We start from the raw sequence: 72,089 nt of genomic DNA on the forward strand, positions 1-72,089 counted from the left end.
TTTAGCGAACTAAAATCGAGCGGTCGCTAGCGAGAAAATGGGTTATATGGCTATTGACCACACACTCACGCCGAAAAAGGAGCGATAGAAAAAGACTTTGCAATGACCAAGAATAAAACACATTTACTATAAAATAGCTCATAGAAATTTTAAGAGCCCCCAAGTGACTTGGGTAGAAGAATGATTGCATGTACCGAAGTACTTATATCATATCTATGTTCAACCGAACTTTAAACGCGTCTTAACCGACCGTCAGCTTCTCCCTCTTCGGTAAAGGACCGAAAAGTGTTATGTACTCCATCGGTTGAGAATATCGACGGTGTTTCCAATAACCAGGCAATCAGGTCATAAGGCTGTAACAGACAAAGCGCGCTCAGGGAACTTATGCTATATTACCGTGAAGTGTAAGAAGCATCTTCGAAGAAAATAGTACCCCCACCGATACCTTTCTTCGGTGCTCATTGTTATTATGAGACTTGTGCAATAGATTTTTTTGTACTCATGAGTTCCATTGTGTGCCGACCATCATTGAAAACTATAAGAGCGCTAGCTTTCGGCTTCACCCAGTCTGAGGTCCGGCTCGGGCGACCCGATCGTGACAATCGCAGAGGTGCTCCCTTTACTCCCTAGCCGAACAATCGGGAACGTAGGGGTAAACACAGGAGCGAGGCAACCCAGCTTGCAAATCACTTAAGTCAATATGGTGCATATTGTGGCGTAATACACGAACAAGGAACGAAGCCGTACAAGTATAATCCTATGTAAGAGGAAAAGCTTCATGAAGGAAGCCCCCAAATGAATTGGGTATTTGAATTTATGCATCACAAATAAAGTTTGGACAAGGAAATTTTTACAAGCAATTTTTTTCCAAAAAGTATAATGCTTGGTTGAACCGAACACAAGTTAGAAATTAAAGCTTTGAGCATGAAAGTGACTTAGCTGGTTAATGTGTTCGGTATTGATGACGCGGTCCGAGCTTGATGCGGGGCAAGGTTCCATCCCCCAAGCCAGTCCCGAGGTGGTGGCGCGGAGAGCTCGACACGCCGAAGTGGTGACATAGCATGGTCAATGCAGACCGGCAGAGTGACGCCGAAGTCCCCGGATCATTTTCCTGTGCACAAAAAATAGTGCAAACCGGAGAGAGTAGTAATAATGATAATTTAAAAAAATCATTGCATAATAAATAATTTATGCAAAGTGAGTAATAAAAGAAATATGGCCTGGCGCCGAAGTCAATGTCGATGCAGGGCATCGGCGTGATGCGGTAAAGGCGTGGCGAAGCCTGAATTCGCAGGTCGGTCCGAGCTCCGGATGCGGCGTTCGCCGGACTATGTACGGAAATTGACCGAACCACCATGCGACTATCGTGAATGTGGCTACCATTTAATAGACTTGTGTACCTATGATGGACAAACCAGAGTAATAATTCCTTGGGAAAAATGAACCCAAACAAGCAAAAAATATTAGGGATTGATAGCACCTGGTTTATTTGTTGTAGCAATCCGAAGGAAGGTGATTCCCAAAATTGGGACTCGATCCACACACCCATTGCCTGATGGGCGATAAAACGACAGTATGTCAATGCTGATAAAGGTTGGCTCGCCGAGGCAAAGCCCTCGGCCCAGCTAACGTGACGGAGCTGGTCGGCTAGTGACGCCGAAGTGTCCGGAGTAGGTTGATGAAGAGATGGCGAAGCCCCCGGTCCAGCCGAGATGTCGAAGCCCCGATGTCAGCCGATGAGTCGAAGTAGGTCAGCATGATGGACACCAGCTTGAAGAAGCGATAGTGCGGCCCTGTCGATGCAGGTCGTGACGTGGTCGATGCCGGCTTGATGAAGCAACCGTGCGGCGATGCCGATATGCCCGCTCCGTGTAATCCGTGGGGCGGCGATGTTGGTGATGATTTATCCTTCACGATGCCGGACTCTTGTTCGACTTGCCGAGATGATAATCCGAAGAAGTTGAGCTTGGCTCAACAAAGTGACGCCGTGTCTTAGCGCAGGTCGGCAGCCGTGGAGTAATATTGCCAGACTGGTTTGACACCAGCATGATGTTGAAGATTATGTTCAAAAGATCTTAAAGTTAGTGGGATGTGTTCGGGAACAAAACACAATACCCCATACAAAACTTTCTTCAAAAGGGATGTCCGAAATCCCGTTCATAGAAAAGATGAAATCGGGTCGGATTCGTTTTCGCGCAGAAAATAGATCCGAAAAGTGATGCACTAATCGGAAGGTTCCCGGAGTTTGGACGGTTGGATCGAGCTGAAATTTTGACAGGTGGTAGATACAGGAATTCCGCAGCCGATCAACGGTTGGATCTTCCAAAGTACGTCCGAGCTAGAAGCTGGACACCACGCCCGAAACACATCCAAATTCCCGTCCAGATTTGACAAGGCTCCGGTATATCGTGGATTGCCAGAGATTCCTCCATCGGAACTCGACGAAATTTTTCAGGGTTGTTGTAGACTCAATTCCGCACAATTTCACCAAAGAGATCGTCAAAACGATACTCGAAGAGGTGGTGGCAGCAGATACGAGTTCGCTGTCCAGAAAAATAGCACGATCGCTTGAGGGCAATGTTGACGTTGAGCCCCCGAGCTCCATGGATGATTCCTCCATGATCTTGATAGAGATCGGAGTTGATGTTTGATGAAGGCCCTCGTCCGAACATGGTGATCCGAACACGGGGCGCAATTCTTGGTCGAACCAAGGTGACCAGTCGAGCTGGTGACGAAGATGCCGAAGTCGCAGTTGATCTGCAGGCGAGCCATCGATCCTTTTGTCGATCACACAGCGGAACTCTCAATGAAAGCACCAATGTCGGTGTCAAAACTGATGGATCTCGGGTAGCGGGTCCAGAACTGTGCGTGTAGGCCGGATGGTAACAGGAGGTAGGGAACACGATGTTTTACCCAGGTTCGGGCCCTCTTGATGGAGGTAAAACCCTACGTCCTGCTTGATTAATATTGATGATATGGGTAGTACAAGAGTAGATCTACCGCGAGATCAAGGAGGCTAAACCCTAAAAGCTAGCCTATGGTATGATTGTTGTATATGGAGTTGATTCTATCGACTAGCCTGGCCTCGGTTTATATAATGCACCAGAGGCCTAGGATAACAAGAGTCCTAGCCGAATACGCCGGTGGGGTGGAGTCCTTGCCTTGATTGCCAAGTCTTGTGGAATCTTCCTTGTATGCGGCAGCTGTCCGAATTGGCCCATGAGTATACGGCCATGGGGGTCCTCGGCCCAATCTAACAGATCGGGAGACGACGTGGTGAGTACCCCCTAGTCCAGGATACCGTCAATTGGTGTCGCAAATGTGTGCGTGCCCGACAGCCTACATGGCTATTTGCCGGGCGCCAGCCTCCACGTAGTCGGCCCAGTTGCGGGCGCTCTACTTGCGACTCAGAGTGTCGGTGCGCTGCTGCTCCATGTCCCGCTGGCGGCGCAAATCGGTAATATGCTGCTCCTCCGCCAGGCGGTCGCGCTCCAACAACTCCTCGTAGTCAGCATTGCCATCTAAAGACCGATAGAATGCCTCCTTCCTCCGTCTGCCTTCCGGTGAAAAACCGAACACTAGTTCCGGTGGTGACTGCCTCCGGTGTCGCCTGTCATGGACGGGCGGGGGCATGGAGGACGTGGCGAGATCGAGGATAAGTGGCGAGCGGCGTCAGGCCGGTGGGGGGTTATGAGGATAGGGCGATTTGGGTGATGGTGCAACCAAAGAAGCCCGGGAAACAGTAATTATAGGCGGAAGGTAGGCGAACTAGTGTCTCACGGGAAATGCGACGGTCATCATAGTCATCGGAATTCAATGCATAAGTAGGCATGGCTTAGCGCGCCAGCTTGCCGTGGAAAACTAGAAAAATTGGAATTATGGTTGTGTCATCCCGTCTCGTCAGTGGTGCGTCCCGTCCGTGCTGGGTCGCACGCCGGCATGACGATCAAACGAGTGCACTCGAATCATCCAGATGAGGTACTCCCTCTTTGTCAAAAATGATTCCACCACTCATCATCTACCTTGGTTGGTTAGATTTTTGAATTAAGCCCTGCAAACCAGAAAGGAGGTAGTACGTGTGTGATCCGCTATTTATTCGTGTCGGATCGAGTAGGTCATTTTTTGAATTGAGCCCCGCAACCCGAAAAGGAGGTAGTACATGTGTGATCCGCTATTTATCCGTGTAGGATCGAGTAGGTCGGATAGTGTACGTGTAGGATCGAGTAGGTCGGATGGTGTATGTGTACGATCGCATTAGCTGATGAACGTTCGTTGGGAGATAAGGCATTTGCGAACGTTTTTGCTGGCAGTTTCTTCACATTCGCATGACATTTTCCTTAGACCAGCTTATCAGTTTCTTCAGAGGTAGGCATTTTTATTCAAAAAACTACCACTTCGGATATTGCGTCGGAACTAAAACTGCTAGGAGCGCATTAGTAGGCTAGCTAGTGATCGATCAGTAACTTGTAAACACTGAGCGAACAGAAATAAGGAACTGTTAGTAACTTGTAAGCACTAAGAACATAGAAATAAGGATCATGCTGTGCACAGCAGTAAGAGCCAATCCGTTCAAAATGTTCACACGAGATTCACAGGCCTGGCATTCTAATATGTTCACATTAGTAGCCCAAATTCAAAACCAACTAGTACGATTCCCATACATAAGATCAACATATTAATGCATCTCAATGATTCACAGATCATATATAAATATGCAGCTCCAAAAGCAAAGATCTAGACAAAACATCTGTTCTTCCTACTAACATGGATGCTTCTCTTGGCCAACATTAGTACAGACTGAAAGATAAATTTGTTTGTGAAGTCTACAATTCCTCTTGCAAACGTAAGTGGTTTCACCAACAGCTGGAACCATGAGAATGAACCACACATGATGGAGGAACATCCACTGCAATATGATTTGGTCTTCTCTCGATCACACGGCGAGACTATTTTCGGAATACAAACTTTAACTTAGGCAAACTGTTGCCCATTGTATAATAACACCAAAGCAATGAAGCACCTAGTGTTGGCCAATAAATAGTACAGTACTACTTTCCTACAGTCCATGAAGTGACTATACAATCTTTCTGTGTCTATTTTCAAATGGCACTGGATGCAGTGACTATACTGTTCTCTTGTGCAGTTCAACCAAAAATGCGTTCACTTTGTGTGTTTGCCAAATAGCAACGGGAAGACATCTCTGTCTGCACAAATATCAAGCAGCTAGTAAACATATACCCCACCTTGTATTTTTGGTTTAAACATGTCTCTTCCGCTGAGCATCTGTCATGTTTTGCACTGGACAATTTGATACAGTCATGTTTTGCCCTAGACAATTTCATACTGAATTGATTTGCTGGTTCAGAGCAGAAATATAGCGCCTATTCTTCATCAAACCAAGGATATCCGTGTTCATAGTGATGGAAGAGGTGAAATCGATACAACCAAAATTGAGCATCCAATCATTGAATCCTGTCTTGCACCTCCAATGTAGGTCCACCCTGCCAATAAATTCACATGAAACCACTAGTATTACTATCTAATGACAGTACAAAAGAGTAGCAAGATAGTAGCAAACCATGTACCTTCGTAATGAATAGCTCATAGTGCCATCAATTGGATATAAAGGTTTGGAAGAAAACATGCTCCTAATGTTGAACCAGTTGGACTTTTTGTGCAGTTCCACTAAAATCGAGCATCCCTGTTTGCATAGATATTGAAAGTGTAATTACTATAAAAGTGGCACTAGTTGAAGCATAGACTCACAAATATAAGCATTCCAATTTCTTAATGGGAAAAGGTAGCAAGACTGTTTCTAACCACCTATTTGAAGGAATAAATAAGGCAACAGTGGCTGATGTCAGAAAGGCATATATAGTTATTTTCTGAAAGAATGATCGATTCCTGACCTTTCCTATTCTTTTAAGCATATTTTGTGTAGTTGAACTAAAATAAAATGTCATCACCGCCTTGACAATTCAGTGACACTATACAAAAGGAAATGACTTAACATTACATCTTGATGTTAGGTATGTAGTTGACAGGCATTATAGACAAACATACAGACCTCCTCCGATAACATAATGAACATTAATTTTAACAAAGGTGTCACTAGCTTTACTGGGATAATTTGAGTGAACTCTACACCCTCTGTTCCTTAATATAAGACGTTTTCGCAGTTCAATTTAAAGTACCGAAACGTCTAGTATTTAGAAAAACAGGTAGTAGTTTTCTTGAGCACATATCTGGGAAAGCTTGCTACCCTTTATATATGTCCATACGCTAATGCAAAACCATTCGAATAGTACAAATATACACTAATCCAGTGGCTAGTGCAACGGTAGAGTAGTTATTTTATTACAGGGTACAGTACAATGGTTTTACTGAACAGATTTCCATAAGCTCTAGCACTGGAAGATTTGTATAAGAATTAACAGTACAAAATGTAAAGGTAACAAGTTTCAGCATTGGTATACTAGTTGTGCAAGAGCATTAAACCAAATAAAAAAAGTCTAAAGGTAACTAGCATTATTAACTAATGATAGTATTAAAAAATTGCAAACCATGTACCTTCAAGGTAAATATCATTTTGAACTCGAGTGGACATGAAAAATTGCTATCCCAATCTTGATAATCGATCAAACAGAAAAACTTGATCGAACAAATCAATAAAATTGCCAAAGGAGGAGGTGGGCACTCTTGACCTTTCCTCTTGTCTTCATAAATTTTTCTGTAGTTTAACCAAAATAAAATGACATGAGCGCCTTGGCATTTAGGTGACATTGTACAAAAAAATTGACTTATCTCATGAAAGTGAGGTATGTAATCTATAAGCATTAACAGTGCAAAAATCTGAAGGTAGTAACAAGTTTCATCGTTGGTATACTGGCTATGCCACAACATTAGAATGCCTTAGCTGAAAAATCTTTAATACATCCACAATCAACAGCTAACCCTGAAATAATCCAGAGACATTAAATGGCATTGCTTAAATTTAACGGTGGCATTAGACCGAGTGCGACATTAGTTAAATGTGGCATCACTTTAGCAGTATCATTGGTTGACTTTACCGCTGGCGTTATACTAACGGCAAAAAAGTGGCAATAAGAGCATGGGAGACCCATTCGGACAGTGGGCGCACCAGTACGATGTACCTCCAAGGACGCATAGAGTGGTGAGGGAGGTATGGTTTCCCGGAGCAACAAATATCGAGGCAGCATATGTGGATTACGTCCCATTTTTGTTCTCTTTAGCCACCTTTTTCCTATGTGAGGACAACAAACCGATCGACCTGGTCATTCTCTATTGTGTTGTCATGCCTTTCTACCCTTCTTCAACCAAGAGACATGAGCCTCGTTCCTTAGCTACTGATTTCCCCCTTTTCAACCTAGATGCGGGTTCGATGCCTACTCTCTTGGACAGCACAGTCTCCCTTCCTTTCCTTATTCAACCCAGACATGGATTAGTCTGCATGAAGTAGGGTTTCCTTTAATAGTGCAAATTAAGGTTTTCGTCTGCGTGACCAGCAGAGCAGAGGATAGGAAATTGGGAAGATGGTGGAGTGGAAAAGATCCACATGCAATGACGTGGAAGATGGGGCAATAAAACAAGGGTATGGTTCGAAAAGAGGTAGCACACCTGAGGGTCAGCGGGAAGTGGCTTCGCTCGTGGTCATCATCCTCAGCACGCACTACGGCAGCGAGCTTGGGGACAGAGGCCATCCCGCACGGGCACTAGGTCTGAGAGGACGACCTTGTTGTCAGTGTGTGACCTCGCTCGCCAACGACGAGTGCATCAACGCTGCACGTCCTTTTCTTCCCCGGCCTTTCTGTGACCACCGGTGAGGAGGGAGAGAGAGGTCATCATTTTTAGATCCGGAGAGAGGGTGATAGTGTGAGAAGAAAGTGGGCAGCCCTTAGCAAGAAAGCTTTGAAGCTCCAGCCTATATATCTTTTTTATACTACTAGTACTAGAGGTGGACTAGTGGTAGAGTAGTTCATATTTTCTTTGCAAACAGTACCAGTTAGTCGTGCTTCAAACTGAACAGCACACCTTTAAAAAATAAAGGTCGATAACTAATGCGGCACGTCGGGCCAACACGGCCAGATTGCATTTTGCACGAGAAATTAGAAACCATGTTTTGTTGACATGTGGTCATGTTCCAACATGTCAACGAGACGATGGCGAATCCTTTTGTACAATTTCCGAAAGGACGTGTAGGCTGGGGCGCCTCTTCATGTACCGTGGCAAACTGGCAACCGTCCATTGACTCTTCGCTTTTCCCTCTCGATTTGGAACTGCTATCACACGCTCTTCCTCCCTCCTCCATTTGCCTTCACCCTTCCTTCTGCCATTGTTCGATCGTCTTCTCCATGGAGGGAACAAGCCGGAAACGACCTTGTTATTCCTTCCCTGATCTGAAAGATGACGTGGTGGGGGAACTCATTGATCGGTGCGACGTCATCACCTCGGCTAGCATGGCAGGTTCGTTCAAGCCCATTCTCCACTCAACTAATAACATCATTACAAGGAACCTAAGGGTCTAGGAGCGGTTTGATCTCCCTTATCTTCTTCGCTATAAGCCTGTTCGCATGGGCGCGGACGACGGAGGCCTCGCCTTGTGCAAGTTGCTGCCGCTTGATAACGATACGTGTGATGTCAAGATGCCATCGCTTCAGGGTAAGGCCTGGGTTGGCCCAAATGGAGATTGGGTTGTTTATATTGGGTACAATTACGAGTGGAAACTTGTCAATGTGTAAACTCGTCAGCGGATTCCACGTCCAAAAATCTCCGAGTGCCTTGAGGTTGAGCACACAGATGATCTACGTACGTTCAAATACGATCATGGTGATTGTCGTCTACGGAAGATAGCAATTTGTCGAGTTCCCAACCGCTCTTGGAATTACAAGAACTATCAAGTTGTTGCTATCTTCGACAAGCTTGTTGCCGTCCTTACTGATTCCACGGTTCGTCCATGGATATTTCTCAAAAATCAGTTTCTGTACAAGGATGAGTACTGTGATGCAATTGAATACGAGGATCTTGTGTTTGCTGCCACCACTCGTGGCACTGTTTTTGCATGGGATCCTCGTAGTTTCGGTACGTTTGTCTTCCACCGTAATTACAATTTTTTTAGCCACATGCATGCGGGTTAGAAAGTTTCCCTTTACTAATTAACCTTCTTGTGTTTCCAAGGTCCTGTGAACATTCCACCACCTATACTTCAAAAATTTTATAACCAAGGGGGAGATGACGATGGTGATGATCACGAGCATGAGGACAAGCAGAACTTATATACTTAGTGGTGCCTGGCAACTAACTCTGATGAATCACCTCTTCTTGTCTATATACAGTGCACTGTGATTGTTACTACTGAGGTAGCAGGTGTTGTCTCCCATGGTCGCCCTCTCCGGACCTATTCCTACACCCGTTGCAGGGTATTAGGGATGGATACTAGTGTGCTAGCGCCAACACCTTCTCCCTGGTACAATATTGATAGTCTTGGAGAAAACTCGCTCTTCCTTGGACAAAACTATACAATGATGGTGAAAGGCGATCTAGATGCTGCTGACACAACGTTACTACCATTTATGAGAAGCAACTGTATCTATACCACGGACATTGCGGTGGTTCCCTACCCTGGTCCTGATATATGCCGCTTCAGCTTGGATGATCAGTCCTGCGTTGCTCCTTGATATTGACAATAGCTGGCCCTTCCCAGAGCACCTATGGTTCAAAGCAAGCATTTCCAACGTAGAGGATTGGTTGAGTTGAAGTTCATTTCATTGCTTGTTATTTATTGTGTGATGAGAACTTCAGTATTTACTAGAATGTTTTGTTGGAAATAATATATAATCCAACATGTATCCTCGTTGTCATTGTGTCTTGATGACTTGTTGTATGTAATGAATGGTACATTTGCAAATGCATGTCATAGACTCAATTTATGAATGGTTTTCGAGTCACTTCTTGGAGTGTGGGTACCGTAGTAGTATGTCCAGCATCCGGTTAGTATATGAAGTTGCCGCATCACATAGAGCCAACCTAATATTGGAGTATGCTTGCCCTCCACCGGCGCGCCCCTTCAAATGGCGGAGGAAGTGAGAGGTCGCGCGACCTTGTGTCCAGATCTGAGATGCCACGTGTACCAGATGAATGACTCCTAGTTCGACCACTGTGATGCTAGGTGCAAGCCGAGGAACACTATTGGAGAGACCCCTCCCTCATAATTTTCCTACATTGGTCGTTTGATTCAAAGGATAGAATGCTATAGGATTTTTTCCTATGTAATCATGTTTTAATTGGCAATCTAGCATCCACTCCAACTTTTATTTCACTTCCTTTGTTCCTACGAAGAGAGTACTTGCTCTAAATGATGTGCCGCTGCAAGAGCCACCTATATTAATTAACCATGCTCTAAAAAGGTGGACCAACTTTGGCTATAGTAGTACTGTACTAGGTTAGTATGTGACCTTGCGCTTGGCTCTTCTCCTCTTCCGGAAGTCGAACAATAATGACGGTACTATAGTAGTACTTCTGGCAATCTGACACCAAATGAACAGCTGCACCTCCACCGCTTGTAAGCAAAAGTTTCTCCTCGTGCCACGAGCCACCGCGCACGCGTTGGCGAGGGAGAAGGCATAGTAAGCAAGCTTCTCGTTGTTCTGTGAGTTGACGGGACACATCAAAGTTATTTATTAGTACTATCTTCAAAAAAGGCCGACCATGTCCATGGCTACCATCTCGTGCTCTGTCATTGACGCCGCGCAGTGGTGAATTGTGCGCGAGTGCGTCCTTAATGCGGAAGAAGTGTGTCCTCAATGCGCCCTGAATTTACTAGCGTGCGGGGTGCTACCCCGAGTGGTTTCAACTTTGTTTACTTCACCGCGTGTCAGATGGGCCTCTAGTTTACTTATTTTCACCCACTGCCACATGGGCCAGCACACGAAGATACAGAACACGAGCTGACAAGGCAGCATGTGGACTGGTTGACCGGTTAACTAAAAAATATACGGAGCTATACGCTGACACAGTGAGCGTATAATCCGTCGGTATAGAGTGTTCGAGTGAGAGGGTAGGCCCGTGAGAGATAGCAGAGAGAGAGAGAGAGAAAGAGAAAGAGAAAGAGCTACTCCCTCCGTCCGATAATGTAGTTCCAACATTTTTTTAAAAGTCAAACTTTTGAAACTTTGACCAAGTTTATAAAGAAATTACTTATATCTACAATACCAAAGATAAATGATAGTATGAAGTAAGTACATGTTGTGATGAATCTAATGATCGTTCCAGATGTAAATGTTTTTCTCCACATATACTTGGTCAAACTTTTCTGAGGTTTGACTTTTCAAAACATCCATATGCTTATGGACGTGAGAGAGTCCCTAACTAGAGAGAGAGAGTGTGAAATAGAAAGAGTGAGTGAAAAAAGTGTGTGCGTGTGTGAAAGAGACATGGACAACACTTGATAAAAGTCGAGAAAAAACGTGTGTGTCTTATGCAAACATATGACACATGCATCTTCGATAACGGAAGCAAGGTGAGGAGATAGTGTGTGGTTGTTTGCAACCGAGAAAGAAAGACCCCTAGCACGTGGCCAGGAGGGGTCTGACAAACAAGGGAGAGAGGTCGAGAGAGACGTACGAAGAAAATGCAGACATGGGGAGGAGAGAGTGTATGTTTGTCATAGAGAGATCCCCTGGAGATCGTGATGGAACTACATTGGTGGGAGATCGAGTGACAAGGTGTGTGCACGATAGAAGATACCCCGAGAGATATCGAGATAGACGTATGGATGGAAGGAGACAATACGTGTGTGATGGCTAGTGAGAGATAATCATACTTAGGGGGGAGTGCTTGCGCCTATGATGGAGTGAGGGATTATGGTACTTATTAGGGGAGTGCGTGTCACATAGAGAGAGAACAAGGGCGGAGAGTGTTGGATGGGTCTATATGTATAGCGCGAGCAAGACATGTGTATGTGTAAACCAGGGAGATATAAAGTTTGAGAGAGATTGAGGAGCCCCGATAAGGCTGAGTGGTGCGGCAGATAGCTGAGAGGGGGAAAGAGATATTCCATCTGCTCGATAATGCAGTGCATGTAAATTTTTTAGAAGTCAAACTTTGGAAACTTTGATCAGGTTTACGCAAATGTAATTTATATCTACAACACCAAAGATACATCATACGAAACTACATCTCATGGTGAATGTAATGGTATATGTTTGCCGTTCTAGATGTAATTGTTTTTCTCCATGTACATGGTCAAACTTTGAGATGTTTGACTTTTCAATAAATCAATATGCTATGGACCGAGGAGAGTGCCTAAGTCGAGAGAGATCAAGTGCGTGTGAAGGAGAATGAGTAAGTGTGAAAAAAGAGTATGTGTGTGAAAGATAAAGTGACAACAAACGATAAATTAGAGAGAGTGTGTGTTTTTTCGTTTCTTAGGCGAACATCTCAAGCATGCATCTTCGAGATAGAAAAGCGAGGCGAGGAGATACATGAAGATAGCTAGTGTGTGATTGTTTGCAACGGAGAGAGACACCCCTATAGCAGATATCCAATAGAGGTCTGGCCAACAAGGAACAAAGGTCGAGAGGGACACATGGAGAACATGGACGCATGGGGAGGGCGAGAGGGTGTGTTTGTGATAGAGAGATCACATCGAGATCATGAGGGGACTATATGGGTGGGAGATCGAGGGAGGTGCGTGCGCAATAGAAAGATGCGCCGAGAGAAATCGAGATAGACCATGCACATCTTTGTGATGGAGACTAAGATTAGCTAGTCATATACATATAGGGGGGACTGCATGTGTCTACAATTGAGTGAGAGACCATCATACTTGGCTAGCTAGGCATGATATTGTGTGTGTGTGTGTGTGAGATGGAAAGAGAACGAGGGAGAGAGATAGAGTTTTAGATGGGCCTATCGAGTGCGAGTGAGATATGCATGTGTATGTGTGACCCAGGTAGATGGAGAGTTTGAGAGAGAGGTGGAGAGCTCCGAGATGACAGAGTGGTGCGTGAAAGAGTTACGGGCAACGAGCCAAGGAATTTTTCTGCGTATGATGAGTGCACCCAAGATATCTAGCTTGGCCTAGAGAATCATACATAGTGTGCGAGAGAGACCTATAGATGGAGTATATATGCATGCGAACTAGAACCCACCCCCCCCCCACACACACACAAAGAGAGAGAGAGATGGAGAGAAAGCGAGAGGGACCAACAAGGTTTGTGTGTTGGATGTGTGCGACAGAATTGAAGATTGTTGGCGAGAGAGAGAGAGAGAGCAGGAGTCCGGGAGAGGGGAAGGTCGCTTTTTATGCATCAAGAATGATATTTCAAAATTTGATTCGAATCGACTTGGTAAGGTAGACATGGATGCTCATTCTCCCAAAATGTAAATGAACCGTTAAACATCCTCTGCTTGGTGGAATTCGCCCGAGCAAATAAATGGAAGACGCGAAATTACCGTCCTATGTGGGACACACATCAATTGGCCCGTTGTACATTGAGGGTAGGTTCGTAACTTCATCCAAGCGCGCCTTCTCCTCGGCCGAAATGACATGTGCCGAATAATTCATAAACCATGGTCGGCAAAACACGCTCTCCTCGCTCGAAATAGCTCGTGCCCACTATTTCAAAACACGCTCTCCTCGCCTGAAATCGCTTGTGCCCACTATATTTCAAAACACTCCCTCCTCGCACGAAATCGCTCACGCCCACTATTTGGGGAGAAGCAAAGTTACTCTACTATCCCCGACCCTCAGTACACAGACCCACGCCGAGAAGCCTGAAGGCAGGGGTCAAACTGTAACTTCCCCTCACATTTCAAGCAAATGCGTCCGTAAAACATGGTTCCACTCCCCTCCCAATCCACCCCATTCATACCTCGTTGGCACCAAATAATCTTCTCCCGGAAGCTCCCTTTTCCCGAGCCGCGAAACCTCAGCCCCTCCTCCATGGCGCCCCCACCGCACCAATTTCACAGTCGCTCTCCTCCCTAATGCCGGAGACGCTGTCCATTTGTCGTCGTGCACTGGGCTGTGTGCCTCTTACTCCGTGCTGCTGGAGCTACCTCGATGACGGCCTCGTGAACTGTACCGGAGCCGATTCACCCCCGCCGTTGTTCACGGCGCCGGAGCGGCTCCAACTTCGGATCCGTCCAAAGTCCCGGCGCTGCTTCCCCATAGCCATCGACCGTTGCGACATCGCTGTTTCCCTGCCGCCGGTCGCCACCACAACCGTGCTGGCCTCACCGACTCGGCAGTTGGACCTGCCTATTTCACCATGTTGCCAGATAGGTCGCACCCTCATCTCAAATCACTTTATTTAGGCGTCAGTTGTCTGAAATTTTATTCTGGGCCAATTGATTCCCAATGGGAAGCAGCACCCCTCGAGGTGGCGGAGCTCCTAGGCTGCCGGTTGGCTGGTGTCTAACGTAAGGGCGCGGGGCCGCAAGTTTGCCGCGGAAGCAACGCTTAGATGGCTATCTTAGAGTTGTGTGGGTTGAAGGTACTGCCGCCGCCGGATATGGATGACGGGGAGGCTTTTGTGGATTGGCCTGGGGCGGCGCAACCACGGCAGTGCGGTGGGGCGGGGAGCGGGGTTTTGGCCAGGGCCACGGACGACGGAGGCAGGTTGCTCTGCCATTTGTCGCTGGCTCTTTGGGGAAGATTCCTAACAGTGTCAGCCGGGAGGCACAAGACGGCCATCAAGCCATCCGGTGTAGATCGGACAGTACCAAAATAAAATAAAATTGTGTGACCCCAATTTAGTCTTCAGTCAACAGACGTGTGACCACTCTCGTACCTTGATGTTGATCTCTTAGTGTATTTCTTCAGATCAAAGAGATGTGTCATTGTAGCGACCCGACCTCAGACGGTCAAGTCTCTGTGCTTAAGTGTCATCCCTGGATCGGTATGCTGACACACAGTACTCGAGGATTTATAACAGAGGTAAATCACATGTATAAAGTAACATAAATACTATTACCTCAATCCAAATAGCGGAAGTAACAGCAGGGTTGTGGATTCCCATCAACTCCAACGACAAAGTTGAGTGTAGAAATCGTAACCCTAATGTATCACTTACTCGTCGTAAGATTCCTGCAACATGAGACATTGCAGCCACAAAGGGTCAGTACATTGAATGTACTGGCAAGTTCACACTTTGATCATATTCCTTTCATACCCAGTTTTTATGCATTAGTTTCACCCCTCAAACATTGCATGATTAGGATGTCATTAACATTTGGGTTGGGAAGTAGTTGATGAGGTAGGAACCTATTGCCCTGTTACTGTCAAACCCTTGGGAGTTACTTCTACGCGTTGCTTATATTGCTATGCTATGCTCATAGACGTGGTTTGGGTTTGAGTGAAATCAATGTCAAATGTGATATTGTTAATTAATGGTTCAACTTAAGGTGGAAACTTTAATACACATCTGGGTGGATTGCTAGGGGCACCCTGGGATATACCAGTGGACTTGCCCGGACACCTTGGGAAATACCAGTGTTGTCCTAGGAGATCCCGGGGATATACCGTGTGATCATCCTACGGTCCGCCACCCAGGCTCAAAGGGATCATAAGATTATTCATGCTAGAAAATTCCGTGTGCAGCCACAAGCTAATATGGGCTCTAGCACAATTGAGTAAGCTACGTGAAGCTCTTGAAGAGGTGGATCAGCAGGTAGTGGGTTGTAGGTTTGGTATGGTCTGCCCAGAGTAGAGAGTTAATGTTTCTGAAAGACTGTGTCTCGGTCATCCGTTTCTCAAACACCACGTGGTGCGAGAAATCCAACGGAGGCGATCGAGTCTTGTGTGCTCGTAGACCCCCTCTATTCTTAAATCTCATCTTTTCTAAACCCTCAGATGCCTCCAAGATGTGACCCCGGATTTATCTTCCCACCGGAGCTCACTCAGTTGATCCAGCAACAGAACACATTGATGCAGTTGCTAGTTCAGAATCAGAATCGGGGGAACAACAACAACAACCCACCACCACCACCACCTGTTGATCACTTAGCCCGTTTTCTTAGGCTGAATCCGCTGGTGTTTTCCAGTAGCACCGAGCCGATAGTAGCAGATGATTGGCTCCGCAAGACAGCTAGAGAGTTGACCACATCAGGATGCACAGATGCGGAAAAGGTGAAGTTTGCCGCACATCAGCTTGAAGGACCCGCAGCCTCATGGTGGGAGAATTTCACAGCCACTTTCCCTGTCGACACTGTCACATGGGACCAGTTTCAGCAGGCTTTTCGTACTGCCCATGTTTCAGCAGGAGCTATGGCCATGAAGAAGCGAGAGTTTCGCAACTTGCGCCAAGGAGGATGGACAGTTGGCCAGTATGTGGAGGACTTTAGTAAGTTAGCACGTTATGCCCCAGATGACGTTGCTACGGATGCTGCTAAGTAGGAGAAGTTTCTGGAAGGACTGAATGATGAGTTGAGCATGCAGTTGATGGTAGCAACCTTCAACAACTACCAGGAGTTGGTAGATCGTGCTCTTATGATTAAAGGGAAGCAGCAGCAGATTGAGAATCGCAAGAGGAAGTATGGACAAGGGAAGTACAATTCAGGAGCTCAGCAGAAGCCACGTTTTACCCCTACACCAGGAGGAAAGTTCAGCATACCCATGGAGGAGGTAGCTCGCACAACCACAATGGCACCAAGAATGGTAATGGGAATGGAGGAAGCAACGGCCAGAACCGCACCAACCCATCAACCCCAGCCAAGAGAGACCTGAGCCAAGTCACTTGTTTCAAGTGCCAAAAGACCGGACATTATGCCAATGAATGTCCTGAATCCCAGAATGGAAATGGCAATGGAAGCTCTGGAAAGAAGCCGAACCCTTTCAATAGGGGAAAGGTGAACCACGTTAACATGGAGGAGGTTGAAGAGCAGCCGGATGTAGTAATCGATAAGTTTTTGGTTAAGTCATTTACTACACTCGTTCTTTTTGATACTGGTGCATCGCATTCATACATATCAAGGGGATTTGTGGATAAGTATAACTTGCCCACCAAAGTTCTTAGAACACCTATGTTAGTAAGCTCACTAGGAGCGGAGTATATGGCTAGCCAAGGATGTTTTCAAGTGCCACTGAGTATAGGTAGGCATGTGTTTCCCGCGGATTTAATCATTTTGGAATCACAAGGATTGGATGTAATTTTGGGTATGGATTGGCTATCGATGTATGGAGGAAACATCGATTGCGCCAGTAAGTCGATCTTGCTTACCACCCCAGAAGGGAGAAGGATCAAGTATGTATCTCGGCATGTGCCGAAGGGGACTCAAGTAAATTGTCTAACAGGAGTTGTGCAGGAGGAAGTACCAGTAGTGAAGTATTTCCCTAATGTATTTCCAGAAGAGTTGCCAGGCATGCCACCGGATAGAGATATTGAGTTTTTGATTGAGCTTTTGCCAGGCACAGGGCCAATATCAAAGAGACCATATAGGATGCCCGCAAAGGATTTGGTGGAGATTAGGAAGCAGATTAAGGAGTTACTGGATAAAGGATATATTCGCCCAAGTTCTTCACCTTGGGGATCACCAGTACTTCTAGTGGAGAAGAAGGATGGATCGTTAAGGATGGTTGTTGATTATCGAGGATTGAATGAAGTAACCATCAAGAACAAGTACCCACTACCGATGATCAATGATCTGTTTGATCGATTGCAAGGAGCTAAGGTATTTTCCAAGATCGATCTGCGATCAGGATACCACCAGTTGAAGATTCGAGAACAGGATATACCTAAAACGGCTTTTACCACCAGGTATGGGCTGTACGAGTATACCGTTATGTCATTTGGCCTGACTAACGCACCTGCATATTTTATGAACATGATGAACAAGGTGTTTATGGAGTTTCTGGATAAGTTCGTTGTAGTGTTCATTGATGATATCCTGGTTTACTCGAAGAATGAAGAGGAGCATAAGGAGCATTTGCGTTTGGTTCTTGGAAAGCTCAGAGAACATCAATTATATGCCAAATTTAGCAAATGTGAGTTTTGGTTGTAGGAAGTTGGATTTCTCGGACACGTTATATCTGGAGAAGGTATAGCAGTAGATCCCACTAAGGTTGATACCGTGACAAATTGGGAAGCCCCAACAACAGTTGGAGAGATCCGGAGTTTTCTTGGACTCGCAGGATACCACCGGTGATTCATTTAGAATTTCTCAAATATTGCGAATCCTATGATGGAGTTGTTGAAAAAGGATACCAAGTTCATATGGACTGAGGAATGTGAGGCTAGTTTCCAGGAGTTGAAGAAACGTTTGGTTACATCACATGTGTTGGTTTTGCCAGATCAGACCAAGGATTACAAGGTGCATTGCGACGCTTCACGTCGAGGACTTGGAGCAGTGCTTGTGCAGGAAGGAAGGGTTGTTTCCTATGCCTCACGACAGCTTAAGCCTCATGATTTAAATTATGCTATGCACGATTTGGAGTTAGCAGCCGTAGTGCATGCATTGAAAACCTAGAGACATTTTCTCATTGGAAACCATTGTGAGGTGTACACGGATCACAAGAGTTTGAAGTATATTTTCACGCAGAAGGAGTTGAATCTCAGGCAAAGGAGATGGTTGGAGCTCATCAAGGATTATGATATGAAATTGCATTATCACCCCGGAAAGGCTAACGTAGTAGCTGACGCGTTGAGCCGTAAAAGCCATGTCAGCACACTAATGACGGGTGATTAACCAAGGGAGTTAGCCGAAAATCTTCGAGAGCTATGTTTGGAGATTCAGTCTACTTTGATGGATAAGGTCAGGGACGCCCAGAAGACTAACAAGGAGATTGCCTCTACAAAGGAGAAAATGAGCAAAGGAAAAGCTAAGGGATTTCGTGAGGATGAGCATGATACCTTATGGTTTGAAGACCGTGTTTATGTGCCTAATGACTCGGAGATCAGGAAGTTAATTCTGCAAGAGGCCCATGATTCAGCATATTCGATTCACCCAGGAAATACCAAGATGTATTTGGATTTGAAGGATACTTTCTAGTGGACCGGAATGAAGAAGGATATTGCGGAGTATGAAGCAGTTTGTGAAGTATGTCAGAGAGTAAAGGCAGAACATCAGAAGCCAGCAGGATTGCTACAGCCATTGCCGATACCCGAATGGAAGTGGGATAAGTTAGGCATGGATTTTATTACGGGTTTACCCAGAACTCGTTCAAGCTATGACTCAACAAGGTTTGTAGTCGATCGTTTGACAAAGGTAGCTCATTTCATTCCATTGAAGACTACCTATACCAGTGCAAAGTTGGCAAGGATATACATGACCAGAATCGTATGTCTGCATGGAGTTCCAAGGAGCATTGTATCAGATAGAGGAACCCAATTTACCTCAATGTTCTGGAAATCAGTTGCATGAAACTTTGGGTACCAGACTGGAGTTTAGTACACCTTTCCATCCACAGACAGATGGACAGACCGAGAGAGTCAATTAGATTTTGGAGGATATGCTAAGAGCTTGTGCTCTAGATTACGGATCTAGTTGGGACGAGAATTTGCCATATGCAGAGTTCTCTTACAACAATAGTTATCAATCCAGTTTGAAGATGGCCCCTTTCGAATCCTTGTACGGAAGGAGGTGCAGGACCCCATTGTCTTGGGATGAAGTTGGAGACCGCCAGTTGTTTGGACCGGATCTGATAAAGAAGTCTGAACAGAAAGTGAAATTGATTCGCGATAGGCTCAAGGTAGCTCAGTCCAGGCAGAAGAGCTACGCAGATTCTAAACGCAAGGAGACAGTTTACGAAGTTGGAGACCGAGTTTATCTTCGAGTATCACCACTTCGAGGAGTTAAGCGTTTTGGAGTTAAGGGAAAGTTAGCGCCACGTTTTGTAGGCCGATACAAAGTTTTGGAGCGTATGGGAGAAGTAGCCTACAAGTTGGAGTTGCCCGAAGGATTGTCAGGAGTTCACGACGTGTTCCATGTTTCCCAGTTGAAGAAGTGCCATACAGAGATGGCTGAAATACCGCTGAGAGATACAGTGCCGCTGGAAGCGATTCAGTTGGACAGTGATTTGACCTATGAGGAGAAACCAGTTAAGATTCTAGAGTATGCCAGTCGAGTCACCCGCAGCAAGGTTATCAAGTTTTGCAAGGTTCAGTGGAGCCACCACACGGAGGATGAAGCCACCTGGGAACGAGAGGGAGACTTGCTGAAGGACCACCCTCACCTATTTTCTAGCCAACCCGAATCTCGAGGGCGAGATTTATCTTAAGGGGGGTAGGTTTGTAACATCCCAAATTTCAATTTGGAATGTTATACACTAGATCATCTTTGCATAGCATATTTTATTGCATTTTGGCTGATCCTAGAAAATTCTACGCAACTCAAGGACCCTCGGAGAGAGTTGGGGATTTCGTTATTTTCATATTTGAGTTTTCTCAAATTTTGAAAATAGGATCATTTGATTTTAATTATTTTATCTTCAATTATTTCTATCATCAAAATATGAGAGAGGGAATAGAATGACTTTCCCAAAATAAAGAAATATTGAGGATTTAATAAAAAATCAAATAAGATTTTATTTTGGTTTTATTTGCTATTTTATTTGAATTTAGGAAAAATGCGCTTTTTTCAAAATTGCATTTAGGCACCAAATAAATGTTCATCCTGTGCGTCTTGATTTTAGAAACCGGGGAAAATATATTTTGGGATTTTTGGAGTCCGTTTAGTATTCCTTTTGTTTTTTTCTAAGCGTAATTATTTAAAAAAAATCCGAACCGACTCTGGGCCGTAACCGGCCAGGACTCCGCCTCGCCGGGTCTTTAAATAGTGCCGCCGAGGCCCGAGCCAGCCCAAAGCCGCCCCGCCCCAAACCCTAACCATAGCGCCGCCCGCCGCCGCCGCTAGCGACACCGCCCACGCCGCCGCCCTGCGCCGCGCCGCACCACCCCGCCGCCGCGCCGCCTCGCCGCCCCGCCGGACGGCCGCCGCGCCACCTCGCCGGACCGCCGGATCCGCCGCCATCGGAGGTAGTTTTTCCCGCCACAGGTTTTTTTAGAAAACCGATCAGTTTTCCGTCGGTTTGTTCGGTTTTTTTAGTTTCGTATTTTTAATAAATCGGTTTTTCCGGTTTATTTTTTAGTGAGTGTTCGCCCGTTCATTCGTTTTAACGAACGCATTCTTCATTTAGGCCCAGATAACTAACGTTCATTCGTTAATCTGTTCGTCATTTTTCTTTTTCTCGGATTAAATCCGTGATTTTTGTGATCGTGATTCCTGATTCGATTTTCGTTTTAGTCTAACTTTTCGCTCGTTTATCGGAATCAGGCGATTCAAGCGCCTGGAGTTTCGTCTCGAAACCCTCTTTCCGTTTAACCAACTCAAACAAGTTTTTGCCACTGTAAAAATTTCCCTAGATCTAGAATAGTAAACGAAGCTTGTTTCTTTTGCCGTTTGTCTTTCGTTGCTTCGTTCGATTTGATTCTTTTTGCCAACCGGAGTTCTTAAGTTGAACTTTCTGGTTAGATCTCGTATTCGAGTTTTACCTGTGCATTAGTTGAGTACTTATTGTATGCTTGTTTGTTTGTGATAGAGTACCCGGAGTGCGCCGCTTGCTTCTTTGAATCGCTAGGTTTTGCGGATCATCAACAAGGCAAGTAACACTTTGATCATACTTCCAACTACCCAGTTTTTATTACATTGGATCAATCCTCACACATTGCATGATTAGGATCTAATTAAATTGTGGGTTTGGGAAGTAGATGAGGTAGTAGCTATTACCTGTTATCATCAAACCTTTGGGAGTTACTTCTACGTTTGCTTATTATGCCATGCTATGCTAGTAGACGTGGATTGGCTGAGTGTATCCATGATAGATGTGAGATTGTTAAATTAATGGTTTATCTAAGGTGGCAACTTAAATACACATCTGGGTGGATTGAGGCACCTGGGTATTCCAGCGATTGCCTGTTTTCTTTTGGACCACCACCCAGGCTCAAAGGGATCATGAGATTATTCATGCTAGAAACTTCCGTGTGCAGCCACAAGCTACTATGGGCTCTAGCATAGTTGACTAAGTTGTGCGAACTCTTACAGTGGTAGACTAGCAGATGTAGGGGAAAGTAGGTGTAACGGTCTACCCTATCGTAAAGTGCTAGCGCTTCTGAAAGACTATGTCTCGGTCATCCGTTTCTCAAACACCATGTAGTGCGAGAATCCCAACGGAGGAGATCGAGTCTTGTGGCGAAAAGTGCGCAAACCTCTATAGAGTGTATAAACTAATCATGATTAGCCGTGTCCCCGGTCATGGACATCTTGAGTATCTAGTACTTGGATTATCATGTGAATCTCATCATGTTACTCAAAAATTAATTTTGTTGGGTTTTATTTAATGATGATGCTTAATTGGGATTGAGAATGCTGTCAACCATTCTCAATGTTTTAACAACTACCATGATAGTTAAATAAAATTTATTCCTTTGCAGTAGGGAAAAATTGGCTTTATGCAAAACTGTAACCATAGAGCTTTCCACCAGCCAAATATGCATATAGTATAGCCTATTTCATTCCATTACTCTCTATGTGTTACATTGCCAGCATATTCCATGTGCTAACCCATTTCGGGCTGCAACGTTAATGTTGCAGACTTTTCAGATGACAATTAAGGTGCTTTTAGGTCGTGGTTCTATACTCAGCGATGCCGTTGGAGTTGATGGACTCACTTATCTTCCAAGCCTTCCGCCATTATCGTTATTAGATGGCCTTAAGCCATATTTATTGTAATAAGTTCTGTTTTGAGACACTCGATGTAATAAGTGTGTGATTGCTACTCTGTTATAAATCCTTCAAGTACTGTGTGGTGTCAGCATTACTGATCCAGGGATGACACCTAAGCACAGAGATTGGACCGTTTGAGGTCTGGTCGCTATAGTCGTTCTTAACATTACGTGTTATCTGCATCTTCAGCCACACCGTCTTCCGACTCACCGTAGCTGCTCCAACAAGGGAAGCATACACCAGAAGGGAGCTATAGTCCCCACTCAACAGTTCCCTTCATCGAATGCGTATGCCGACATGGACAGCCACAACAACTGCAGGGCCATCGACAAGTCAGCACATGATGCTCACTGCTATGGATGGCCGCCAGATAGGTTGTACCCTCATCTTACTTGTGTGCAAGATTTATGGCTTTGTTATTCATCTAAGCATGGAAAATAGATTATCACATTTCACTATATATTCATGTTGATCTCTTACGGGTCTTGTTCAGGAGTTAACGCTATTCCATAGTTCAGCTAAGATACTTGTTCTTTAGGTAACGTTGTTCCATAGTTATCATCCATCAGCCAATGCTATCCCACATGCTGGTGATTATAGTATTATACAACTTGTAGTATTACCTATGTTGTTCTTTAATACTTTTGTGTGCCATCTAGTTAATCTCGAGTACAAACGATACATATTATGTAGCTTTCATCTGTGTTCTCCCTTTAGTTTTTGAGACCTGTTGTTGCTAGTTAACCCCAGTCCTACTATTTATGTTGTCTCCTACAGGCACTCATTACATAAATCTAACTACTAGTTGTCTTCCGTGCATGGCAGATATAATTGCACACACTGATATATCCACAAGAACCTCATGGAGCAATGTAAAGGCCAATAAACTTGATGTCAATGATACCCAATATGATGGAACATGTAAAGGCAGTTCTTCAGAAGACTTGCAGACGGATGTTGAATCCTCTTCACCCCACAAGGTCCTTACTCTAACTTGGCCCGTGATATGGGTACAACATGCATATAATGTCCTAGAGTGTATCTACTCTGTTGCAATGCCATGTGCTTAGCATGCTGATCATGCATGTAAATATGTCATGCCTTCCTATTTTTTAGTACCTATTCCATTCATGATAACATGTTTTCAAATTGAAGTACTGTCATTCTAGTCTATCACAATGCCATCTGCTTAATTTGGACATCATGCTTCTGAATATCTTATGCATTGTTATTCATTAGTATGTACTTCATCTGTTAACCATACCATGTTTTTTTACATTGAAGTGTAGTTCTAGTGCTTTGTTGCAATGCCATCTTAGTTTCCCAATCATACACGTGTATGTTGCCTTAATTTTTTCTGTATGTATTCCGCTAGCATGAAGTTTTACATTCAACTAGTGTTTTTTTACTGTGTTGTCCTATCGTATCCCTAGCTCTTACACCATACTCCTTCCGTCCGGATTACATGTTGCTGAAATGGATAAAAAGGATGTATCTAGAACTGAAATACGCCTAGACCCATCCATTTTTTCTGGATGGAGGGAATACATGTCAATATGTCATGCCTTTCTATTCTTCAGTACCTATTCCATCTCTCTGCTGTTGCATGTTTTATAATTGAAGCACCATTCTTCTATACAAGGCATGCAAGGGGAAGACGATTATGTTAGAATCTAAAGGGTTACAAACCAGGCCTTTGCAAAAGATCCAAATGCCAGGAGATAATAAACCAACACCAGTTTTTATAGATACTACTCTAGCACAGAGAAACCCAACTCCTACTAATAATAAGCAGATTCCAGTGGCCAAAGTACTAGTCCGCTCCAGTCCAGCAAAAATATGTCAACTCCATTCTAAGAATCGTGTGCGTATCCTTGCATCATGAAATTTTATAGCATGCTGATCATATTTTCTACATGTTTCTTACCCATCTCTCTTTTAGAAAATAAGCTTAACAGATAGAAGAATTTCTGCACTGGTATCGTCTGTGAGGAAAGATTCTTGCGGGAATTCTCTGTGCTCCAATGCAGATATAAGTACCTGTTGTATATCACTATATTTTTACATCAGCATGTATTTTGTTAATCGGCGTGAATCCATCCTTTATCTGATCTAAATTTAGTTGTAGCAAAATGTATGATTAAAGGCCACAATGTTGATTTTTGGTAGGAAAACTGTCTGGTAGTTTTGCATCCTGAGCAGCATTAGTGTACTCCCTCCGTTCGGATTACATGTCGCAGAAATGGATAAAACTAGATGTATCTAGAACTGCAATACGCCTAGACCCATCCATTTATTTCTGGATGGAGGGAATACATGTCAATATGTCATGCCTTTCTATTCTTCAGTACCTATTCCATCTCTGATGTAGCATGTTTTATAATTGAAGCACCATTCTTCTATATAAGGCATGCAAGGGGAAGACGGCTATGTCAGAATCTGAAGGGTTACAAACCAAGTCTTTGCAAAAGATCCAAACGCCAGGAGATAATAAACCAACTCCATTTTTCATAGATACCGCTCCAGCACAGAGAAACCCAACTCCCACTAATAATAAGCAGATTCCAGTGGCCAAAGAACTAGTCCGCTCTGGTCCAGCAAAAGAATGTCAACTCCATTCTAAGAAGCGTGTGTGTATCCTCGCATCATGAAATTTTATTGCATTCTGATCATATTTTCTACATGTTTCTTACCCATCTCTCTTTTAGAAAATAAGGTTAAATGATAGAAGACTTCCTTCATTGGGATTGTATTCAAGGAAAATATCTTGCCAGAATTCTCTGTGCTCCAATGCTCATGTAAGTACCTGTTGTATATCACTATGTTTTTACATCAACATGTATTTCGTTAATTGGCATGAAAATTAGTTGTAGCAAAATGTTAAAGGCGCCAATGTCGATTTTTGTAAAGAAAACTTCCTGGTAGTTTTGCACACTGAGCTGCATGAGTGTACTATCTCATATCATGCACGTTACTGAATTGTAGTGCTTCTCTGGTTGCCCATTCATTCATTGTGTCAATGTTGCTTTCGTATTACCTTACCTGGCTGATGATAGTTGTGCCATATTGTGTTAATTTGGTGTTGGCTAGTTGCCCAACCATTCAGTGTGCCAATGTTGCTTTCCTATTATCTGACTTGGCCAATGATAGCAATGCTAGTGTCTTAATTTGGTGCAGGCTGCTGAAGATAAGAAGACAAACTCTGAAAACAGCAATGCAACCCCATTATTTCTTTCCAATAAATCTAGGCCAGGTAATATGGCAATAAATCATGATTAATATGTTTGGTTCCCCTCCTAATTTATGTTATGATGCAGTGGCCGAGACACTCTCCACTATCAATAATACAAGCCTGCCAAAATCGCCATCTGAATCTATTCAGTACCCTCTGTCTCGAATGCAACGGAAAAAATGTATGTTTGTGAACTAATTAATGGCTGAAGGAATGATGGAAATGGTGGAGGAATCAGAGGTGCAGAGTCGTGCGACACAACAACTGATCAATGTTTTCAGAGATAGTGTAGCAAAGCAGCAAGAACTTGCCCCCATGCTTATGGGCGTCATCCGTGGTGAGGTTGCAGATTGTGACGTTGTAGATCGTTAGGTTCTGTTCATTTATTTGCACTGGCATCAATCTTTGATTGCCCAGTGGATGTAATTTCATGTAATATATGCTGGATGTGCAATGTTTTTCCCTATATGTCGTACCTTTGCTTGATCGGTTTTGGTCCTGTGCATAATTGCTCGTCGTAATGGGCTCAAATTATCTAATTTGGCCTAAAGACATGTACAAACTTTAGTGGGCCCATTAAGTTAAGTTAATGGGCCATTACCAGGCCGAAAGTTAATGGTCGGCCCTCTTAACTCCCGGGTCGTTAATAGGACGACATCGAAGCGGGCAACAGGTGGGCCCAATTGATTTCACGGGCCATTAACAGGTCGTTACTAAGTTTGGGCTACATGTGGCCCAACTATACTGTGGGACTTTAGCAGGCCGGAAGAGACAGCGGGCTTGTACTGGACCATGAAGAGCATGGGCCTCTAAGAGGCCGAAAGTCAGGTCATATTGTAAATGGCCAAACTGTGTTGTGGGCCTTTAGCAGGCCGAAAGAGAAACCGGGCTGGTATTGGACCATGAAGGGCATGGGCCGTTAAAAGGCCAAAACTCAGGTCTGACTACAAATGGCCCAACAAATATATGGGCCGTCAACAGGCTGAAAGACACACCGGGCCGGAAATTGGCCCAACACTTAAATGGGTCGCTAAAAGGCCGAAACTCAGGTCCGACTACAAATGGCCCAACTCATTTATGGGTCGTCAACAGGCTGAAAGACACACCGGGCCGGAAATTAGCCCAACATTTAAATGGGTCGCTAAAAGGCCGAAAGATGTACATCGTGGAAATTGGCCCATCCACTGAATGGGCCGTTAACAGGCCGAAATCTCATCAGGCCGATATTGAGCCCCAATATATAGCGGGCTGTTAACGGGCTCGAACTGACGATGGGCTGCAATGGTGTCAAATCTTTAACGGGTCGTTGACGGGCCGAATTGGCACATCTCGTATGGGTCGTGGGCTTAAATGGACCTGACACAAGTAGGCCTTATATGGGATGTCCTGCTAATTTTTACTGGGCCGGCCTTTTTCATCGGAATGGGCCATCGTTGGGCCGTGCCACATGTCGACCTATCATAGGCGCCTCCTATCCAATGAGTGGATGACATATGTCCCAACGGTGAGGCAACATGTGTTTCCTCCGGCCAATGATGATTTTACACGTGGAAAATACCCATTGGTCCGGGCTGTTAACGGGTTATCGGATCCAAAACCGGACCCGATAGCTTAACGGCGTTCCGTTATGGTGGATGCCACGTGTCGGTCACCCTTGACGAAAGCACTTCTGTGACGCGCGATTTATCGTCATGGAAGTGGACACTTCTGTGATGATAATTTTGGTAATGTCATGGAACACTTCTATGACAGCACATGTATGACTATCTTGATTCTGTCATGAAATCGTCATGGATGTACATGCATGACAAAAAAACGTGACCTACTATGACAAACACGTATCACCACGGAAGTGTATTTTTTTGTAGTGAATCATGTTAAATCCAATGTTGTTTCTTCTAGTAGTTCTCTTCATTCCACTAATGATTCTCTTAGCCAAGTTACACTTGAGCAAGAAAATAGCTTATTGAAGTGAATTATAGAGAAAGGTGTTTACAAGAGGCTTGCCGGAAGTAAACAATTTGAGGAAATTGTACGCAAGCAAGGAAGGCACAGGAAGAATCAAGGTGTTGGTTTTGAACGAAAGTTCAATGCTATTGGAGTTGAGTGGGAAGAAGATCAATACCCCAAGATAAATTTTGTTCCTCAACATGAGAAGTATGATCCTACTTCTTTCAAGGGAACACAAGCTCAAGATGATCTTCCACCACAAGACCACAAGCAAAAAGGCAAGGACAAACTTCAAGAGGAGATTGATGCATTTTAGGAAGCTCCCAAGGCCTTGGTCAAGTGGGTTCCCAAGACAACATCAAGTTCTACTTCATCAAGTACGACTACAACTCCAAGGATTCACATCAAGTTGATGTGGATCCCAAAGAAGAAGAACTAGAGAGTTCTTGAGGGTGACTCTGCCAACATACTTCAATCATATCATTTTGGCGAGAACAAGTGCAAACAACTTCCACATCTTGCACTAATTCAAGGAGTCACAAACCCTCTTGTTGGTAAGACAAGGGAGAAGGTAACCTAAACTCTCATGGACATCATCTTGTGTGTACTTCACTCTATGTCTATGGATATCCTTGTTTGCTCCTTGTGGGACTAACCATGTAGGTATTGAAAGTGCAACTCACTCCAATGGATTGCTCCAAATGTTCTACATCAACATTGAGCATCCACATCTTCAACATCTGGATGAAGTCATCATCAACAAAACCCAAGGTTAGTTCATTCCTCTTAGGGGGGATATCACATCTAGGGGGAGCTTTACTCTAAGAATTGAGCTAAAGGAACTCTAATGGTGTGAGCACAACAATGCTTTATGTAAAAGTGGTAACCCCACTTTCCGTAAACGATGAGTATGACCTATGATCAAATGTTATCATTTGACTCCTGAGTCAATATACTCATATATAGATGACCTAGTCATCGCCAATTGCTTGATAGATGCTAGAGTGTTTGTGCGTGCTTTGCCACATATTTCATTTACCATTTTATTGTGTGAGCATGTTCATTGAATATTTTTCCCATTTGAGGACATCCATTTGTTTCTTTGATTGTTTGTCTCCTCTTATTTTGCCAAATGGATGGACAAGAATGCCTAAGAACTTCCTCTAGCTATCTATGCTTTTCTCGTCTCAAACTCTATTCATGCTACATCACAAAGTTTGATCAAATCAGATTTGAACCCTTTGGGTGAGGAGCACTCGGAGTCACCGATTCATCATAGACTTAAACTTCCAAAAGCTCTCTATGCATTTCGGTCTGACCGATTCATCCTTTTCGGTCATACCGAGTTCACTAAGTTGATCTAGGTTTTCAAACTCGATGCAACCGATTAGAACCATTCGGTCACACCAAGTTGCAGTAACCGCTTGTGATTCTGCATCTCGGTGCCACCGAGTTGTTCCACTTGGTCACACCGATAGGGTCAAGATATATATATATATATATATATATATATATATATATACTGACGGGCCAAATTTTGGAAATTTCTACGAAACCCTTTCGCCCACGCGTGTCCTACTCTGCCGACTCGGGACTCCGGGTCATCCTCTCGTCGCCAGTGACCTCTTGCCGCTGCTCACTGCTACCTCTTGAGCATGTGTTGGTTTTCCCTTGAAAAGGAAAGGGTGAAGTAGAAAAGTAGCGTAACTAGTTCCCTCGGTTTTTGAGAACCAAGGTATCAATCCCGTAGGAGAAAACATGCAAGTCGACTAGTACCTGCACAAACAAATAAGAACCTTGCAACCAACGCGATAAAGGGGTTGTCAATCCCTTCACGGCCACTTGCAAAAGTGATATCTGATAAAGATAATAAGATAAATATTTTTGGTATTTTTGTTGTATAGATTGGAAAATAAAGATTGCAAAATAAATAGTAAACTAGAATTGTAGATCGGAAAATTATATGATGTAAAGTAGACCCGGGGGCCATAGGTTTCACTAGTGGCTTCTCTCAAGATAGCATAAATTATGGTGGGTGAACAAATTACTGCCGAGCAATTGATAGAAAAGCGCATAGTTATGATGATATCTAGGCATGATCATGAACATAGGCATCATGTCTGTGTCAAGTAGACCGAAACGATTCTGCATCTACTACTATTACTCCACACATCGACCGCTATCCAACATGCATCTAGAGTATTAAGTTCATAAGAACAGAGTAATGCATTAGGCAAGATGACATGATGTAGAGGGATAAACTCAAGCAATATGATATAAACCCCATCTCTTTATCCTCAATGGCAATAAAACAATACGTGCCTTGCTGCCCCTGCTGTCATTGGGAAAGGACACCGCAAGATTGAACCCATAGCTAAGCACTTCTCCCATTGCAAGAAAGATCAATCTAGTAGGCCAAACCAAACTGATAATTCGAAGAGACTTGCAAAGGTATCAAATCATGCATATAAGAATTCAGAGAAGAATCAAATATTGTTCATAGATAATCTTAATCATAAACCCACAATTCATCGGATCTCGGCAAACACACCGAAAAAAGAATTACATCGAATAGATCTCCAAGAACATCAAGGAGAACTTTGTATTGAGATCCAAAGAGAGAGAAGAATCCATCTAGCTAATAACTATGGACCTGAAGGTCTGCGTTAAACTACTCACACATCATCGGAGAGGTTATGGTGTTGATGTAGAAGCCCTTCGTGATTGAATCCCCCTCCGGCAGATCGCCGGAAAAGGTCCCTAGATGGGATCTCGCGGGTACAGAAGGTTGCGGTGCTGGAAAATTGGTTTCGTGGATCCCCTGGATGTTTTCAGTGTATAAGAGTATATATAGGCGAAAGAAGTAGGTCCGTGGAGCTACGAGGGGTGCACGAGGGTGGGGGCGCGCCGCCCTACCTCGTGGCCACTTTGTTGCTTCCTTGACCTCCACTCAAAGTCTCCTGGATTGTGTTTATTCCAAAAGAGATCCTCGCGAAGATTTCATTCCGTTTGGATTCCGTTTGATATTCCTTTTTTGCGAAACATTGAAATAGGCAAAAACAGCAACTGGCACTGGGCCTCCGGTTAATAGGTTAGGCCCAAAAATAATATAAAAGTGCATATTAAAGCCCATTAAACATTCAAAATAGATAATATAATAGCATGGGACAATAAAAAATTATAGATACTTTGGAGACATATCAGCATCCCCAAGCTTAATTCCTGCTCGTCCTCGAGTAGGTAAATGATGAAAACAGAATTTTTGATGTGGAATGCTACCTAACATAATTTTCAATGTGATTTTTTTTATTGTGGCATGAATATTCAGATCTGAAAGATTCAGCACAAAATATTAATATTGACATAAAAATAATAATACTTCAAGCATACTAATAAAACAATCATGTCTTCTCAAAATAACATGGCCAAAGAAAGTTATCCCTACAAAATCATATAGTCTGGCTATCCTCTATCTTCATCACACAAAATATTTAAATCATGCACAACCCTGATGACAAGCCAAGCAATTGTTTCATACTTTTGATGTTCTCAAACTTTTTCAATCTTCACGCAATACATGAGCGTGAGCCATGGACATAGCACTATAGGTGGAATAGAATGGTGGTTGTGGAGAAGACAAAAAGGAGAAGATAGTCTCACATCAACTAGGCGTATCAACGGGCTATGGAGATGCCCATCAATAAATACCAATGTGAGTGAGTAAGGATTTCATGCAACGGATGCACTAGAGCTATAAGTGTATGAAAGCTCAACAAAAGAAACTAAGTGGGTGTGCATCCAACTCGCTTGCTCACGAAGACCTAGGGCATTTTGAGGAAGCCCATCATTGGAATATACAAACCAAGTTCTATAATGAAAAATTCCCACTAGTATATGGAAGTGAAAAAATAGGAGACTATCTATCATGAAGATCATGGTGCTACTTTGAAGCACAAGTGTGGAAAAAGGATAGTAGCATTGCCCCTTCTCTCTTTTTCTCTCATTTTTTTATTTGGGCATTTTTTCTCTTTTTATGGCCTCTTTTTTATTTATTTATTTTTCATCCAAAATCTCATCCAAACTTGTGGGGGACTCATAGTCTCCATCATCCTTTCCTCACATGGGACAATACTCTAATAATGAAGAACATCACACTTTTATTTACTTACAACTCAAGAATTACAACTCGATACTTAGAATAAAATATGACTCTATATGAATGCCTCCGGCGGTGTACCGGGATGTGCAATGAATCAAGAGTGACATGTATGAAAAAATTATGAATGGTGGTTTTGCCACAAATACGATGTCAACTACATGATCATGCAAAGCAATATGACAATGATGAAGCGTGTCATAAATAACGGAATGGTGGAAAGTTGCATGGCAATATATCTCGGAATGGCTATGGAAATGCCATAATAGGTAGGTATGGTGGCTGTTTTGAGGAAGGTATATGGTGGGTTTATGATACCGGCGAAAGTTGCTGTAACAGCCTGGATTTTGGCCCTTTTCTTTTTCTTTTGAATTATTGGTTTTTGCTCTGTTTTCTTTTTGGAGTGGTTCTGTGGCCTTGTCACCTGGGAAATCATACGCATTTCCTCTCCCAAGTGACTCGGGATTCTCAAAACCTTGCCAAGATCATGTCACTTCACTCCTTGACCAAACCCTAAAATCTTTTTCTAGGAAATATACCTTTTCCTATTAAAGGAATAACCCTATCTGCCCTAGGTTGTGAAGAAACCTATATTTCTGCCCATACAAAAATCCCCAAATAATTCTTATAAAATTTTTGGGTCATATATTCCTCAAATATGGCAAAATATTTCATTGGCCATATTTCTCATCATGCTCAATAAATTCATTTCCTATTCTGTCCTAAATGGCACATTATGAAGAAAGTGCTATTTATATTTGCCCATTTGCCCCCAAACTTTTTGGGCATGATATATCATTCAAATAATTTCCCTGTGCCAAAATTCAACTTTATTTGCCTAGCCAAACTTCCTCAGTGATTTTTCAAAGCTCCTGTCTAAGGCAAGCCTTTGTGAAGGAAGTGCTAGCTAGGCTTATCCAAATGAGTTGAAATTTTGCACACTCCTTAATGTGCTCATATCATTGCTCTCCTCCAATTTTCAGCCCCATACAATCAACGATGTAAGAACAGGACCAAATCTTTGATTATGGCAATATTTTCAGGTTGTGAAGCAAGTATAATTTATATTGCTTCAAAAATCCTGATAAATTACCAGATGGTTCTCCTACCCAAATAAATTATCTCCACTAAATTTGGCACCATTTAACTTAGCAAATATTTCTCTAGAATTATTGCAAGATTCTGGTCAGTGAAGATAGCTGTGAAGGAAGTATCATTTTGGTGAATCCAATTGGTATGAAATTTTTACAGCATCATTGTATGACCAAATCATCAAGACTTGCCAAAGTTGGGCTCAAGTTGATGCACCATGTGAGTGCTTCTTCATGTTCTTGTTTCTGGACCAATTTATACAGTTGTTAAGCAATTGTAATAATCCTTGATCCAAAACCCTCCATAATTACCAGGACTATAGTCCTTCCTAACATAAACCTACCAAACAACTCATTTACCTCTAACCTCACCTCCGTTGATCACTGTTTCATGATCAAGTTTACAGCAGTAAACTTCAGATCTCACTTACTATTTCACCACAGAGTCTTTGACTGAGCTACCACCGCAATTGGAACCTACCCAGGAAGGACTAAACCCCAGACACCATCTGGGCGACAGCGTGGCACTGTGTGCACCAGTGCATGCTGTGACCACCGCTTTGGCACACACTGGCCGCGCCCAGAACATCTTCTTGCTCGGGCCCCTTCTCTATTCGGCGTCTCAGCGAGCACGGGCCTGTCTACCATGTTCCTCGCGTCGTCACCGTCCTCCTGGAGCCATTTCCCCCTCTGTCCGCTTCTCCGTCGGTGCTCGTCGCTGCGCGCCCACAAGTGAGCTATAGCCGACAAGGCTTTAATGGCGTTCGACAGCTTCTCCTCTGTGCCCCTCGGCCCCTCCTACCCTGTGCTCTACTGTTGCTCGTCCGTAGCTCCCTCATCATGATCCTGCATCCTCCCGTGATTGCTGCCGTCGCCGGAGCATGGACGGACGCGAGCGGCGACACCCGAGCCACGGCCACGCGTCCGCGGCCTCCCCTCGTCGCCACGTCTATATATAGGCTTCCCCCGAGCCACTCTGAGCTCATCAGCCTCTCCACCGCACTCCTCTAGACCTCCCTAGCCTCTCACCCGAGCTCGAGAGCCTCTCCTCGACCCCCATCACCACCATGGCTGCCACCGGCCACTTCTCAAATTCGAGCAAGTCGCACGTTTCCCCCTCGTCTAACCACCACCAGAAGACTACACCACCACCGGAGCACCTCCCCAACCCATCGCCTCGTCGCCGGAGCATCGTATCCCTGAGTTCCACCTCTGCCCAAGGCCGCTGTCCGCCGCAGCTGACATCCCGCTCCGCCAAGCTCTCCCCCGCGGCTACCTCGTAGATGGACGGGATCTCCTCGGCCCCCTAAGTCCAACGGTGGGTCGGGCACCGCCTTAGGTGGCTGGAGTCGCCGGCAGGCCTCGCCGGCGCCGAACCCAGTCCTCTGCTCCGCAGGCGGGCTCGAACAGGAGATGAAGACGACGGCCTCTCCCCGCCAGCTGGGCAGTAGGACCGGTGGCCCCCACCCGTCAGCGTCCCAGCGTTGACCCCGCGCCTCCACTGACGTGGATAAGTGGAGCCGTATTCCCGTGAATATGTCTCCCGCACACGAAAGCGTACTCTGGTCTTCTTCGGACCAAAATGCATGTTCCTTTCTGGAAAACGTATTTTCAGAAAAGGCGCTTTCTGTTTTTCCGGCTGAGGGCCTGTTTGTAATGATTTCTTTACAGACAGGTCCCTGGCAGAAAAACCTTCACAACTTTTCAACCGTAACTCCAAATGAGGTGATTCCAAAGCGCACTTCTTTGTCTCACCGAGCCCGTTCTGTTGGTATCACTTTCATAATGTGTTAATATTCTGCAAATGACCTTTTTGCCCTTGCACATAAACAGCCCCTCTAAGAGAGAACTATTTTCGGCAAATCTTTCCGCGAGCTTCTCGCACTTTCTCCCGGTAATTTCTTCCACCCCAAGCAAGCCACACTCCCATTTGCATGATTGCAATGCAGTCATATGGTTTATTTATTTGAACTTGTTTAAAATATTGCGTTAGCTATGTATGATTTGTTCATGGCATTTCTCGGAGTATTGTTTTGATCTTGATATTGCCATGATATTGCTTGGAGTTCTAGGACTTATGTTTTGATGATTATGTGGATGACATGTGCCTTTGGATTCTTAGTGGCTATTGTGATTATTTTCATGATGGTATATGGTATTATTTTGGAGTATTACTTTGGATATCATGTTGCCTTTGGTTTCTTAGTGGCTATTATGATTATTTTCATGATGGTATCTGGTATTATTTTGGAGTATTACTTTGGATATCATGTTGCCTTTGGATTCTTAGTGGCTATTATGATTATTTTCATGATAGTACCTAGTATTATTTTGGAGTGTTACTTTGGATATCATTTTGCCTTTGGATTATTAGTGGCTACTGTTAGTTCCATCATGATGCTAGTTGATAGTGTGTTTTGGAGTATGATGATGGAGATGATGATTGCATATGGATCATAGCTGGATAGTTAGTTCTTGATATTTGAGTAGTAGTATTATCGTTCTTGGATTCATCATGATAGTAGTGTTACACTGTCCTCGGAGTATTTTGATATGACGATATTAAGCTTTGGATTATTTGTTGGATATTGCTATGACTTGGATTATAGTTTGATAGTTGATATCGGAGTATCAGTTATCACAATTATATTTTTGGGGATAAATTCTATCATTAAGTTGACCAGCTGCCACCGAACTGGGCTTTCCCCAGTGCAACCACATTTGCCATTATGGGAAGGCCCTAATGTGATGCTATTGCCATGTCTCTCGCCGGTGCCTCCAACAAGGGAAGGTTATGGGCGCGCGCTACCCTAATCAGGTAGGCGGACATAAGCCTTGTGTGCCCGTAGTTGGATTTTGCGCGCTTTTGTCCCTGTTTGGGACCGTTTTGTTTGCCACGCCGGTGGCTGTTTTGCCACGACGGTGGCCGTTGGTGCCTTTGGTAGGCACGGGGCCACCCAGGACTGAACCCAAAGGGGGTGTTGGTCAGAGTGGCCGGGAGAGTGTCATCGCAGTACATCGGTTTTGTCAGAACACCATTGGTCCACACGAATGGGAGTGCGAGGCCATGGGTTCCGTGGTGTGGGTACAGTGCGCTACCTCTGTAGAGTGTGTATTTAAATCTATCGATAGCCGTGTCCTCGGTCATGGGCATGGGTTCGTACTAGGTCACACCGTTCGATCAACACTCACATGATGGAATGACTTATAGGTGATTTATATGTTGATATTTTGAGCAGTACATATTGGCAGGATGTTGATGATGATGTTGGAGACCAAGTGTTGGTCATGGTAGTGATCGCCGGAAAGATCACCGTTTGAGACCAAGTGTTGGTCATGGTTGTGATCACCGGAAATATCACCGTTTGGTTTTGATCATGAGGTGATCGAGATGGTATATTGCTTGGCCGGTTAGCCAAGAGAGAGATGGTTATGGAGATCTGAGATGGTGATTTATCAATATTGTATCAGTTTCATAACATGCTTAGTAGTTGTTTCATCATGGTAGTTGTTAATTAATTAACCTATTAATGCTATGTTATTGTCTTCCCTTGATGTTTATGGTTGTTGTGAGCTTGCAAGTACATTCAATGTACTGACCTAGCATGTCATGCCAGATTGCAGGTGATGCCATGATTGCTTGATTGCTTGTCGAGGTTGCCGTGCGTGCGCGCTAGATCGTGTCCCAGCCAGAGTCCCTGTGGAGTGGAGTTCACCACCTTCGTCGTTGTTCCGCTGCTAGAAGTATTCCGCTGCTACGAGTTGTTTCGCTGCTAGCATAGAGCAAGTGTAGTATCGCAGGCGTAGTGTCGCCTTGTTGATGTGTTTCTTTGTAACATCAGACCCTTGTATTATTATTCTTGTAATAAGAGCTGATTTGTTCTATGTCAAGCAGTGCCGTATTCTAGAGACTTCTCCTCGTTTCGGGGCGTTCCATTTTCTCTGAGTCGGTGTGCCACAGTTGTGCATTACTAGAGAGGCTAGCAATGGAGGAAGGGTGAGAGTGCGTATAATCCATGGACTCAACATTAGTCATAAAGAACTCACATACTTACTGCAAAAATCTATTAGTTATCGAAAAAGTACCGCGCGCATGCTCCTAGGGGGATAGATTGGTAGGAAAAGACCATCGCTCGTCCCCGACCGCCACTCATAAGGAAGATAATCAATAAATGAATCATGCTCCGACTTCATCACATAATGGTTCACCATACGTGCATGCTACGGGAATCACAAACTTTAACACAAGTACCTCTCAAATTCACAAATACGCAACTAGCATGACTCTAATATTACCATCTTCATATCTCAAAACAATCATCAAGTATCAAACTTCTCATAGTATTCAATGCACTCTATATGAAAGTTTTTATTATACCCATCTTGGATGCCTATCATATTAGGACTAATTTCATAACCAAAGAAAATTACCATGTTGTTCTAAAAGACTCTCAAATAATATAAGTGAAGCATGAGAGATCAATAATTTCTATAAAATAAAAGCACCACCGTGCTCTAAAAAGATATAAGTGAAGCGCTAGAGCAAAATTATCTAGCTCAAAAGATATAAGTGAAGCACACACTACAAAAAAAGACACATCCGTGACATTTTGGGTCGAACGAAATTTTTTTCTATCATACATATGACACTTCTATGACGATAATTCTGACAAAATATGGTATCATCATAGATGTGGTGGGCTCCTACTTCTATGACAAAAAATCATGACAGAAAATGGGCTTTTTGTCCTGGGCGGGCCAGAGACGCAGCTGCATGACATTCTTTGGGCCGTCCATGACGGAAAAAACCATGGTAGAAGCGAGGGCGAGGAAAATTTCGGGGAGTTCCCGGTTACGGTGGGAGGTCGGGGGCCGAGTGATGCGTGTTTCTCTCGTACACGTACGCGCGTGTGTGCGAGGCGTTGGCTCTAACTGAACTCGAGCGAGGCGTTGGCCTCTAACTGAACCCGAGCAATTGCACTGCATACTACACATTACTGAACCTGAGCGATCGATCGATGGTTGTTAACTGAACCCGATCGAGCGATTCCTTTGCTACTTCTACTAACTGAAGCCGATCGATTGGATGAACAGTGAGCGTTGCGGGGGGGGGGGGGGGGGTTGGATGAACACTGAGCGGTGGCGTTGCCTCTAGATGAACAGGTCCCCATGGTGTGGAGGGCTGGATGAACAGTAGACGGTGGAGGGGTGGTTGAACATGACCCCGTGGTGTGGAGGGCTGGATAAACAGTAGACGGTGGAGGGTGGTTGAACAGTAGCCGGTGGAGTAGTGCGCGGTGGAGGCTGGATGAACAGGAGCCCGTGAAGGCTGTAGGAGGTCGACGGTAGCCCATGGAGGCTGGAGGAGGTCGACGGTGGAGATGAACAGTATCCCGTGGAGTCCCGTTTTGCGGTACGCCACACCCCTCCCGATGAACAGGACCCACGTTTGATCGTAGGAGGTCCGTTTCGTCCGTTTTGCGGTACGCCACACCCCTCCCGATCAACAGGACCCCCGTTTCGACTGTAGGAGGTCTGTTTCCTGCGTTCTGCGGTACGCCAGGCCTCATTTCCATCGCCTGTTCCGTCCAAGCCCTCCTAATGAACACGACAACGCATTCCGTTCCGACCCAGCCGGTTGGCTCCCACGCGTTCCGTTGCCTCCCGATGAAAACAATGCATTCCGTTGCCTCCCGATGAACACGACGCATTCCGTTGCCTCCCCATGAACACGACGCATTCCCTTGCCTCCCCATGAACACGACGCATTTCGTTGCCTCCCCATGAACACGACGATGACGCTGTTTCTCCGTTCCGACCCAGCCATGTACACGAGCCCTGGTCGTACGTATGTGCGAGTAGGCGTATGAGACCCTGCCCGTATGTACACATACGTGGCCGTATTTTCTTTCTTGCACCCTGGCCGCTGTACATACGTGTACATGCTACGTGCGCGCCTCTACTACAACACGTGCGCGCCTCTACATCGACCAGTATGTACAGGACTTACCCACTTACTATCAGTGACGAGATAAATTATACCTGCCTCAAGGAGCTTTAGTATCTCCTTTCTTACCACTTCTTTCATTTTGGGATTCAGACGGCGTTGATTGTCGGGGGTTTGGTGCGACATATGCCAACGGATGGCTTATCATGGTGGGGGCGAGTAGAACGTCGCCGGTGCCTGGAAACGGGATGAGGCAAAGACATGCACGCCGGGGAATCTTACCCAGCTTCAGGGCTCTCCGAGGAGATAACACCCCTACTGCTGCTCTGCGGGGTCTCCGCATGATCACTATGGCCAAGTGCTTACACGGTTGCTCCTTGAGATGTTTTGGTGGTAGAAGAGGGCAAGGCTAGCTCTCTCCTTTTATCTGGTCTGGTCTAGAACTACTGGGATCCAACCCTTTGCATGGGTGCCCTGGGGGGTTTATATAGGCCTACCCCCCAGGGGTACAATGGTAATTAGACTGGGCGCGAGCCCAGCCGTCAGTGCCTCCGACCTCCGACTTCTCCGCCGACTGCTGGGGCCCGCCGACTGGTCTGGTACGGAGCCGACAGGCCGCGTCCGCCGCGGGCGGGTCTTGCCGGCCGCTGATTACTGTAGTCGTGCTTCTGATGACGCGGGCTTGGTCATGGGGTCGTGGCAACAGTCCCGCCGCCTGGCGGGCGATCACTGTGGCCACTCCCCATCTCATCTTGATTAATGGCGCGTGGGCCCTGGGGAAGGGCTCGGCCGACTCCCCAGGGCCGACTCTCGACGGGTCCGACTGGCGGTTCTCCCGCCGTCTCCCGAGGTCTCGCTGGCTGGCGGGCCCTGCTGCTTCCAGGCCGTACAGACAAGCCGTCGTGGGCACAGGACTTGGTACTATGGTGCTGATGTCAGGCCCTGCCGGGCAACAGTGCCACGCCACACGGAGATCTTCCTGAGTACGGTGTGCTATGGCCATGCCTGCCCTTGGTCAGGGGCGGGGAGCGGGCTTCACTGTAGCCACTCCCCCGCCCTCTCCCCTTCGATGAGGTCATGATTTGTTGGAGTCGCCGGCCGGCTCCCCAAAGCCGGCTTCTCTGGAAGTCGTCCCTGGGAATCGGTCGTGAGCAGGCAGTCGGCCGCCCAGCCGTCGACTCCTCAGGAGGTGGCTCTTCATTCCGGAGTCTTGAGGGGCGCAGCCTGCCCCGATGTCTTGAAAGGTTATGGGACTCAGGTTGGCCTACCCGTGGCCCATTACTCCGACATTGATGACCACGAAGCTAGTGAGGCGCCGCGGACGATCGGCCGAGAAGCCTCAGCAGCTTCTCTCTCCGGGTGCTCGACACATGGTCTTGATTGACTTCTGCCGGGCCGTCTAGAAGGAGTCGGACTTTCTCAACTCGGACTTCACTCAATTCCGACTTGCCCAACATTTCGAACGTCGCAGCGGGATTTCAAGTGGCGTGCTAGCTAAGCCTCCAGGCCGCCGCCCGTTCTTGACCTGTCATGCGAGGGCACGTGGCCAGGCCATCCTGTCAGCCTACGCGCGCGACGGGACAGGCCCATAGGCGGGGCCCGCCACTACCGCGCATCGGTGCCCGAGCGGATCCGCTGTGGCCCCGGTGGACGGTTGGGATTCCTGTGGAGTTACTGCGCGGAGTAACTTTACAGGGATCATGGGGGTCGTGGGGTTGTGGGCGCAGTAAATCCCCACGCCCACCCCCTCGGCTTCGCAGCCCATAGGGCTATAATTAGGGGGAAGAGGGGGGCACGTGTGCCCCTCCTTCCCACTACCCATCGTTCTCTTCTTCCTTGCTCTCCTTGCTCTCCCGCATGCTCAAGCTCCTCTCTTCTTCGCTCCGCCGCACGCTCAAGCTCTGGCGAACACCGCGGCGACAGCTCACGATGAGTTCGTCCTCCGCAGCCGCGCCTCCCCTAGTGCGCTCCGGCACCTGGGACGGTTCCGAAGTCCATGAAGACCACATCGAGTTCCTCTGTCGGACCCGTCGGCTTCCCGGCGAGGATCGCGTGCAGGTGCGTCTTGCGCCGAAGGGGGAGATTTCCCCCGCCCCGCAGGATGGCGAGTGGGTCATCTTCCGCTCGCACTGCCTGCGCGGGCTGGGGCTGCCGGCGAGCAGCTTCTTCCGGTCTTTCATGGAGTTCTATGGACTCCGGCCACGCCACCTCACCCCCAACACCGTGGTGCTGCTGTCCGCCTTCGTGGCCTTGTGCGAAGGCTTCCTCAGAGTCCTCCCCACCCTCGAGCTCTGGGGGAGTTCTTCTTCTCCAAGCTCGACACCCAGGCCGCGGGCGTGCCGGCTCAATGCGGTGCCTTCATCGCCATGCGAAGGTCAGGAACCGACAACCCCATCCCCTCCATCTCGCTGATAAAGTCGATGAAGATGTGGCAGAGGTCCTACTTCTACGTCAGGAACGTCGCCACGAGGAGCGACTGGGTCAATCTGCCGGCTTTCGAAGGCGGCCCACCGGCTGGCAGACTGCCCAACTGGTCGTACCGTGCCAGGTCGCTAACGCCTGCGGGAGCCGGCGCCATCACGCGACTCCGAGTGCTGACGCAGTCGGAGGGTCTGACTGGTCCGGACCTGCTGGCCGCCTTCGTGTCGCGCCGAGTTCTTCCACTCCAAGGCCGCCCTCACATGATATGCCAGATGAGCGGGCGCCGTGACCCGAGTCGGATGTGCACCAAGGACATGTCGCACGAAGAGGTGGCCCTCATGGTGAACTACCTTTCGGACAGCAGGCTCCCGAAGGACTGGCGATTCGGCAAGGTGCCGTACTCCCGTGCCGACCCCCCGCCCGTGGTGAGTCGCCTTTCTTTTCTTTAGATTGTCTTTTCTTGCCGAGTTTTGTTCTGACCAGTTGGCTTTGGTTAGAATCCCCTTCTTCACCCACCAGCCGACACCTCGGGGCCGGCCCGTGAGTTTATTGCCGACCTGGTGGAGAGCGACGTCGACGACCCTGATCTAGGGGCAGCGGCTTTGGAAGACGACGCCGAGGGAGGCGGAGGGACAGCAGGCGACTTGAGGCCTTCGGCTACCTTCGCCGACTGGCCTGAAGACAACGCCGAGGGAGAAGTCGCCCCTCGCCATTGGCCAGGAGCCAGCCAGCCTGGCGCGAGCTCTTCTGCCGCGTCGGGCGCTCTAGGCGGCGGGAAGAAGCACAGGGCCGTGACGACCTTGTTCGGTAGTCGGCCGAAGAAGCCCAAGGGCTCGGCTGCGGCGACCCGGCGGGACGAGGCAGCCGCGAAGGCCATCCGCTTCCGTAAGGAAGTGAAGAAGCCGCCTTTGGTCTCCGCGTAAGTATCCTGTCTTCAAAGTTTTATTCTTTCTTCATGGTTTGTCTGATTCTCTGCTTGCCCCTCTTTCTTCAGGGCTCCCCTCTCTCTTGAGAGGGTCGCCGCCGCCTCCGTCATGGGGTCAGCGGAGACGTCCGCCACCACTCGGTGGATTGACTCCGCTGCTGACCTCCGGGAGGCGACGGAGCGGAATGCGCAGGAGAAGCACAATGAAGAAGAGGCCCTCCGCCTGGAGAAGGCGGAGGCCGACAGGGCGGAGGCCTCCGCTAAGAAAAAACTAGCGGAGGTCGAAGCCTCCGCCGCGGCGAAGCAGCAGGCTGAAGAAGCCGCACGCCGCCAGTCGGCCTTGCTCGTTACTCTGTTGAACTCTGCGCCGCCGCCTCCGGAGATCACGGGGCCAACTGGAGAAGCCGACGGGGAGAACCTCGTCGCGGAGAGGGAAGGCGGCGACCCCTCCGCTCCGGAAACGAACGTTCCGCCACCGCCTCCGCCGTCGTCTGAAGGCGCGCATGGCGAGCAGCCAGCGGACCCTCCGGTGTCGCCGACCGAAGAAGAGGCCGTGGCGAGGCTACTCCTCCAAGTCGGCTCGCCAACGCGTCGTCGTCTGGAGAAGGCGACTTCGGCACCCTGCCCCTGGAAGCCGGCACCGCCAGCTTGGCGGCCCCAGATGCCGAAGCGACAAGCGCCGCACCTGTTGGGTGGGTGCGAGGAGGCGGCACAGGGCCGCTGAACCGGGCGCTCCTGGACGTCCAGGCGAAGCTCCATGCTGACGGCGACGCTCTCTAGTGTTGCACCAAGGCGTTCCTAGCGTTGCGGGCAGCCGTCCGGGTATGTTGTTTTTTCTTTGGTCTTTGTTTTCTTGTTCCTCTCTGTGGGGGCGCGCCAGCGCACCCACTAGGTGTAGTCCCCGAGTTTCGGGCCGGCTGCTGAGCAGGCGGCCCGGAACTCCAATTGATGAACTTCTGGGTACTGACTTTGTCTGAAATGCTTGTCGCAGGATTACCACAACCTCCGCGTCACTACCTTCAACCGTAACATTGAAGAGCTGGGCAAGTGGGCCGCCGACTTGGCGGAGAGTCGGAGTAAGTCCCTCGTTTTCTTCTCTGCGGGGGCGCGCTAGCGCACCCGCGGGCTGTAGTCCCCGAGATTCGGGCCGACTGCTGAGCAGTCGGGCCGGATCTTCTTGGCGACCTTCTTTATTGACGACTTTTGTCTTTCTTCCTTTCCTTCAGGATCCAACGCTGCTCTTCAATAGTAGCTGAGCGAAGCCAACTCCGCCCCGCGCGCCAAAGGGGAGGAGTGCAGCAGGCTCGCCACAGAGCGCGATCTGCTGGCCACTCAGTTGGCAGAGCAGAAGGGGCTGCTTGTGAAGTCGCAGAAGGAGGCGGAGGAGGTGGAAACCGCCCTCTTGGCTGAGTTCGCGAGCGAGCGCTCCTCCTGGTCTGACAAGGAGGCGCTGCTGTCCTCGGGCTTCCACGAGATTGAAGACATCGTTGATGGTGAGTCCCTTTATTTTCTTTCCTCGAGCTGCCGATTTAAATCGTGCCGACTCCTGGTTTCTGACTAGCTTCTTCGTTTTTTCGTGTCTTTGCAGACTTCTTCCCTGGGCAGTCGTAGGCCGCCATCCAAGCCACCGATGCCGATCGTGAAAGTCGGAGGGCGGAGGGCGCAGAGATCACCGCCGATGCCCCCTGAACTCTTAATGAGCACATCCTGAGCATCGAGGCTCGCCTCCGGCCGGCTCAACGGATGCTGCGCCGGCTTCAGCGCGTCGGTGCCCAAGTGATTGCCCCCCTTTGGCCGGATATGCAGGCTCCGCGCACCCCCAGCCTGACGGCCAACTGGCTGGAGGTCGCGGCTGGTCATCTTGAGGCCTGGAAGGGCTCTTTGGCCCGGGATGGAGCGCACCGGGCCTTGGAGTTCGTCAAGGCGTGGTACCCGGGGCTGGATCTGGACTGGTTGGCCACGCTTCGGTCGGAGGCCCAGCTGGAGCTGGCGGCTGCGGAAGATGCCCTCGTCAAACGTGTTGCAGCGATCGCCGAGTACACCGATACCAGCATCTTCGTCCCCGAGCGGTCTGAAGACGGCGAGGAGGTACCGCCGGAGTGGTTTGGGATGAACCCAGACTACGGCGAAGACTCGGTGGAGGTGATTGGCTCCAGCGTCGAGGAGGACGAGGTGGAGGATGGGGGCGAGGCGGAGGCACCAGAAGGCGGAGCAGACGGCCAGCCTCAGCCCGACCGCGCCTCCAGCAACGAGCCGCGTGTGACCGACCCGACTGCTGCCGGAGGCGATCAAGCCGAGTCGAGCCAGCCGGCCGCCCCGACGCCTGACGCTGGCGCCTCCTCCGACCCTCCGACTCCGTCTGCTGCCTCCTGAGCTGCCGTTGTGTCTTTTATTTTATCTGCTTCAGTAGTCTTTGAAGAACTTGTTAATTCGCACAATTCCACCCGCGGGGTGTATTTTGGACCTCTACTCGACAATTCGGCCAAGGGCCTATGTTATGTAAATATATATATCTATATTTTCTTGCTCATTGTTCTTTTAGCTGTTTTCCTTTGCCGCTTTCTCTTAGTTGCCTGCCTTGCCAATTGGGCAGCCGCTCTACAGACTGTCACTGGGTCAAGTGCCAGGCTACTTTGGGAAAGCAAGTACTTAGCCGTTTTCGAGATTGTTTGAGCAAGTTGGATAGAAGACGGTAATCCGACTATCCGAGAGTCGGTTTGTGAGAAAGGCTGGAAGCCGTCTTGAGCTATGTTTTATGCTTTGAGTCCTTAGCCATTTTTGCATGCGAATGCCCATTCTACCTTACTGCTGCCCACCATACAGTCGCTCTGCGAGCTGCGGCTTCTGACAGGAGACGGCTTAGGCGTTTACACACTACTTGTCCGACTGCAGGAAGCATTTCATAGTGCAAGGCGGCAAGTCCCCGGGCCGACTTGTCGAGCCCGGTGCCAAGCGGCATGACAAAGAGTAACATACTTGTAGGCATAATTTTTATCATACAGACAAAAGAGGGCAGTCCCCGAGCTCGTCTCGGGGGGCCCGAAGTCTTGATACTTAAACACAAAAGGTAGCATGGTACATACTGCATCAACTGTAAAATCTTCGGAGGAGATTTGCATTCCATGGCCGCTCTGTCTCCTTGCCAGAGTCGTCCCTCTTGCGTGCTCGGGGCTTCTGAGCGTCGATCAGGTAGTAGGAATCGTTGCCCAGTACTTTGCTAATGATGAAAGGGCCTTCCCAAGGTGCCGACAGCTTGTGCTGGCCGGCTGTTCGCTGGATCAGCCGGAGCACAAGGTCGCCTTCTTGGAAAGATCTTGGCCTGACCTTCCTGTTGTGGTATCGGCGCAGGCTCTGCTGGTTGATGCTGGACCGGCTGAGTGCCAACAGCCGGCCTTCTTCCAGCAGATCGACGCCGTCTTGTCGTGCTTCTTCTGCTTCCTCCTCGGTGTACATGGTGACTCGTGGGGAGTCAAACTCTATGTCCGTTGGGATGACGGCTTCGGCGTCATAGACGAGGAAGAAGGGCGTGAAGCCGATTGACTTGTTTGGAGTCGTGCGCAGACTCCAGAGGACGGCTAGCAGCTCATCGAGCCAGCAGCCAGCCAAGCGCTCCATAGGCTCAATCAACCGAGGCTTGATGCCGGACAGGATGAGGCCGTTTGCTCGCTCCACTTGGCCGTTTGACTGCGGATGGGCGACGGACGCTAGGTCCTGTCGGATGCCCTGTGTTGCAGAGAAACGGGCCAAGGCGCCTTTGGCAAAATTTGTGCCGTTGTCGGTGATGATGTTGTGTGGTATGCCGTAGCGAATTGTGATATCGGTGATGAAGGTCATGGCAGTCAGACCGTTCAGTTTCTTAATTGTCTTCACTTCCACCCACTTGGTGAACTTGTCCATTGCGACAAGTAGGTGAGTTAAACCACCTCGTGCTATCTTGAATGGTCCCACCATGTCTAGACCCCAAACTGCGAAAGGCCAGGCAATGGGGATGGTCTTGAGCGCAGAAGTCGGCTGGTGCGGCTTGGAGCTGAACTTCTGGCACCCTTTGCATTTTTGGACCAACTCCTTGGCCTCTTCCAAGGCAGTCGGCCAGAAGAAACCGTGCCAAAAGGCTTTGGCGACGAGTGCTCTTGAAGCCGCATGGTGGCTGCATTTGCCTTGATGGATGTCTTTGAGAATCGCCTGGCCTTGCTCTGGCTCTACGCCGTGCTGGTAGACACCAGTGACGATGCGCCTGACCAGCTCTCTGTTGATTATGGTATAGGCTGCTGCCCGGCATTGTACTTTCCGAGTTGAGGTCTCATCAGTTGGTAGCTCTTTGTTCACCAGGAACTTGAGGATGGGCTGGGCCCATGAGGGTGCTGCTATTTCTTCGATTACCAAAACTACGACTTGGACGAGGGCGGCTGGGCTGGGAGGCGGCGGGTTGGAGTCAACAGCCGCTTGCTGGGTTGATGAAGTCCCCAGGCCGACTGGCGCGGTCCTTGGGCCGAGTTCTGGAATCTTTGTGTCCGCCACCGCAGTCCCCGGGCCGGGCTCGACCGTGGCGGCTTTGGAGTCATCCGCCAAAGTCCCCGTTCCGACTGCCGGAGCTCTGGAGTCGGATCCGCCGTCTTCGGGAGGATCCGGCACAAAAATGGAGTCTGATTCTGGTGAAGGCTTGACAGACGGCTTGAGGAGGCGCTGAAGGGCGACGCCAGAGGGTATTGCTTGGCGGGTAGAGTCAATTCGTGCCAAGGCGTCTGCTTGGTCGTTGTCGTTTCTTGGCACATGGAGGAACTCACACCCTTCGAAATACCCGCTGCGTTGCTGCACGAGGAAACGGTAGCTCGCCATGTTTGCGTCTTTCACGTCCCAGTCGCCAGATGACTGCTGGACCACTAAGTCCGAGTCGCCGTAACACAAGATCCGGCGGATGCCAAGTTCTTTGGCAAGCCGGAGCCCGTGAATGAGCGCCTCGTACTCGGCAACGTTGTTGGAGGCGGCAAAATGGATTTGCAGTGCATATTTGAGCTTGTCGCCTTTAGGAGAGGTGAGGACGACGCCGGCTCCCAAGCCGGTGCGCATCTTGGAGCCGTCGAAGTGCATCCGCCAATGGGTGGAGTCAGGTGCTGGAGGCAGGTACTGGGTCTCGGCCCAGTCGACGAGGAAGTAGGCCAGTGCTTGTGATTTGATAGCGGGGCGGGGCTGGTAGTAGATGGTGTAAGGAGCCAGCTCTATGGCCCACTTGGCCACTCGACCAGAGGCATCTCGGCTACCGATGATCTCGGCAAGTGGAGCCGTGCAGACCACTGTGATTGGATGCTCTTGAAAGTAAGGCTTCAATTTCTTGGCAGCAAAGTGCACGCCATAGCACATCTTCTGGTAGTAGGGTAGTTCTGCTTGGAGGTCGACAGTACCTCGCTCAGGTAATACACTGGTCTCTGGACAGGCAGCGCCTTGCCTTCCTCCTTGCGCTCCACTACAATGACTGTGCTGACTACTCGGCTGGTGGCGGCGATGTACAGGAGCATAGGTTCCTTGGGAGTCGGAGCCGCCAGGACAGGCGGAGTAGTCAACGTCTTCTTCAACTGGTGGAAAGCTTCGTCCGCCTTATGGTTCCACTCGAAAAAAGTGGTCTTCTTCATGAGTTGGTATAAGGGGAGAGCTTTCTCGCCCAGCCGACTGATGAATCGGCTGATGGACGCTAAGAAGCCGGTGAACTTCTGCACATCCAGCAGTCGGCTGGGTACCTCCATTCTCTCGATGGCCTTGATTTTTACTGGGTTGCATTCTATGCCGCGTTCAGAGACCAGGAAGCCTAGCAGCTGGCCAGCTGGTACTCCGAAGACACACTTCTCGGGGTTGAGCTTGATCTGGAACCGGCGCAGGTTCTCAAAGGTCTCCTTGAGGTCTTCCAGCAGCGTCCCATGCTTTTCCTTCTTCACCACCACGTCGTCCACGTAAACGTGGGCGTTCCTGCCGAGCTGCTTGAGGAGGCACTTCTGCATGCAACGCTGAAAGGTGGCGGCGGCATTCCTTAAGCCGAACGTCATGGTGAGGTAGCAGAATGCTCCGGACGGCGTGATGAAGGCGGTGTTCAATCTGTCAGCCGGGTTCAGCTTGATCTGGTGATACCCTGAGTATGCATCCAAGAAACTCAACAGCTCGCATCCGGCTGTGGAGTCTATCACCTGATCGATCCTTGGTAGAGCGAATGGGTCCTTGGGGCAGGCCTTGTTGAGGCTCGTGTAGTCAATACACATTCGCCACTGCTTGTTCTTCTTTAGCACCAGGACCGGATTTGCCAGCCACTCCGGAAAGAAAACTTCCATAATGAAGCCGGCTGCTAGGAGTCGGGCTATCTCTTCTCCGACGACTCTTCTCTTCTGATAAGCGGCACAGGGGCTGCCTGACCGGCTTTGCATCAGAGCGGACATGTAACTTGTGCTCGGCGAAATCCGTCGGTACACCTGGCATGTCTTTGGGAGACCATGCGAAGACGTCCCGATTCTCACGGAGGAAATCGACGAGCTCGCCTTCCTATTTGCTGTCAAGGTTTGCACCTACGACGGCGTACCTCTCTGGGTGCTCCGGATCCAATGGTATCTTCTTTGTCTCTTTGGCCGGCTTGAACGAACCTTCGGCTTTCGACTCCTTTGGGTCAGGCGATATCTCCGGCTGCTTGCCGGCCATCGCCACAACTCGTTCAAGGGGCCGCTTCTCTGCCGCGATTACCAGGGACTCGGCCAGCCGACTGCTCTCAGCTGCGCAAGAAGACGACTTCCGGTAGTCGCCTACCACAGTCAGAATTCCCCTAGAACTGGGCATCTTCATCTTGAGGTAGGCGTAGTGGGGGACCATCATGAACTTGGCCAAGGCGGGTCGGCCAAGCAGCGCATGGTATGGGCTCTCAAGGTCCACCACCTCAAACCAAACCGGCTCTCTTCAGAAGTGATCTTTGTCCCCAAATAGGACGTCAATCAGGATCTTGCCGATTGGTGAGCAGGAAAGCCCAGGAACAATGCCGTGGAACACAGTCCGGCTGTTCTGAAGCTGTCTTTGCTTGATTCCTAACTTCTCCATGGTGTCCTTGTACATGATACTGATGCTGCTGCCCCCGTCTATCAGAACTCACGAGAAATGCGCGGCCCGTTTGTCCGTGGCAAAGGTGGCTTCCAGGACCAAGGCGTAGGAGCCCTGACTCGGCATCACTTCTGGGTGGTCAGCCCTACTCCAACTGATGGGCTTCTCAGACCAGTGCATGAACTCTGGCGTCTCTGAGGCTATAGTGTTCACCTCTTGTCGCTGCAGCCGCCTGCTGCGTCGATCATTAGCCACACTGGTGAACACCACATAGGCCCCATGCTCTTCAAGGTATTCGTCTTGTACTGCGCCGACAGGCCTGACTGCCGGCTGCTGAGGCGGAGGCGGAGGCGGCTGCCCAGCAGGCTGGGGTGGCAGGAGGCCGTCTCCCTTGGCGATCCTGGTGAGCCGGTGGCACTTCCGGGTGGTGTGATTCGACGACTTCGTGCCGCTGTGGAACTTGCAAGGTCCATCCAAGGTCTGCTCATAGGAGAAGGCTGGCAACCAGTTTGGCTTGCCGCCTTTCTGTCGCTTGGGCGGATGCTGCTCTTCTGGCTGCTGGGCTTCAACGGTCGCGACCTGCCGGCTGCCGGAAGCCGGCTGCGGGGCCTTGTGCTTGTTGTCGCCCTGCTGTTGTCGCCGGCCGGCGTCTGCCGCCGGAGTTCTTGGAGCTTGAGGAGCCACTTTGCCGGTCGTGCTGATTTGAATTTCCGCCTTCATGGAGGAGTCGGCCGTGGCATACTTGTCCGCTATGATCAGCAGCTCGTCGAGGGTTTCTGGCTCATCGCAGAGGAGCTTGTGCTTGAGGAGGGTGCCTTCTCGGCACCCGGCTGTGAAGTACTCAATGGCCTGCACCTCGTGCACGCCCTCGCAGGAGTTCCGGAGCTCAGCCCAACGCGTGAGGTAGTCGCAGGTTGACTCGTCAGGACCTTGCACGCACAAGGAGAGCTGACGAGGCTTGGGAGGACGCTTGTACGTGCTGGTGAAGTTGCGGACGAACGCTTCGGTGAAGTCGACCCAGCTATTGATGCTGCGGGGCTTTAGGCTGTTCAGCCATGTCCGGGCCGTGCCCTGGAGCATGAGCAGAACGTACTTTACGGCGACACTCTTGTTGCCGTTTGCTATGCTGACAGCCGTGGAGTAGTCGACTAGCCAGTCTTCTGGCTTCACGGAGCCGGTATACTTGGGCGTGTCTCTTGGGAGCGTGAACCCTCTGGGAAAGGGTTCGTCCTGAATGTGGGGTCCGAAACAAGGTGGACCCAGCTCGTCTTCTTCTTCCAGCGCCAGGGACCGGTGAAGTCGGTCGATCCGGTGGTGGGCGTCATTATCTCCAACTCCCTCTCGGCGTCCAAGGAGGTCACCGAGAGTCGGATGGTCAATAGGCAGCGGGGAGACTCGCCTCTCCCTGCGGGGAGGGGGAGGCGGACAGTCGTCCCGTCGTTCCACGACTCTCGGGCGGCCATCTCGATCGCGCTCTATGGTGATGCGAGTCCGACTGTGGCTGACAGCCGGCTCCTTGTCCTTTCTTCCTCAGGCGCCACCAGTCGGCGTCCGAGACGTCACGCCTTGATCTCAGTGCGGGTCGTCGTTTGGCCGCTGCGGCGCCTCCGTGCGGCAGCCGGCCTCTTTCTACGCGGCGGCCGCGTCGAGGAGCCGCTGGACGCGCTCCATCATGAGGCGGCGTTCTTCGCCCTCGAAATTGTCCAGCTCATCCGCCGCTGCCTGGGCGGCTCGGATGTTCTCCGCTGGTGTAGCGTACACGGGGCGGCTAGCCCCAAACAGGCTGGCGATGGCTACGCCATGCTGCCAGACCGCGCCAAGGCAGCTGGGCCCTGCCGGGGCCGGTGAGCCGCCAATGGCGCGATCCATCTCCCGCTGGTAAGCTTCTGACAAGCGTCTCATGCTGGCCGGCTTCTTTGCGCCTTCAACGAGCTGACGGCGGCGCGCTTCTAACGTCTCTGCGTCAGCATCTTCCGGAATGGGTGCAGCTAGGTCTTGCAGCGCCGCGCCGAGTGAGTCGGGCGCTCCTCCGCCGGGGAACTCATCATGACTGATGACTAGCACCTCAGTAACGGTGCTTCCGTCACTCTCTGCACGGGGGAGAGGTTCGTCGTAGACCACCACATTGGTGGGGAATGCATCGAGCGACGCGGTGTCGGAGTCGACCAGCATCGGGTCGGTGGAGCCTACGGACTCCAAGTCTACGGCAGGCTCGCCGGAAACGTGGAGTTCATCGAGGAGGCCCGCGAGGAGGCTCTTGGGGCCGCTCGTGCCTGCATCGGACGTAGGTTCGTCGAAGAGGCGGACCTCACCGACAAGCTCGGCCAAGGAGCTGGCTGCGCAGGCGATCTCAACGCCGCGCAGCGCGTCGATGCAAACTTCGTCTGGCGTGCCTGGCTGGCTGCGCTCGCTAGGGAGGAATAGGGTTCCCATCCATAACAGATCTCCGGACGGCGGTGCACCAAGCCCCACGGTGGGCGCCAAATGTCGGGGGTTTGGTGCGACATATGCCAACGGTGAATAGGGTTCCTTGAGATGTTTTGGTGGTAGAAGAGGGCAAGGCTAGCTCTCTCCTTTTATCTGGTCTGGTCTAGAACTACTGGGATCCAACCCTTTGCATGGGTGCCCTGGGGGTTTATATAGGCCTACCCCCCAGGGGTACAATGGTAATTAGACTGGGCGTGGGCCCAGCCGTCAGTGCCTCCGACCTCCGACTTCTCCGCCGACTGCTGGGGCCCGCCGACTGGTGGGCCCCGCCGACTGGTCTGGTACGGAGCCGACAGGCCACGTCCACCGCGGGCGGGTCTTGCCGGCCGCTGATTATTGTAGTCGTGCTTCTGATGACGCAGGCTTGATCATGGGGGCGTGGCAACAGCCCCGCCGCCTGGCAGGCGATCACTGTGGCCACTCCCCATCTCATCTTGATTAATGGCGCGTGGGCCCTGGGGGAGGGCTCGGCCGACTCCCCTGGGCCGACTCCCGACGGGTCCGACTGGCGGTTCTCCCGCCGTCTCCCGAGGTCTCGCTGGCTGGCGGGCCCTGCTGTTTCCAGGCCGTACAGACAAGCCGTCGTGGGCACAGGACTCGGTACTATGGTGCTGATGTCAGGGCCGGCCGGGCAACAGTGCCACGCCGCACGGAGATCTTCCTGAGTACGGCGTGTTGTGGCCATGCCTGCCCTTGGTCAGGGGCGGGGAGCGGGCTTCACTTTAGCCACTCCCCCGCCCCGTCCCCTTCGATGAGGTCATGATTTGTTGGAGTCACCGGCCGGCTCCCCAAAGTCGGCTTCTCTGGAAGTCGTCCCTGGGACTCGGCCGTGAGCGGGCAGTCGGCCGCCCAGCCGTCGACTCCTCAGGAGGCGGCTCTTCGTTCCGGAGTCTTGATGGGCGCAGCCTGCCCCGATGTCTTGAAAGGTTATGGGACTCGGGTTGGCCTACCCGTGGCCCATTACTCCGACATTGATGATCACGAACTGGTTTAGCATCTTCTTCCAAATTAATTTTATGTTGACATAGAGTGGGACTAATGCCCTTAAGATCATCAAGAGTATACCCAATAGCAGCGCGGTGCTTCTTCAGAGTTATCAATAATCTCTCCTCCTCATGTTCTAAAAGGTTAGCACTGATAATAACAGGATATATCTTTTTCTCATCAAGATAAGCATACTTAAGAGTATCAGGTAACGGTTTAAACTCAAACACCGGATCACCCTTGGGTGGAGGAGGATCACCTAGGATTTCAATAGGTAAATTGTTTTTTAGAATAGGTTCCTGTTTAAAGAATACTTCATCTAATTTCCTTCTTTCATTCATAAACATATCATTTTCATGGTCTAGCAAATATTGTTCTAAAGGATCACCACGAGGTACGACAATAGAAGAAAGACCAATAATTTCATCCTTACTAGGTAGTTATTCTTCACGGTGTTGTCTACTAAATTTAGAAAAATTAAATTCATGAGTCATATCATCTAAACCGACAGTAACAACATCCCTTTTGCAATCTATGGTAGCATTAACAGTATTTAAGAAGGGTCTACCAAATATAATGGGACAAAAACTATCTTGTGGGGAACCAAGAACAAGAAAATCAGCAGGATATTTAGTATTCCCACACAAGACTTCGACATCTCTAACAATTCCCATTAGTGAAATAGTATCTCTATTAGCAAGTTTAATTGTAACATCAATATCTTCCATCTCAGCAGGTGCAATATCATGCATAACTTCTTGGTATAAAGAATAAGGTATTGCACTAGCACTAGAACCCATATCACATAAGCCATGATAACAATGATCTCCTATTTTAACAGAAATAACAGGTATGCCTACCACAGGCCTAGGTTTATTTGTATCACGGGGTTTAGCAATTCTGGCAGTTTCATTACAGAAATAAATAACATGCCCATCTATATTATCAGACAAGAGATCTTTAACAATAGCAATATTAGGTTCAGCTTTAACTTGCTCAGGAGGTGTATATGTTTTAATATTGCTTTTACAAACCACAGTTGAAGCTTTAGCATGATCCTTTATCCTAACAGGGAAAGGTGGTTTCTCAACATAAGAAGCAGGAACAATAGGATCATTATAAGTAATAGTATTTTCTTCTACTTTAATAGGTGCATCTACTTTTACTTCTATGGGAGGATGATATTTAAACCACTTCTCCTTGGGGAGATCAACATAGGCAGCAAAAGATTCACAGAAAGAAGCTACTATCTCAGAGTCAAGTCCATATTTAGTGCTAAATTTATGAAAAATATCGGTATCCATAAAATATTTAACACAATCAAAACTAGGTGTCATACCTAATTCCTTACCATTGTTGAGGTCCCAATATTCGGAGTTGCGTTTAATTCTTTCCAATAAATCCCATTTGGATTTAATAGTCTTCATCATAAAAGATCCAGCACAAGAAGTATCAAGCATGGTGCGATTGTTACCAGAAAGCCGAGCATAAAAATTTTGAATAATCATTTCTCTTGAGAGCTGATGATTGGGGCATGAATATAACATTGATTTAAGCCTCCCCCAAGCTTGAGCGATGCTTTCTCCTTCGCGAGGCCAAAAATTATATATATAATTGCGATCACGATGAACAAGATGCATAGGATAAAACTTTTGATGAAATTCCAATTTCAATCGTTTGTAGTTCCAAGACTCCATATCATCACATAGCCTATACCATGTCGATGCATCTCCCCTTAAACATAAAGGGAAGCCCTTCTTCTTAACAACATCTCCGGGTACACCTGCAAGCTTAAATAATCCACAAACTTCATCCACATATATTAGATGCTCATCAGGATGTTTTGTTCCATCTCCTAAAAAAGGATTAGCTAGCAGTTTTTCTACCATACCCAAAGGAATTTCAAAGCAATCATTTTCATTTTTAGTAGGGTCAGTATGTTGAGGAGCAACTCTTTGCTCTACTGGTCGGGGTGAAGATACCCCGAACACGCCCCTCAGAGGATTACTTTCCAAAGTAACAAGTGACAGTAAATTTCAGCACACTATATAAATTTTTCCTTACCAAATTCCACCTACCAAAGGCGCTTCACTCCCCGGCAACGGCGCCAGTAAAGAGTCTTGATGACCCACAAGTATAGGGCATCTATCATAGTCCTTTCGATAAGTAAGAGTGTCGAACCCAACGAGGAGCAGAAGGAAATGATAAGCGGTTTCCATCAAGGTATTCTCTGCAAGTACTAAAATGAGTGGTAACAGATAGTTTTGTGATAGGATAATTTGTAAAGAGCAACAAGTAACAAAAGTAAATAAAGTGCAGCAAGGTGGCCCAATCCTTTTGTAGCAAAGGACAAGCCTGGACAAACTCTTATATGATGTAGAGCGCTCCCGAGGACACGTGGGAATATCGTCAAGCTAGTTTTCATCACGCTCATATGAATCGCGTTCGGTACTTTGATAATTTGCTATGTGGGTGGACCGGTGCTTGGGTGCTGCCCTTACTTGGACAAGCATCCCACTTATGATTAACCTCTCTTGCAAGCATCCGCAAATACAACAAAAGTATTAAGGTAAACCTAACCATAGCATGAAACATATGGATCCAATTCAGCCCCTTACGAAGCAACACATAAACTAGGGTTTAAGCTTGTGTCACTCTAGCAACCCATCATCTACTTATTACTTCCCAATGCCTTCCTCTAGGCCCAAATAATGGTGAAGTGTCATGTAGTCGATGTTCACATAACACCACTAGAGGAGAGACAACATACATCTCATCAAAATATCGAATGAATACCAAATTCACATGACTACTGATAGCAAGACTTCTCCCATGTCCTCGGGAACAAAAGTAACTACTCACAAAGCATAAACATGTTCATAATCAGAGGGGTATTAATGTGCATATAGGATCTGAACATATGATCTTCCACCAATTAAACCAACTAGCATCAACTACAAGGAGTAATTAACACTACTAGCAACCGACTAGCACCAATCCCGGACTTGGAGACAAGAATTGGATACAAGAGATGAACTAGGGTTTTGAGATGAGATGGTGCTGATGGAGATTGCCCTCTCCCGATGAGAGGAGCGTTGGTGATGACGATGGCGATGATTTCCCCCTCCGGGAGGGAAGTTTCCCCGGCAGAACAGCCCCGTCAGAACCCTAGATTGGCTCCGCCAATGTTCCGCCTCGTGGCGGCGGAGTTTCGTCCGAGAAGATTGCTTATGATTTTTTCCCATCGAAAGAGTCCATATAGCAGAAGATGGTCACCGGAGGGCCACCAAGGGGCCCACGAGGTAGGGGGCGCGCCCCCCACCTTCGTGGGCAGGGTGTGGCCCCCTGGTGAAGTTCTTGCGCTCAATGTTTTTTATATATTTGGAAAACATCATCCGTGAAGTTTCAGGACTTTTGGAGCTGTGCAGAATAGGTCTCTAATATTTGCTCCTTTTCCAGCCAGAATCCCAGCTGCCAGCATTCTCCCTCTTTATGTAAACCTTGTAAAATAAGAGAGAATAGGCATAAGTATTGTGACATAATGTGTAATAACAGCCCATAATGCAATAAATATTGATATAAAAGCATGATGCAAAATGGACGTATCAATTCCCCCAAGCTTAGACCTCGCTTGTCCTCAAGAGAAAAGCCGAAATCGAAAAATATGTCCACATGTTTAGAGATGAAGGTGTCGGTAAAAATAAAATACGGACATGAGGGCATCATGATCATTCTTAGAGCAGCAACTTATATAATTCTTGTCAGATGATATCTTATGCTAGAGTAATAATTCAATCACAATATCAAGTATGAATCGTAAACTTCATTGAAAACTAACAAACTATAATCTCAGTCATTGAAGCAATTACAATTTATCATAACATAGGAAAGAGTCAATGTATAAGAGCTTTTCAGCAAGTCCACATACTCAACTATCATATAATCTTTCACAATTGCTAACACTCATGCAATACTTATGTTTATGGAGTTTTAATCGGACACAGAGAAAGATAGGGGCTTATAGTTTTTGCCTCCCAACGTTTTACCTCAAGGGTAATGCCAGCAGTAATAGTTCATGAAAGCCCACATCTAATTAGCCATATATACTAGGATCTTTCCAACATATTGTGCTTACCAAAGGATAAAATGTAAAAAGGAAGGGTGAAGATCACCTTGACTCTTTTGCAGTATAGGAGATAAAAGTAAAAGATAGGCCCTTCGCAGAGGGAAGCAGAGGTTGTCATGCGCTTTTATGGTTGGATGCACAAAATCCTAATGTGAAAGAACGTCGCTTTATATTGCCACTTGTGATATGGACCTTTATTATGCAGTCTGTCGCTTTTATTACTTCCATATCACATGATCGTATAAAGGTTATTTCTTCCACACCAATCAATCATACATATTTAGAGAGCAATTTTTATTGCTTGCACCGATGACAACTTACTTGATGGATCTTACTCAATCCATAGGTAGGTATGGTGGACTCTCATGGCAAAACTGGTTTAAGGGTATTTGGAAGCACAAGTAGTATCTCTACTTGGTGCAATGAATTTGTCTAGCATGAGGGAGAAAGGCAAGCTCAACATGTTGGAGGATCCAAGACAATATAATTTATCTCAGATGTAAGAAAACATAACCCATTACGTTGTCTTCCTTGTCCAATGTCAACTCTTTAGCATGTCATATTTTAATGAGTGCTCACAATCATAAAAGATGTCCAAGATAGTATATTTATATGTGAAGACCTCTCTTTCTTTATTACTTCCTATTAATTGAAACGATGACCAAAACTATGTTTGTCAACCCTCAATAACTTTTATTCATCATACTCTTTCTATGTGAGCTCATTACTCTCCATAAGAGTCACATGATCTCTTTGTTTCTTTTTATTTCTTTCTCTTTTCTTTTATTCACTTCGGATCATGGCAAAAATAATCAAGCCCTTGACTCAACACTAATCTTTATTATATAGCTCACGGACTCGATTACATAGAAGGATAATAAGGCAAAACTCACAACTAGATCATACTAGGAACTTTTATTCTACTAGATCAAGATATTACCAAAAGGATTGGACTAAGAAAAACGGTAAAGATAAAAGTGATGGTGATACGATACCGGGGCACTCCCCCAAGCTTGGCAGTTGCCAAGTGGATTGCCCATATCATATACTCAATTCTTATTTGTTGGAGAAGGAGGTGGAGTTGTTGATGATGGATAGTCGCACATCGAGCATCAGAGGTCTTCTAGCTTGCGGATAATGCCCTTGAGTGCGATGATATGCTCCTTCAACAAAATATTTTCACATGTGAGATACTTATTTTGTATACGAGCCAACTCAATCATCTTGAATGCTTCGATTTCTGTTGGGGTAAGAAGATTGTGATCCAGTTGAAGGGTGTCCTCTGTTGTTGGAACTTGGTCCTCCATGACCTTCTTGATCCCTTCATCCTTGTTGATCTCCATAGGTTCTTCTCTCTTCAGCTCTATCTTCATTAGCCAAGCATCATTACCCTCATGGGTGGAGGAGGAGGGAGACGACATAGTGCCTGGCCTTGAGAACCCTGACAGAAAACAGCTCGAAACAAAGATAGGAGATTTTTGCGTGATACGGGAGTCAAAACCCCCGGGAGGTTATATAATGAATTTTTACCGACCAAAATACGTGTCCTGTAAGAAAACGGAGTCCGGAGAGCACACGAGGTGCCCACGAGGTAGGGGGCACGCCCAGGGGGGTAGGGCGCGCCCTCCACCCTCATGGGGCCCTCATGTCCTTTCCGGACTACTGATTATTTTTCTATTTTCTAAATATTCCAAAACGGAGAAATATTGCCTTAAAAACTATTTTGGAGTCGGTTTACTTACCGTACCACATACCTATTCCTTTTCGGTGTCTGAAACATTCCGGAAAGTGTCCTTTATGTACTCCTCTGGGGTTACGGTTTCAATAACATTGGTTTCAACATTTGTGGGATTACCTGAGATATAGTGTTTGATTCTTTGACCGTTCACCACCTTCGGATTTGTGCCTTCGAAGTTGTTGATTTTTATGGCACCAGAACGGTAGACCTCCTCGATAACATAAGGACCCTCCCATTTAGAGAGAAGTTTTCCTACAAAAAATCTTAAACGAGAGTTGTATAGCAATACATAATCACCTACATTAAACTCACGCTTTTGTATTCTTTTATCATGCCACCTTTTAACTTTTTCTTTAAACAACTTGGCATTTTCGTAGGCCTGGGTTCTCCATTCATCAAGTGAGCTAATATCAAATAACCTCTTCTCACCGGCAAGTTTAAAATCATAATTAAGTTCTTTAATAGCCCAATAAGCCTTGTGTTCTAGTTCGAGAGGTAAGTGACATGCTTTTCCATAGACCATTTTATACGGAGACATACCCATAGGATTTTTATAGGCAGTTCTATAGGCCCATAATGCATCATCAAGTTTCTTGGACAAATTCTTTCTAGACCCATTAACAATATTTTGCAAAATTAATTTGAGTTCTCTATTACTCAATTCTACTTGACCACTAGACTAGGGGTGATAAGCAGATGCAATTATATGATTAACATCATATTTAGCAAGCATTTTACGGAAAGCACCATGAATAAAATGTGAACCACCATTAGTCATTAAATATCTAGGGACTCCAAATCTTGGAAAAATAACTTCTTTAAGCATTTTAATAGAAGTGTTATGATCAACACTACAAGTTGGAATAGCTTCTACCCACTTAGTAACGTAATCAACGACAACTAAAATATGTGTATAACCATTAGAGGAAGGAAAAGGTCCCATATAGTCAAAGCCCCAAACATCAAATGGTTAAATAACAAGTGAATAATTCATAGGCATTTCTTGACGTCTACTAATATTACCAATTCTTTGACATTCATCACAAGATAAGACAAACTTACGGGCATCCTTGAAGAGAGTAGGTCAATAAAAACCAGATTGTAGTACCTTATGTGCAGTCCTATCTCTAGCATGGTGTCCTCCATAAGCTTCGAAGTGACACTTGCGTAGGATCTATTCCTGTTCATGCTCAGGCACACAACGTCTAATAACACCATCTACTCCTTCCTTATAAAGATGTGGGTCATCCCAAAAGTAATGCCTCAAATCATAAAAGAACCTTTTCTTTTGCTGGTATGTGAAACTAGGTGGTATAAACTTAGCAACAATGTAATTAGCATAATCAGCATACCATGGAGCAGTATGAGAAGTATTTATGACATTTAATTGCTCATCGGGAAAGCTATCATCAATAGGTAGTGGGTCATCAAGCACATTTTCTAACCTAGACAAGTTGTCTGCAACGGGGTTCTCAGCTCCTTTTCTATCAACAATATGTAAATCAAATTCTTGTAGCAAGAGAACCCATCTAATAAGTCTAGGTTTAGCATCTTTCTTTTCCATAAGATATTTAATAGCAGCATGATCAGTGTGAATAGTTACTTTATAATCAACAATATAAGGCCCAAACTTATCACAAGCAAATACAACTGCTAAGAATTCCTTTTCAGTAGTAGCATAATTTCTTTGAGCATTGTCTAGAGTTTTACTAGCATATTGGATAACATTTAGTTTCTTATCAACTCTTTGTCCTAGAACAGCACCTACAGCATAATCACTAGCATCACACATAATTTCAAAGGGTAAATTCCAACCAGGCGGCTGAACAATAGGTGCAGAGATCAATGCTTTCTTAAGTATTTCAAATGCTTCTACACAATCATCATCAAAGACAAATGGTATATCTTTTTATAATAAATTAGTCAGAGGCCGAGAGATTTTTGAGAAGTCCTTGATGAACCTCCTATAAAAACCGGCATGACCGAGAAAACTTCTTATACCTTTGATGTCCTTGGGACATGGCATCTTTTCAATAGCATCAACCTTGGATTTATCAACTTCAATACCTCTTTCAGAAACTTTATGCCCCAAGACAATACCTTCATTAACCATAAAGTGGCACTTTTCCCAATTCAAGACAAGATTAGTTTCTTCACATCTTTGCAAAACTCGATCAAGGTTGCTCAAGCAATCATCAAAAGAAGATCCATAGACAGAAAAGTCGTCCATGAAAACCTCATAGATCTTTTCACAAAAGTCGGAGAATATAGCCATCATGCATCTTTGAAAGGTAGCAGGTGCATTACATAAACCAAAAGGCATACGTCTATAAGCAAAAGTACCAAAAGGGCATGTAAAAGTAGTCTTTGATTGATCTTTGGCTGACACAGGTATTTGAGAGAAACCAGAATAACTATCTAGAAAGCAAAAATGTGTATGTTTGGATAATCTTTCTAGCATTTGATCGATAAAAGGTAAGGGGTAATGATCTTTTTTAGTAGCCTTATTTCATTTGCGGAAATCAATTACCATCCTATAACCAGTAATAATTCTTTGAGGGATCAATTCATCTTTATCATTAGGAACAACAGTAATACCTCCCTTTTTAGGGACACAATGGACAGGAATTACCCACTTACTATCAGCGACGGGATAAATTATACCAGCCTCAAGGAGCTTTAGTATCTCATTTCTTACCACTTCTTTCATTTTGGGATTCAGACGGAGTTGATGATCACGTACTGGTTTAGCATCTTCTTCCAAATTAATTTTATGTTGACATAGAGTGGGACTAATGCCCTTAAGATCATCAAGAGTATACCCAATAGCAGCGCGGTGCTTCTTCAGAGTTTTCAATAATCTCTCCTCCTCATGTTCTGAAAGGTTAACACTTATAATAACAGGATATATCTTTTTCTCATCAAGATAAGCATATTTAAGAGTATCAGGTAACGGTTTAAACTCAAACACGAGATCACCCTTGGGTGGAGGAGGATCACCTAGGATTTCAACAGGTAAATTGTTTTTAAGAATAGGTTCATGTTTAAAGAATACTTCATCTAATTGCCATCTTTCATTCATAAACATATCATTTTCATGGTCTAGCAAATATTGTTCTAAAGGATCACCAGGAGGTAAGGCAATAGAAGCAAGACCAATAATTTCATCCTTACTAGGTAGTTCTTCTTCATGGTGTTGTCTACTAAATTTAGAAAAATTAAATTCATGAGTCATATCATCTAAACCGACATTAACAACATCCCTTTTGCAACCTATGGTAGCATTAACAGTATTTAAGAAGGGTCTACCAAATATAATGGGACAAAAACTATCTTGTGGGGAACAAAGAACAAGAAAATCAGCAGGATATTTAGTATTCCCACACAAGACTTCAACATCTCTAACAATTCCCATTGGTGAAATAGTATCTCTATTAGCAAGTTTAATTGTAACATCAATATCATCCATCTCAGAAGGTGGAATATCATGCATAACTTCTTGGTATAAAGAATAAGGTATTGCACTAGCACTAGAACCCATATCACATAAGCCATGATAACAATGATCTCCTATTTTAACAGAAATAATAGGCATGCCTACCATAGGTCTAGGTCTATCTGTATCACGGGGTTTAGCAATTCTAGCAGTTTCATTACAGAAATAAATAACATGCCCATCTATATTATCAGACAGGAGATCTTTAACAATAGCAGTATTAGGTTCAATTTTAACTTGCTCAGGAGGTGCATATGTTTTAATATTGCTTTTATGAACCACAGTTGAAGCTTTAGCATGATCCTTTATCCTAACAGGGAAAGGTGGTTTCTCAACATAAGAAGCAGGAACAATACGATCATTATAAGTGATAGTATTTTCTTCTACTTTAATAGGTGCAGCTACTTTTACTTCTATGGGAGGATGATATTTAAACCACTTCTCCTTGGGGAGATCAACATAGGCAGCAAAAGATTCACATAAAGAAGCTACTATCTTAGAGTCAAGTCCATTTTACAAAAAATATCGGTATCCATAAAATATTTAACACAATCAATACTAGGTGTCATGACTAACTCCTTACCATTGTCGAGGTCCCAATCTTCGGAGATGCGTTTAATTCTTTCCAATAAATCCCATTTGAATTCAATAGTCTTCATCATAAAAGAGCCAGCACAAGAAGTATCAAGCATGGTGCGATTGTTACCAGAAAGCCGAGCATAATTTTTTTGAATAATCATTTCTCTTGAGAGCTCATGATTGGGGCATGAATATAACATTGATTTAAGCCTCCCCCAAGCTTGAGCGATGCTTTCTCCTTCGCGAGGCCAAAAATTATATATATAATTGCGATCACGATGAACAAGATGCATAGGATAAAACTTTTGATGAAATTCCAATATCAATCGTTTGTAGTTCCAAGACTCCATATCATCACATAGCCTATACCATGTCGATGCATCTCCCCTCAAAGATAAAGGGAAGACCTTCTTCTTAACAACATCTTCGGGTACACCTGCAAGCTTAAATAATCCACAAACTTCATCCACATATATTAGATGCTCATCAGGATGTTTTGTTCCATCTCCTAAAAAAGGATTAACTAGCAGTTTTTCTACCATACCCAAAGGAATTTCAAAGCAAGCATTTTCATTTTTAGTAGGTTCAGTAGGTTGAGGAGCAACTCTTTGCTCTACTGGTCGGGGTGAAGATACCCCGAACAAGCCCCTCAGAGGATTACTTTCCATAGTAACAAGTGACAGTAAATTTCAGCACACTATATAAATTTTTCCTTACCAAATTCCACCTACCAAAGGAGCTTCACTCCCCGGCAACGGCGCCAGAAAAGACTCTTGATGACCCACAAGTATAGGGGATCTATCGTAGTCCTTTTGATAAGTAAGAGTGTCGAACCCAATGAGGAGCAGAAGGAAATGATAAGCGGTTTCCAGCAAGGTATTCTCTGCAAGTACTGAAATGAGTGGTAACAGATAGTTTTGTGATAGGATAATTTGTAAAGAGCAATAAGTAACAAAAGTAAATAAAGTGCAGCAAGGTGGCCCAATCCTTTTGTAGCAAAGGACAAGCCTGGACAAACTCTTATATGATGTAAAGCGCTCCCGAGGACACATGGGAATATCGTCAAGCTAGTTTTCATCACGCTCATATGATTCACGTTCGGTACTTTAATAATTTGGTATGTGGGTGGACCAGTGCTTGGGTGCTGCCCTTGCTTGGACAAGCATCCCACTTATGATTAACCTCTATTGCAAGCATCCGCAAATACAACAAAAGTTAAGGTAAACCTAACCATAGCATGAAACATATGGATCCAATTCAGCCCCTTACGAAGCAACGCATAAACTAGGGTTTAAGCTTCTGTCACTCTAGCAACCCATCATCTACTTATTACTTCCCAATGCCTTCCTCTAGGCCCAAATAATGGTGAAGTTTCATGTAGTCGACGTTCACATAACACCACTAGAGGAGTGACAACATGCATCTCATCAAAATATCAAACGAATACCAAATTCACATGACTACTGATAGCAAGACTTCTCCCATGTCCTCAGGAACAAAAGTAACTACTCACAAAGCATAAACATGTTCATAATCATAGGGGTATTAATGTGCATATAGGATCTGAACGTATGATCTTCCACCAATTAAACCAACTAACATCAACTACAAGGAGTAATTAACACTACTAGCAACCTGCTAGCACCAATCCCGGACTTGGAGACAAGAATTGGATACAAGAGATGAACTAGGGTTTTGAGATGAGATGGTGCTGATGGAGATGTTGATGGAGATTGCCCTCTCCCGATGAGAGGAGCGTTGGTGATGACGATGGTGATGATTCCCCCCTCCCCCGGGCGGGAAGTTTCTCCGGCAGAATAGCCCCGTCAGAACCCTAGATTGGCTCCGCCAAGGTTCCACCTCGTGGCGGCGGAGTTTCGTCCGAGAACATAGCTTATGATTTTTTCCCATCGAAAGAGTCCGTATAACAGAAGATGGTCACCGGAGGGCCACCAGGGGGCCCACGAGGTAGGGGGCGCACCCAGGGGAGTAGGGCGCGCCCCACCCTCGTGGGCAGGGTGTGGCCCCCCTGGTGAAGTTCTTGCGCTCAATGTTTTTTATATATTTGGAAAACATCATCCGTGAAGTTTCAGGACTTTTGGAGCTGTGCAGAATAGGTCTCTAATATTTGCTCCTTTTCTAGCCAGAATCCCAGCTGCCGGCATTCTCCCTCTTTATGTAAACCTAGTAAAATAAGAGAGAATAGGCATAAGTATTGTGACATAATGTGTAATAACAGCCCATAATTCAATAAATATTGATATAAAAGCATGATGCAAAATGGACGTATCAGTAGTCAGGGGGTGAATCGTTTTTTTTCGGACGCACTTCCTTCCGTATGAAGATGTAGCTCATGGGTCCCAGCAGTCAGGGGCGAATCATTTTTTTCATGAAATACGGTGGCCCGTCCGGTGGGTCCCCACTATCAGGTGGAGGAATAATTATTTTGCGCGTAATAAGGAGGCACTTCCTTGTGGCTGCCGTGGACCCAGCTGCCAGCCTCTCCACATACAGTCCATGTTCGATGGAAGTCGTTCCTTGACCATGTTGACCACGCCGCACCGAGAGCACCAGGGAGGTGGACGACGGCGAGGCCTAGGAAGGGGACACGCGGAGCCGGGGAAGACGTGGCAGTGGATGCACACGCGGAGAGGAGTACGAGGGTTCACTGGTTCGGCTGCGCTGTTGTCGCCGCAGAATAACAGGAGGAATGGGTGAGTGGAGGGATGGCCTGGCCAGCGGTGGGAGTAGTAGGGGGCGGTGAGGCCTCCGCGGCAGCACAGCCAGCCACGGGAGGCAGGAGCAGGCGGCATGACCGGTGCTACTTTGGGCGGCTGGAGCAAGAAGACCAGAGGTTGAAGAAGCACGACGGCCATTGGATGGACATCGTATGGTCACTGCAGCTAGAATCGTTTATATTGACTAAGTTGACAAAGCCCTTGGTACGTCAACTTAGTAGGCCCACATGTCATCTTCCGAAATGGTGCGCCCCAGATGTCAGGGGGAGGAATCATTTTTTGGGCGGGTGAAGCTAGAATATCCGAGATTGAAGAAGAAGCACGACATCCGTGGGATGGACATTCAACGGCCACTGCTGCTAGAACCATGTGTTGGCTATAAGTTGACAAAGCCTTGCATACGCGTCAACTCTGTTTTTTTAGGAGACATGTCAACTTAGTATGGCCAGAAGTGGGTGGCAGAGAACTTATAGCCCATTTGAGATATGTAAGAATGTGTAGCCCATTTTTGAATTCTAATGGAATTTACTACAGCCCATTTACAATTTGTTAAAAGTACAGCCCATTTCAACCAACCATTCAAAACAGAATTCAATAAAATTTCCCACATTTTGATGGGATCCGAAATATTTTTATCCCGAAATTTCTAGTCAGATTAAATACAATTTCAATATAATTTTATATTACGTAAAAATCCAATGAAACATTGCGCTCGCAACAATTAATGAAATTAAAATTTTCAATATCCAAAAATAATATTTTATAAAGTAATCACGTGTTTGGTGCATTTTTTTATAGTTACTGCCCAGTTTTTATAATTACATCCTATTTATTATTTCTTAAAGCCCATTATCTTGTTAAGCCTAATGCATCCCTCCTAGGAAAGATTTGCAGCCCAGCGGGGTGGAGAATAACAACTTGACCTTGCCTGGGTATTCCTAAAAAAAGTATAGCTGGGCTAGCCATTTTCAGCTTGAAAAAAATTAATATTTGGGATGGATATCTGGCCTGGTCTAGACGGGCCACAGCCCGCCCAGTTAATACCTGCAGCGATATTTTCGTTGTTGTTCAGAGGAGAAAATTAATATCTGGGCTAAACATCAAAAAACTCTGCAGTGCTCACACCTCAAAAACACAAATACTGCTCGAGCTGCTTGGTCCCAGCTGCCGACCGCTTCTTGTGCAATTCTCTCGTTTATTGACTACTACATAGGTTGGCAATGGTGTGGGACCGTGATGTCAGGAAACCAGGAGGAAGCAAAATAAATTATAGTTATATATATATATATATTAGAAGGAGACACTTGCGTACGTGAGGCTATGGACCTGGTGGGCCCCCATTGTCATCCTCTCCAAGTAAATTCATCTCCTCGTCCGCCCGCGCTTTCCACCCGAAACAGTCAGCGCCGCCCGCCCCGCTTCCCGGTGCAGGCGATTGCTCCGCCTTGAAACGACACAAGTGCCGTCCGTCCGTCCATCTGCCGCCCACATTAATGATACGCAGTTGCCGAGGTGGCTACTCCGGCGCCACACGTCCGTCCCTCTGCCCGCCCACCATTGCTATATAAACTGATACGCCGGCCATAGCCGTAGTCATCCGCATCCGTTCCCTTTCTCCTGTCCACACCACTACTGCCCACAATGGCTTCCTCGCGCTCTAGCGCTCTTTGGGACGGGCGGACGACGGACCACAAGGAGATGGCAGCCATTGCTGCCGACCGGCTGGCCGGCAGGCAGCCGGAGGACGACGACGTCCCAATGGAGAACATGGTAGTCGATGATCTGGCGCCAACCCCCTCCTCCGCGCCATCCTCGCCGGTGCATTGCACCATGACCATCGGCGAGGCCCGTGCCCAATATATGGACAGGGTGAGGCAGATGCATGAGGAGCAGTTCCGGGAGGCGCAGGCCGACGCCGCCTACAACCACCATCTCCTCCAGGAGCACCTGCAGGCGGAGGAGAAGATTGCCGCGGAGCGGGCGGAGCAGGAGGCGCTGCTCGACTCATACCGCTCCTCCCACAAGGGCCGCCTCGAGCACTAGCGATACCGCATGCAGGTGGCGGAGGCTGCGGCCGCCTACAAAGAGGCTAGCAAAGAGGGCGATGAAGCGGGCGAGGCGCTGTTTGGCGAGACCGAGGACGAGGCAGAGGACAATGCCGGCTCTGACGATTCCCTGCTCCACTGGCGTCGACGAGGCCCTGCTCCGCCGAGGCCTCGAGACGCCGACAACGAGGTAGAGGACACTGCCGGCTCCGCCGAGGCCCCACCCCGCCAACAACGAGGCAGAGGACATCGCCGGCTCAGCCGAGGCCCCACCCTACCGGCATCGAGACAGAGGACATCCGCGGCTCCGCCGAGGCCCCGCCCCACTGCCAACAAGGCCGCTCCACACAGAAAACGAGGAAGAGTAGAACACGGTAGGTCGCCGCCGCTCGGGTCCAAGTAAGGCCACCGCTGCTACCCTCCGGTTGAAGCCAAGCTAGGCGGGTTGACCATTGACGGCCGATTAGCTTCTTGGCGGCGACGTGGAGTCGGAGAGCTGCGCGGGAGAAGAAGGCTGCTTCTACTTAACTGCTAGTGCAGTTGGCTGACTGACACGTGGGCCCAACATGCCACTTGTCAGTTATGCAACTGCACCTGTAGTTAAGTCACTGAAGCTTCTGTTCGTCTTAGCGGGACACAGGTGGGTAGCTTCGGTTAATTAATTATACCTCCAGCGCACCCCTTTTTAGTTGAAGAATGTATGAAATGTAATGAAATCCGACATGTTTATATGAAATCCGACCGTGTATGAATGAATTTATTTCGATTAGTTCGAATTCCTGTATCACTGGCATTGGATGAACATGCAAAACAATACGTACTGGCATTATTCCTAGGGTGATCACCTCATTTGCAGCAGTTTCACATGTACTCCCTCCGGTCCTTTCTAGTCTGCATACAAGTTTTGTCTGCAGTCAAAGTATCTCTACTTTGACCAATCTTATACAAAAAAGTATGCACTTTCACAATGTGCGAAGTAAAAAAGGAACATAAGGAGCACAAAGAGTTTGAGAAGATTTTTAGCGTTTCTGTTCATTGCAATCAAACACATAGGCCTGACAATTCATAGAGAACATTCAAAACAATCGATGATTATGCATCTCAGCGACTCACATGTCAGAGGCAATATTTACTTCACAACTAAAGAATAAAGAAAAAAATTGATGGACGCTGCTGACAGCAAAGGGCGTCCCATTCGAAAATATCAAACGCATGTCTTTCTAAAATCAATGAGCAAAATTTGACAAGGTTGTCCCATTCCAAAATATCAAATGCCTACGATTGTGGAATGGGCGGGGTTTGCCATCAGTTCAGACATTGACATGGCACCTCGTGCTGAATAAACCAGTTGTTCTTTTTCTGCAGTTCCACCAAAATCAACCAAATTCGCGCGTAGCTTGTATGATTTCGCCCCTATATGTTGCAACGCCTTGAACTTATCGGCACCTCCTTTCTTGTGGTGGAAATGAATGATTCGATGTATTCATGAACATTTTCTGCAGTTCCCATTGAAATCAAGCTGAGCACCCAAAGTGATTAGTATTGCTACCTCTTGAGCACTGCGTTGGCTTTCCCCGAAGAGGAGAGGATGATGCAGCAAAGTAGCGTAAGTATTTCCCTTAGTTTTTGAGAACCAAGGTATCAATCCAGTAGGAGGCTACGCGCGAGTCCCTCGTACCTACACAAAAACAATAGCTCAACGCAACCAACGTGCTTAGGGGTTGTCAATCCCTTCACGGTCACTTACTAAAGTGAGATCTGATAGAGATGATAAATAATATTTTTGGTATTTTTGGTTTAGAGATGCAAAGTAAAAAGTAAAAGCAAAGTAAAAGCAAAGCAATAATAAAGTAATGGAGATTGATATGATGATAAAGAGACCCGGGGGCCATAGGTTTCACTAGTAGGTTCTCTCAAGAGCATAAGTATTCTACGGTGGGTGAACAAATTACTGTTGAGAAATTGAAAGAATTGAGCATAGTTATGAGAATATCTAGGTATGATCATGTATATAGGCATCACGTCCGAGACAAGTAGACCGAAACGATTCTACATCTACTACTATTACTCCACTCATCGACCGCTATCAAGCATGCATCTAGAGTATTAAGTTAAAAAAAGAGTAACGCCTTAAGCAATATGACATGATGTAGAGGGATAATTTCATGCAATATGATAAAAAAACCATCTTGTTATCCTCGATGGCAACAATACAATACGTGCCTTGCTGCCCCTTTTGGCATCGGGAAAGGACACCGCAAGATCGAACCCAATGCTAAGAACTTCTCCCATGGCAAGAACAACCAATCTAGTAGGCCAAACCAAACTGATAATTCGAAGAGACTTGCAAAGATAACCATTCATACATAAAAGAATTCAGAGAAGATTCAAATATTATTCATAGATAGACTGGATCATAAACCCACAATTCATCAGTCTCAACAAACACACCGCAAAAAGAAGATTACATCGAATAGATCTCCATAAGAGAGGGGGAGAACATTGTGTTGAGATCCAAAAAGAAAGAAGAAGCCATCTAGCCACTAACTATGGACCCGTAGGTCTGAAGTAAACTATTCACACTTCATCGGAGGGGCTTGGATGATGATGTAGAAGCCTCCGTGCTCGATGCCCCCTCCAGCGCAGCTCCGGAATAGGACCCAAGATGGGATCTCGTGGATACAGAAAGTTGCGGCGGTGGAATTAGGTTTTTGGCTCCTATTCTGATCGTTTGGGGATACGTGGATATATATGGGAGGAAGAAGTATGTCGGTGGAGCTTCGAGGGGCCCATGAGGCAGGGGGGCACGCCCTCCACCCTCGTGACCGCCTCGTGGCTTTCTTGACGGAGGGTCCAAGTCTCCTGGGTCTTATCTGATGAAAAAATCATGTTCCCGAAGGTTTCATTCCGTTTGATATTCTGTTTTTCCGAAACACTGAAATAGGCAAAAAACTGCAATTCTGGGTTGGGCCTCTAGTTAATAGGTTAGTCCCAAAAAAATATAAAAGTGGAATATAAAGCCCAATATAGTCCAAAACAGTAGATAATATAGCATGGAGCAATCAAAAATTATAGATACATTGGAGACGTATCAAGCATCCCCAAGCTTAATTCCTGCTCGTCCTCGAGTAGGTAAATGATAAAAACAGAATTTTTGATGCGGAGTGCTACTTGGCATAATTTTAATGTAATTCTTCTTAATTGTGGTATGAATATTCAGATCCGAAAGAATCAAGACAAAAGTTCACATTGACATAAAAATGATAATACTTCAAGCATACTAACTAAGCAATTATGTCTTCTCAAAATAACATGGCCAAAGAAAGTTCGTCCCTACAAAATCATATAGTTTAGTCATGTTTCATTCTCGTCACACAAGAATGCTCTCATCATGCACAACCCCGATGACAAGCCAAGCAATTGTTTCATACTTTAGTAATCTCAAACCTATAAACTTTCACGCAATATATGAGCGCGAGCCATGGACATAGCACTATGGGTGGAATAGAATATAATGAAGGGGGGTTATGGGGAGAAGACAAAAAAGGAGAAAGTCTCACATCAATGAGGCTAATCAATGGGCTATGGAGATGCCGACCGATTGATGTTAATGCAAGGAGTAGGGATTGCCATGCAACAGATGCACTAGAGCTATAAATGTATGAAAGCTCAACAAAAGAAACTAGTGGGTGTGCATCCAAGTTGCTTGCTCACGAAGACCTAGGGCACTTGAGGAGGCCCATTGTTGGAATATACAAGCCAAGTTCTATAATGAAAAATTCCCACTAGTATATGAAAGTGATAACATGAGAGACTCTCTACTATGAAGATCATGGTTCTACTTTGAAGCACAAGTGTGGTAAAAGTATAGTAACATTGTCCCTTCTCTCTTTTTATCTCATTTTTTGGGCCTTTTCTTTTTTATGGCCTTTCTTTTTTTTGGGCCTTCTCTTTTTTTTGGACTTTCTCTCTTTTTTTATTCCTCACTTGGGACAATGCTCTAATAATGATGATCATCACACTTCTATTTATTTACAACTCAATGATTATAACTCGATACTAGAACAAAGATGACTCTATATGAATGCCTCCGGCGGTGTACCAGGATATGCAATGAACCAAGAGTGACATGTATGAAAGAATTATGAATGGTGGCTTTGCCACAAATACTATGTCAACTACATGATCATGCTAAGCAATATGACAATGATGAATGTGTCATGATGAACGGAATGATGGAAAGTTGCATGGCAATATATCTCGAAATGGCTATGGAAATGCCATAATAGGTACGTATGGTGGCTGTTTTGAGGAATATATAAGGAGGTTTATGTGTGAAAGAGCGTATCATATCACGGGGTTTGGATGC

Source organism: Triticum urartu, chromosome 2A (genome assembly GCF_056163025.1).
Source record: "Triticum urartu cultivar PI428250 chromosome 2A, HENAU_Tu73, whole genome shotgun sequence".
In the NCBI taxonomy this organism is placed as follows: Eukaryota; Viridiplantae; Streptophyta; class Magnoliopsida; order Poales; family Poaceae; genus Triticum; species Triticum urartu.